At 38.3% G+C, this 72,089-nt stretch overlaps 2 protein-coding genes and 2 non-coding genes across 5 annotated transcripts in view; 3 read left to right on the forward strand and 1 right to left on the reverse strand.

Moving 5' to 3' along the window:
- Nucleotides 1-5,423: 5,423 nt before the first annotated feature.
- LOC116132412 lies at nt 5,424-8,016 on the reverse strand. Its single transcript, XM_031418062.1, has 2 exons — nt 7,984-8,016; nt 5,424-6,467 (listed from the first exon to the last, which is right to left on the reverse strand). The coding sequence occupies exon 2, from the start codon at nt 6,465-6,467 to the stop codon at nt 5,424-5,426; it is 1,044 nt and encodes a 347-aa protein (XP_031273922.1). The 5' UTR covers nt 7,984-8,016.
- A 26,677-nt stretch (nt 8,017-34,693) lies between these two features.
- Nucleotides 34,694-34,799, forward strand: LOC116132425. The gene has a single exon (XR_004128408.1). It is a non-coding gene; the product is annotated as a small nucleolar RNA R71 (small nucleolar RNA).
- A 22,652-nt stretch (nt 34,800-57,451) lies between these two features.
- On the forward strand, nt 57,452-57,558 carry LOC116132424. The gene has a single exon (XR_004128407.1). It is a non-coding gene; the product is annotated as a small nucleolar RNA R71 (small nucleolar RNA).
- A 6,328-nt stretch (nt 57,559-63,886) lies between these two features.
- LOC116132416 (membralin-like protein At1g60995) overlaps nt 63,887-72,089 on the forward strand; it is a 21,318-nt gene continuing 13,115 nt past the window's right edge. The window contains exons 1-7 of one of the 2 annotated variants that reach the window (XM_031418066.1): nt 63,887-64,135; nt 64,327-64,389; nt 65,824-66,255; nt 68,216-68,297; nt 69,250-69,311; nt 69,383-69,477; nt 70,194-70,273. In XM_031418066.1, the coding sequence (XP_031273926.1) occupies nt 63,983-64,135; nt 64,327-64,389; nt 65,824-66,255; nt 68,216-68,297; nt 69,250-69,311; nt 69,383-69,477; nt 70,194-70,273 (967 nt within the window). In that variant the 5' untranslated portion in view covers nt 63,887-63,982. Of the gene's footprint in view, nt 64,244-64,326; nt 64,390-65,823; nt 66,256-68,215; nt 68,298-69,249; nt 69,312-69,382; nt 69,478-70,193; nt 70,274-72,089 lie in introns of both variants that reach the window. The other variant, XM_031418067.1, reaches the window with a different exon arrangement.

Here is a 72,089-nt window from a genome sequence, read left to right on the forward strand (position 1 = left end):
GCTCCAGCTTTAGAGATTTCTGTGAAACATAGGGAATTAGGCTCAGCTTCTCAACTCCCCGAAACCTCTAATCAAACGGTCAGGTCGAGTCATCTAACAAGACGGTCATGCAAACTATAAAGAAGTGCCTTCAAAAAGCAAAAAGAGCATGGGTAGATGAACTACCAGGAGTATTACGGTCTTACAGAATAACCGCATGTTCATCCATAGGCGAAACTCCTTTCTCCCTAGTATATGACTTGGAGGCAGTCATCCCAACAGAAGTATCGATGCCGTCTCCCAGGCTTCAATGGATGAACAACGAATCAAACAGTCAGAACTTATGCCACAACCTAGCACCATTGATGAGTTATGTGAACATACACATATTAGAAACATTATCTACCAGTAACGGGTCACCCGACATTACAACCGCAATATCCAAGTGATCAGGTCATTCAAAGAAGGCGACTGGGTCCTCCGAAAAGTCTGTCAGAACACAAAGGAGATAAACGTTAGCAAACTCAGTCCCACTTGGGAAGGTCTGTACAAGATCACCTAGTTAGTCGGCAGGGATGCCTACAAGCTTCAATCAATAGAGGGCAAGGATATCATCCACAGTTGGAACGACATTCACTCAAACGATATCACTTGTGACAAACCACAACTTAGCTTCGTTTCTGTAGCTCCTTTTTGTTTTTTGTTTTTTCAAAGGGATGAGTAGGCATGTTCAACTCCTTAAACGACAGTCAGCTTCAAAGCCTTGAATCAATAAAAAGAACTATTCAGAGAAAATTATGTTCAACTATTCTGCTACAAAGTTTCAATAACGAAGTCGGTCACGCCGACTAGGTCACATAGCCCTTGAATGTTTTCAACTACAAAATCGATCCAGTCATGTTGACTGGGCCATATAGGCCTCAAATGTTTTCAACTACAAAGTTGGCCATGCCAACTGGGACACATAGCCCTTGAATGTTTCAACACAAAGTCGGTCATGCTGACTTGGTTCACGTGTGATAGAGGTTCTACCTGCTCGAAATCTACCCCAACACTTAGAAATTTTTTCAATTGGACAACACAAAATCATTCAGCTAGAGCAACTAAATCAACTAGTTACTACTTCAACCAAGCATTAACTAAATCAATACACAGTCGGTCGGTCGCGTCGACGGCACCCAGGTGGCAGTAAACAAGAACTCAGAAGCTCAACAAGACTACAACAATCAGCAAAATATCAAATTTTATTAAAGTCCCCAGGGGGGCTGATCCGAATACATAGTCATGGGTGTTCAACACCCAAAGTACAAACTTAGAAAAAACTACATTCAGGGAGCAGCATGCTCCGGGTTATCTTCTTGAGTTGAATGCCCTACAGTCGGCTCGACCTCATTTCCTTTGCTCGTCGAAGCCTTCATCGCTGAGTCATCCTGAGGAAGTGACTCAATTGACTCAGTAAGCAACCCTTCCAAGTCTCCAGCAAAGTTGTCCATCACATCCTTGCGCTTGGTCTCAACTTAACCTTTCTCCGTTCCACTGCCCTTATTAGCCGACTCTACTTTAATCTTTTCCCACAATTCAATATCCTCGTTGGGATTTCAGTGGGAAGTGTTTCTCGCTTTGTACTTTTTCATTAGTTTAGCGTAAGCCTTGATCATGGCGTCGGTGGCAATTGATTGGCATCGCTCTCTAAAGGCAACCAACTCCTCCTCCTTTTTAGCAAGCGCCTCATCCCTCTTGGCCAGTGCCTTTTCCTTCTCCACCAACGTTTTGTTCAACTCTGCCAACTCTGGTTTAGCTTGTCGTAGCTTGGCAACACTTTCCTTCGATAATTTCAAGGCCGAAGCCTCCCAAGTGCGAAGGCCCATGTTAAACTTGGTCAAGTCTTGGATCTTTGCATCCTAGACAACCACGACCTTCTTCAGATATAGACTCCCCGTCAGAGCCTACAAAAACAGAACAGTTAGAAGTAGTTCCTTATGGAACAAAGCGTTTGAAGATAAAAATTACCTGAAACTGCCGAGCCACATCCCATTCAGCAACTACACTCATTCCCATTTGATCCAACAGGCTCTTATCCATGGGTAACATGAAAGAGTCAGCTAGCTTCCTATCACGGCTATATCAGAGTAGATAGAAGCAGTCATCAGAAACGTGACAGTCATCTTCTCAGCATCCTCATCGATTTAGACACTCCACGATGACTTAGCTCCAGTCTTAGGTGGCGCAGTATGAGGGCTTGACTTGGTTCGTTCCATTTGGACATTTTCACTCGGCCTAGCCGCCAACTTTCTCTTTCTCTTAGCTCGGTGTTAGGTGATCGCCTCGCTCGCATTTGGGATGTCAACGTTAATATTCTTCATCAGTCTCTCTACAAAGGCAAACTCTCCAAGAGTTAAAGGATGAAGAAATGAATGTCCGAAGCAGATGTGATTGTAGTAGCACATCAACAAAATGTTCCATGTCTGCTTCAGCAAAGGGAAAGGTGTACCTCTTTGTATTGTAGCAACCTCGCTCCAAAGATGACTCACCCTAAGGTTCGCCTCTTGCAAGAGCACTCTCCAATCTCTCAGTTTTAATGGTATAGCAAGCAATTCTCGGGTGGGCATGTATAAATCGTCACCATTCTGCCTAGCCTTGTTGAACCTCGGATCTGTAGAATAATGAAAGATTAGGCTCAGTGCTAAAAAAAAAACAGACAAGTAAAAGTTACTAACTAGTCGCCCTCTATGTAAAGGGTATGTTGCCCTGCCATCTCTCTCCAAAGACTGCATCACTCTTCACGAAAAAGAACTTCCCATTCCAGTTCTTATCACTTAATCGCAGGAACGTCACTAGGTGGATTCGATCATGCCTTAGGGTGACTGAGTATCTACCCTTATCGGTGTCATGCTCCTTCAAATAGTAAGAATAGAGGAACTCATGCAGGTCGAACCCCACTTGGTGTATAGTGTAGAGAAGCTTCAATGCTATCAGTAGCCTCCAACCATTTGGCATGATCTGAGTCGGGGTTATCATGAAGTGGTTCAATACTTCCCAAACCAAGTGAGGAATTAGCAACCTAAGCTCATCATAAAAGTAGATATCATGCATAGCGATCCATCTTGGTACCTCCCAATCAACCTGCTCATGATCTCTCGGTAGACATATCTTGACCGAGTTAGGGATATGGTACATTGTCCTTATCCTTCATTTTTCATCCAGAGTGAGCTCTAGGGTATAGTCCAATGGCAAGATCCCTTCACTCGGTTGGTTGGATCTATCCCTCGTAGTCCCACTTGTAGAAGGCTCGCCCTTGAGACCACTGTCTGGCTTTTCATCGCTATCTTCCCCATTCTCCCCTTGCTCGTCGAGTCTTTGCCACTCGACTCAACAGTAGTCAGATCGGTCCTGGCTACACTTAACCCTTTAGGGATTCCCATGGGCTCGTTACCTTCCTCCGACAACACCACCATAGTGGGGGCATTCTCATACTTTCCTCCCCCCTCCATCTCACCCTGACTATTCCCACTCGACTCGGTATTCGACATTATGTGTTCAAATGTTGAACTCTCTAACACTACAATCAGCTCGGTCTGGCAGACCGACTGGATAGTTGAATGAATCTACAAGTAACCTCAAAGGTTATCACTCGACTCAGACAAGTGCCCCAGGCGTGCCGAATGGTGACAGTGAATAAATCAACTCTTCCTTCTCCCACAAGCCAAACTCAAAATTTCCAGAAATTTTCCCAGTAATGCCTATGCTTCTAAATCCAAATCCTTCAAAGCTTTTTCTCCCAAAATTTCAAAAAACTTACCAAAATCATCCCAAAAAATTGAGCCTATCCTCATAATTTAGCTAGATCTAAAGATATCACCTCAAACCTCTGGGAATTCCACAAAATTCCAAAGAAACCAAAAAGGAAAAATCAATACTTCAAACCGCCCAAAGAAAAACGATCATAAAACGTGTTTAAATTGCTTAGAAAACTAAAGGAAAGTAGAAGCAATGAAAAGAAATCGATTTATGTGAAGGAAAAGAGATTTATTGTGACCAAAACACAGAAAACTCTTGAAAAAGCTTCGACGGCGACCTAAGAAAATCTTTGAAAGAAATAGGGAACGAAGTGAAGATGAAGATGAACAATCGCCAATGGGTTTCTTCTCCTTTTAATCACCCAACTTGCCAGGGCAACACGCAGCAACAGCCAATTGGCTGCGACTCTTCAATTTCCCACTTAAAAAAAAAAGAGGAAATCCTAATCATACACGTGTTATACGATAGGACCGCCTCGGTAACCCCAATTTCTTGTCTCCCGCTCAAAACACACGAACCCTACTATACACACGTCCCGTTCTCCTGACGCCACTCCATTGCACCTGGACAAAGCTTGACTCGCCCGAGTAAACCGAATCGACTCCTAATTCGAGAAACATATAAGACTTTTCAGAGTACAAAATGTAGATGCTTGGTCGACTGGCCGATTGAACTCTATAAAGGGTAGCGTCGCATACCCTATCATTCGATTCAGCCGACTGAGCAAACTCAGCTTCAAGGGTCGCTCTTTACCCCCAATCGCTTAGCTTAGTCAACCGAGTGGACGCAACTTCAAGGATTGCCCCTCGCATCCTAACACTCGGCTTGACCAGATGAACGAACTCAACTGCACAAAGCTATGAAAGTATAACCAACAGCCTCCTCGCAGCTTCTACCAAGACGAGACGTCCTTGTTCAGTTGAAGAGAATATTCGACCATCCCGACAAACCGCCTCTTAGGTAGGTTAGTCTCTCATTAGTCCAGCTACTCTCCAAGCTAAATACCCTTTAGCTTAGAGAGTAAGGGGCTAACTATAGGGGTCAAAATCACCTGGAGCCTTATCAGGCCTAGACAGATTTGTTCCATTACGGCGGCCCAAGCTTATGATCCAATTTCCGTTGGGTCAGCATCATAGTTCATGACTTGGGCTGAGCCTTTTTCTAGAATGGGAGACTCCACGGCCCACCTAAGGCCAGGCCTTCTACACCAAGGTAAGTAACACTTTTCCTGTTTCAATTTATTCTAATTCAACCAAGATTCCGTATCGTAGGCAAATTAGGACTCTTGTTACTATTAAGTCAAGTGAATCAGGATCTTTCCTATTCACAAGAGTTCTATTCACAAGACTCTTTCTGTAATAGTCACTACTACTCAAAAGCTTATAATGAAATACATATAAAATAACATAGAGAAATTGGGCCCAAAATTTTCTTTTATTAAATATATGTATATATTCTACAAACATATACATTTTTTACATAAAATGTATAACATATACAAAAGTCATCAAAAACATAAGGGACAGTGTAACCGCTCCTTCTCGAACGCCGATATCCATCCGACAGTGTCCTCACCTAGGTCCTGCAAAACAAAGGAAAACAACGAGGTGAGCACTAAAATAATGCTCAGTAAGTAAATCCTCTACTCATGCTAGCCCCGTATCTCTCCACATATGCCCTGGCTGTCGGCACTTGTAACACACATTCTGATCCCTCAAACACTCCCCAGGATGGTTCCTCCCACACTTAGCACAAGGGGGAAACCCTTTTGTCCTAGGCCGCTTGTACTGCCGATCTCTCCTATTCTTCCTCGGTTGAAACTTCTTCTTGGCCCGTACTTCTCTGTTCTTTGTGACATCTACCCTCTCTCTCTGTAATATGGTGGATGGCTCACTAGGTACTGTCAAAGCCAACCCTTCTGCAATATACTTGTTCACATAGATCTCTGCCCTCAAAGCCCGTGCTAAAGCTTCACTGTAGGTATGAGGGGGCTCGACTCCTGTCATTACATCTCGAGCAATATCTGATCTCAACCCTTGCACAAACTTGTCTCTCCTTAACTCCGGTGTAGACACTATTCCGGGTGCAAAACGAGCAAGGGAGTTGAATCTTACGGAATATTCCTTCACCGTACTAGTCCCCTGCTTCAAGTGAATAAACTCTTGGACTTTCTCATGTACTCGATCTTCTGTTCGGTACTCAGCCTCAAACAACCTTCTGAATTCCTCCCAAGTCATCGAGGCTATGTCATGGGTCTCCTCCATTAATTCCCACCATATCCGGGCATCTCCCTTAAACAAGAAACTAGCATATCTGATCCTCTCTCTATCATTCAGGGGAAACAATGCCGCCATCCGCTCTACGGATTTAAACCACTCCTCTGCCTCTAGCGGGTCCCTTGTACCCTTAAATGCTGGCGGCTGGTGCTGATTTACAAGCCCCTGAATCGGATCACCCCGAGTCTGTACTAGCTGAGGTACCGGCCCTTCTCGCTCTTGTCTTGGAGGCGGTACTCTATTGGGAGTCTCGGTTCTCTCCTGAACTACTCTCCCTTGACTCTCCGCTAAAACCTGTTGTACAATAGCTCGAATCCTCATCTCATCAAGGGTAGGGGGAGTCAATTCTGGTGGGTTGGAGGATTCTCCCTCATGCATCACACTCTTACCCTTCCTCCTGTTACTACGCCTCATCTACAAAACAACCATACTTGATCAATTCAAAAGAACACTTAAAGTAAGGAAAGAATTAACTCACACAGTCGGCTATCGGACGTCGTAGCGAGAAGAATGGCACACTGTCAAATCCCAAAATCTCGGCTCTGATACCAAAAATGTAATAGCCACTACTACTCAAAAGATTATAATGAAATACATATAAAATAACATAAAGAAATTGGGCCCAAATTTTTCTTTTATTAAACATATATACATACTCTTTACAAACATATACATTTTTACACAAAATGTATAACATAAACAAAAGTCATCAAAAACATCAGGGACAGTGTAACCACTCCTCCTCGCACGCCGACATCCATCCGACAGTGTCCTCACCTAGGTCCTGCAAAACATGGGAAAACAACGGGGTGAGCACTAAAATAATGCTCAGTAAGTAAATCCTCTACTCATACTAGCCCCGTAACTCTCTTTCTCTAATTCTTTCCTTACAACTCCTCATTCAATTTCTCTTTGGGCACTTCTCTCTTTTTCCTCTTTTCTCATAACTCTTTCATGAATCACGACCCCATCTTACCGGGGGCACGGCCGGGACTCACTCCCACTCTACGTGACCTCTATTCACTCTAGCCGATCGGACTCGGTTATGCATGGATTCGGAACCCTTGGCCATGTGAGTATATAATCTCTCTCTCTCGGGTACTCGGGTATAGCCCTCATCCGCATGCACTCTCACGGGCTACACCACTTCTCTATCTGATACTCATGCCGCTCTCTCAATGCGGCGTACATGCGGGAATACTCTACCCATTACTCACGGGTTCCCCATCGCACAACCTACTCTATTCTCTTACTCTTAACTCTTAAAGAACTTATACTCACATTCTATACTAAATCTCAAGCTACTTCTCAAGTGTATAAACAAAGGTGTAGAGCTATCTCATGCTCCCTAATGCACTAATGAAATGCCAACTACAAGATTTCCTCAAAACAGTCATTCTGCACCAGTCACACTAAAACGGCCATAACTTATGCTATACACCTCGGATTACTACGGTTCTGGTCTCGTTTCAAAGCTTAGAAACAGGGCTACAACTTCTCTGTTTTGGTCTCAGCCCAGTTCGAACCGTAAGATACTCAAAAATTACTCAGAAAGTTACGGCAGTGACAGGGCAGATTTCACTTAGGCATTTCCTCAAACATCTCATGTGCATATAAACACCCTACGAAAATTACTACTAAACTTCATTTTTCTAGCCATCCAAATTGGGGAAAAACTCCCTCAATTACTCATAATCCCTGTCAAGAAAAGCACTCCCAAAAAGGATTACACAACATCTCTCAAACTTCATCTCAAACTCCATTCTCAATACACATATCAACAACACTTCTCATATTTAATCAATCCCAACTACTAAGACTAAGCACACATCTCATCTCAATTTTCAGTAGGTATACCATGTACATACATAATTAAAATAAGTCTCTACTCAAAGCTTAGTCATAACTCAACTTGGTTGGATTTACTTACCTTGTGCAAAGATGGGTTCCTTAGCACTTTTCCTTCCCTTTGTTGGCTTGTCTCTTCTCTACAACTCAAAACAACCACAAGGGCAGCAACAACACAATAAGACCTCACTATAAATACAAGAAAACTCACATCTAAAGCATGAATTCTTACCTTAGGAAGCTTTAGATGAAATCTCTACTCAAAACCCCTCTTAAATCCCTTAGAACTCTTGGAAAATTGGGTGGAGAAATTGAGAGAATATGGGCAATGGAAGAGGCGGTGGAATGAAGATGAATAAGGGCTTTCTCTACACTTTACTCTTTTTAGTTCATATTAAAAGCTTCATTTCCCATTTTGCCCTTGCACTTTCTTGGAAATTCCATCTATATCCTTTGATTCTTTACAACTACACCCCCATACAAACACAATCTCTACTAAATTTCCTTTCATTTCACTCCCCACTTTTCCTACTAATTAGGGGTAGAATGGTCATTGTGTCCCAAAAGAAGAATTCTCTAGAAAACTCAAGAATCTTTGTTTTAGGCTCTTTGCCGCGGCGAAGAATTTTTCGTCGCCTCGGCGAAATTGGGCAGAACCTATCCAAATGCCACTTCTCCTCCTTGCCGCGGTGAAGTTTCTTCTTCGCCCCGGCGAAGTTTGAATTTTCAACTTCACCAAAACTCAACCCATTTCAAGGCAACAATTCAACCAACTCCACATACAAACTCAATTTAAGTTAAAACAATAAACTTTTAACTAATACGACAAATCTTAAATACGTACCTCAAGTGGGATATTACAATCCAAGACTAAGATAGATGTTCATAATGGCATACTTACCATGGAATTTGATGGTCAAATAGTTAAGTTTAATATTTATGATGCCATGAAATATCCTGATGATGATGATGATCATGATCATGATCATGTTTATTCTATTGATGTGATTGATTCTTTAGCACAGGAAGTTTTTGAACTTGATGGAAAAGATGGATTGGAAGTTTCCATTGGTAAGCATCTTGAGAAAGAGAATGAGGAGTTTGCCTTAAGTACTGATTTGTAGGAAACTGTTACAGCATTAAATGATTCTCCAAAGTTACAGCAGCAGTCAGGTAACGTTCCTTATATTACATTACCAATTTCTAACGAGAGGCCTTTACCTTCTATTTTGTAGGCCCCCATTCCAGATTTGAAGCCTTTCCCTAGTTACCTCAAGTACATGTTCCTTGGAGATGGAGGAATGTTACCGGTGATCATCTCAAGTAAACTTAGTGCATCGTAAGAAGAAAAGCCTTGAGTCGAGCCAACGACAATAAACAAAGGCGCTGGTTGGGAGGCAACCCGAGGGGCGTTTGTTTTCTTATTCTCGCATTTTAAATTTTGGTTATTTTTGCCTTTTCTTTGCATTTGATCTTACGTTAGGGACAATGTCAGTTTTAAGTGTGGGGGAGGGGATTTAGGTTGTGTTTTAATTTGTTTAAAAAAAAAAAACAAATAGTTTTTTGTTTTTAAGAAGGTTTATGCTTTAAGTCATGTCTTTGAACGTCTAGTGATGCATGAAATAGTAACCTGACTTTTATTGAGCATATTCCTTGACTTAGGAGGTTAGCAATATTTCATAAAATAGAGTTAATCAGATTTGAATCTTTGTAGTTTGAAACAATATGTCTTGATAAGTTATGTGAACTTGGTGACGAAGCAAGATTGAGGAGTGTGTAATAACCCTTAAAAAAAAAAAATTGTTTCTCTTAAGCTAGTCCTAAATTTGGGTTTAAGCAAATAGGAAAAAAGAAAAGAAAGGTATGTGGTGAGTCGAGATGGAGCGTAAAACGCACTCACTCATAAACACAACCATGAAATGAGATGGAGCATAAAATGCACTCATTCTTTTTCAAAACAAAAAAAAAAAAAAAAGAGAAAAAGAATTGTATCCTTAGTTTGCTACCCAGTTTGTAGTAGTAAAGAGAAACAGTAAAAGAAAAATTGAGAGGTGAGTTGTACACGAATTGGTTGTGATTAGTTTCCTTGTTTGCATTGACTAATTGAGAGTAATTGTGGAAAATGATGAAGAGAGATGAATGTCATTAACTCTACTTTATTTTATTTTGCTGCTTCCTAAGTTAGGTATGAATATGCATGGATTAAATACTGTTTCTTATGCATCATGTTAATGTTCTGGATATGACTTGAGATGATGGTGTTCTGGATTTGACTGGAGTGTAGTGTTTGTTTGAATTAGTTTGCCCGAGGACGTGCAAAAGCTAAGTGTGGGGGAATTTGATGAGAATGCAAAATGTCATATTTACCCCCCTTAATGCCTAGTCTTTTATACCTATTTGCTGCCTAAAATGTACTGATTTTTATTCTATTTTGACTTAGGAAGCAAATGGGAGCGTTAATTGCAAAACGGAACTAATTAAGTGAATTCGGACAGTTTTGACGTTGTTTCGTATTTTGGGCATAACTCTCTCATCTGAGCTCCGATTGAGATGATTCAAAATTCTGTAGAACGCTAAGAAATATATCTACAACTTTTATGTTTTGAGTTTGGAGAGATAATTGCTGCATCAAGGTTGTAATTGGGCTTGAAGTTGACGCATCTGCACTGCCGATGTTCTGGAACATTCTGCCTTGTAATGCAAGTCCAAGAGGCAGTTTATTATTGGAAGATTTGAAGACATGTGGCACACGAGTTACAGCTGGACACATCACTTTCCTATTTTTATTTTTAAGACTTTATTGTATTTTCAATTAATTAGAATCAGATTAGGATAATTGATTTTAGGAGATTGAGTTGGATTCAAACACTTGAATTAGATTTTTGGGAGGAGAGATCAGATTATTTTTTTTTGGTGGACACACGCCTCTCTCTGGTCTTCTCTGAACTTTTCCTCTGTAATTCGGTGATGGCCATGAGAGGCTGATTTTGATAACTTGGTCGAAGTAAACGGAAGCCTCGGAATCGATAAACTGTGAGATCTAATATATTTTTCTTTGTGTTCAATTTTCGTGTTTGAGTATTGGATGTTTTTCTATGCCTAATTTTATGATTGTTTCGTTTAATTACTAGGGAGGCCTACTAGTTTATTAATTGTCGCAATCTACTGCTAAGTTAGATATCAAATCCGTAATTGTTTGATCCCTTTAACTTGTGAAGCAATTAGGGTTTAAGAATTTGCTGCGTCAGGAATTATTAAGTCTTAAGAAGAACATTCAACTAAATTAAATACAACCGCTTGAGTTTGTGTTGTTTAGCTTCATCGATCTCTCTAGGTCTTAAGGCTGCCACTAGATTAAATCTTTAACACTTGTCTAGGGTTGTTTAGTAATAAGATTAATTAGATCGCTTGTTTCCTAATTAACTACAACTAAGGAGAGATAGGAAAATAGTTCCAACAGTGAATACTCAGAGTAAGTATTGATTTATTTTTTGCATCAATGATCAGTTGTAAGATTCCGATGGTGGATGTTGACTTAGACCAAGTTTCGTTATTTTGATTGATTTCAGTAATTTAGGTTGAATTTCTTTTCCTAAAATTGTTTCTGTTTTTATTCAAATCCCCCCCCCCCCTACTGGTTCACGTAACATGAAACTCGGCTAGACACTCTCCGTGGGAACGATCCCTACTTACACTACTACGTGTATTTTTAGGGTTTTAATTATGCGTGCCTACGACAGCAGGCCAGTTTTCTTCTCTTGATCCTCTGGAGTGATAGGAATCTAATTGTAACTTGAGAAACCATCAAGGAAACAATAATAAGAATAACTGGCCAATCTTTCTAACATTTGATCAATAAAAGGAAAAGGGAAATGATCCTTTTTAGTTGCAACATTCCAACTTCCTATAGTCAATACAAACCTACCATCTTGTTGTCATCTTAGTCAGCACTAAATCATCATCAGAATTTCTTACCACAGTAATGTCCGACTTCTTTGGTACCTGGACTTACCCACTTGCAGTCTGAAATAGGATAAATGATCCCAGCATCAAGTAGTTTCAACACCTCAACTCTCACCACCTTTTGCAAATGCAGATTCAACCACTTTTGAGCTTCCCTAGTTGGTTTGGAATCTTCCTCCAACAACACTTTATGCATGCACATAGTGGGGCTAATTCCCTTGCTGTCTACTATTGTCCAACCTATGGCTACCTTATGATCACTCAACACCTTAAGCAATTTCTCCTCCTTCTCTATGCTTAGGTCTGAAGCTATAATCACAAGAAGGGTTTTATCTTTTCCTAAGTAAGCATACTTAAGGGTAGGTGGTAAGGGTTTTAACTCAAGCTTAGGTGGGGATTCAATGGAAGAAACAAACTTGACACCAACATGTTCAATCGCCATCGTCAATTCCTCATCAGACATGTCCCTAATCTCACTATCTAACTCTGCCACATACTCTCTAGCCTCATCATCACTCAACTCACCATCCCCTGTTGTCAAAGCCAACTTCGGTTTATCTTTAGTCTCCCCTTGCAGAAAACTAGACACAATGATAGGATCCAAATAATCAACTGCAAAATAATCATTAGTATATAGAGGTAAAGACATGGAATTGAAAACTGAAAATTCAATGGTTTGACCAAGAACTGTCATTTTTAGCTTTCCATTTTGGACATCGATGATGGTCTTTGTTGTGGCCATGAAGGGACGTCCTAGCAAAATAGGCAACTCACTACTATGCCCTGAAGTACGCTCCATATCTAACACCACAAAATCAATAAGAACAATTAGTTTGTCAACTTGAACTAAAATATATTCAACAATACCTCTTGGATATTTCACTGATCGATCAGTCAATAAGGCTTCGGTGGCACATATGGATCTTCAATCTCCTCATTCTGCATGGGTGCACTCGACTGCTTCCCCTCTTTCTTTTTACCTGCAAAATTAGACAAGGGCTTATTAGTTTCAGAATTGATATCCTTGTTAATTACCTTACCACTCCTTAAAACTATGACCGCTTTCGCTTGCTCAGATTATCTTGGTAACGTCCGAGGGACATGGCCTTGTAATGACTCCACAATTTGGCCTATCTGGACCTCCATCTTCCGTATGGATGCATCTTGTTGTTGGAATCTATGTTTGAAGTTCTGATTGTTCTTTTGGGAAGCATGAAATAAACTGTTCAATGTCTCCTCCAATGATGGCTTCTTTGGTTGCATGATGTGTTCAGAACTTCGTTGCGATTGGTTGTTTCTCCATATAAATTTTGGATGGCTCCTCCACCTAGAATTGTATGTGTTTGAATATGAATTGTGGTGTCTTTAGTTGTAAGAGTTCATCATGTTTGCTTGCTCCATAGCTTCTAAAAAACTCTCACCTGAAGGACAAACATTAGTAATATGGCCAACATTACCACAAATAGCACATACGTCATTGGACCTATTTTGTCCCTGCCTCATCATCATCTTGCACATGGTCTTGACTTGTTTTGTCAATTCGGACAATTGCATCGCCAACTCAGTGTTAGCACTCACTTCATAGATTCCCTTTGCTTTCCTTCTATGTAATACTTTCTCTCTAGCTAGTATACTCAGAAAATAACAGTAAAACTCACTAGATATATATAAGAAAATATACATGTAGATGAGTATAAAATAATGGGCCATACAAATCTTTACATAATCTAATAAAGTCACAAAATAGTAACTCGACAGTCTCATCAAACCCTTCCGCTTCTTGACGTTCCATGCGACCGCATCTCACTTACTACCTGCAAAAACATTGAAAACAACGGGGTGAGCACTAATTGCTCAATAAGTAAACCCGCTATGCTACCCTTCTCTCTCCGTTGCTATAATGCTGAATTTCTTTCCTTACATCACACTTCTCTATTCTTCTCTATTCTTTCTCTGTTCTTTCTCTATTCTTTCTTTGTTCTTTCTCAATTTCTAATTTTCTCACTACTCAAGATAATAGACATGGTATTATGCATAGATATGATGCAAATGCACAAATGCATAGAATGTACATTTTCTTTTCTAATTTTCTTATTCTGTTTTCTGTTTCTTTTTCTGTATTTCTTTCTTTCTTTCTTTTTATTCTTTTCTTTCTTTCTTTCTATTCTTTCTTTCTTTCTTGCCGATCAAACTCAGTTGAGGCATGAATTTGGAACCCTGGTGATAATCCGTAAATTATACAGTTTTTATATGATCTTTTTGTCGGATTTCAGATACTTTCTAGTGCATTTTTACCTGAATTGGTGCGTAATTCTCTACTTTTCGTGTTTCAGGTTAAAATGGACTCTTTTAGCAAATAAAGGCAAAATTTGGCAGTTTTGACTCAGAATTGAAGGATTTCAGAAGATAGGAGAGCTCCGTGAGTAGGACAATGCACGATGAAGCTTGTTTCCAAGGTGAAGAGTCGAAAATCGAAGAATCGGACGAAGAGGCAAGCAGAGTGGCAGTTCTGTAAATTTCAGAACTTTTGAAGGAGCTTCGCCCGGCGAAGAAATTGTCTCTCGCCGCGCGAAGTTAGGCAGATTCGATTTTGGTTTTTCATTCTTCGCCGCGGCGAAAGTCAAAATTTACAGTTTTGTAAACGCACGTTTCGTTTGTGCGTGTTTTTAACTGGGTTTTTAGGACTAGGTATAAGAGAAAAACATAACTTTTTAGAGGGATCTCTGGGCCGTAAGGTTAGCCGTCTTTTACAATTTTAGAGAGAAAAAGCTTGCATTTTTCGGATTGTTAAGGGAAGATTCAGATTGCAACAGAGAAGATTCATCTTTTGGGAGATTTCTATAATTCATCTCAGTTTATTATGTTTATTCGTTTACTTTTGATTTCCGTTTTTATTCTGTTAAGTTAGCTATGAACTAATCTTCTATGGGTTAGGGTTTTGATTGTAGTTGGATTTGGAATGGGTTGAGTATGTGATTGTGCTAGTTCCATGTGAATAAGCTGTGGTTGTTGTTACTCTGAAATTAATTGTTGTATGTGATGAACATGATGAGATTGAGAAATAATTCATGTTAAGCTTCATGGGTAATAACCATTATAGTATTGGATGCTAGAGATAGATTCAGAATTAATGAATCAATTTAGGATTCTATGCTTCATGATTTAGATTATTAACCTTCAAATTGTTGGGTGCGGAATGTTAATAAGATGAATAGGAAAACATAGCCCGAGAGGGTATGTTATCATAGTAGTGAATCCGATTTACAACCATTGCATGTGAATGTGAAAATAGTGTAACTTTTAGGTATAACCCATAAATAATCCGAACGAAGTCAAAACCCTACCGTTTTACTTAAATGATCTTTGTGTTCCATTTGTTTTCCCTTTTAAGGATTAATTTCTTGTTAGTTTTATTTTGTTTTCTTTCAATTACAAATTGCTCCCACAAATCCAAGATTTGGGTGCTCAACTTGTTAACACCATAGGACTTAGTGCTTGCTACCAGTCCGTGGGAACGATATCCTACCCATCCCTCTATTACTTGAGCGACTAGTGCACTTGTTTTGCATGTTGTAGAAAACACGCATCAAGTTTTTGGCGCCGTTGCCGGGGACTGTTTTTAAGTTAACATTGAGGTTCCTTGAGTTTAACTAGATTGAAGTTATTGTTTTGTTTTTATTTTGTTTGAGTTGTAATTCACTTTCTTTCACTTTTCTTTCACTTGTGTTCTTTCAGTTTATGCGAAGAGCAAGACGTCAACCAGTGGTACCTGTTGACCTGAGCTTGAGAGGCTGTAAGAAGACTAAACAGAGAGAGAAGAGAAAGAGATACACTTACTGCAGAAACGGAAGAAGTTGTAGTTGAAATGGCTGAACCAGAAAATAGGACACTGAGGGAATTTTCAGTTCCACAGTGAACGGAAGTGGGTCAAGTATTACGAGACCTACAATACAAGCTAACAACTTCGAGATCAAGCCGGCTTCATCCAGATGACCAGAGTCGGGAAGATTCAACGGTGATTTGAAGGAAGATCCGAATCAGCACATTGCAAATTTCCTGGAAATTTGCGACACCTTCAAGTCGAATGGAGTGTCGGATGATGCTTAGGCTGCGTTTATTCCCATTCTATTGGAGAAAGCAAAGGGGTGGTTAATGGCATACCACGGGAACAATTACAACATGGAATGAGCTGGCACAAAAATTTTTGACCAAATTCTTTCCTCCAGCGAAGTCAGCGAAGGGAGAAATGATATCACATCATTTATACAAGACGATGCCGAGTCGTTGTACGAGGTTGGGGATAAGATAAGGAATTGATGAGGAAGTGCCCACATCATGGTTTGCCAGTTTGGCTTCAAGTCCAAACATTCTATAATGGGTTGATGGGTAAGTTGAAACCATGGTGGATGCAGCTTCAGGAGGAGCTTTGCAGAATAAGACACCTGAAAGAGGCGTATGAGTTGCTTGAGGTTTGTGCAAGCAACAAACTACCAAAGACCGAATGTAGAGAGAGTAACAACGAGGAATCTTCGGGTCTTATGAAGTAGATGCTTTCACAGCCATCTCAGCCCAACTCACTGCACTTCAAAAACAGTTGGGAACTATGCAGGTAAACTCTTACAAGCACCTCAACTAACATGTGATTTTTGTGCAGGAAACCATGTGAGCAGCGAGTGCCAAGGCGGAAACACATTTGCACCGTCGTCTTCATCAACGGAGCAAGTAAATACTTGGCAGGAAATCAAAGAGGCCGAACAATCCGTTCTCCAACAACATACAATCCAGGGTGGAGACATCATCCGAATCTGGCTTGGGGAAATCAAAACAACAGGGTAACCAATGGAACCAGAGGCAAGTTCCAAATACCCCCAGGGGTGACCAATCAACGGGGATCCAAGGTTCGAAGTTGGAGGATTTGTTCGGTAAATTCATGCAAGAGTCTACAGGGTCATGAATGAGACGAGGACAAACTTTAGAAACCAAGGGGCGTCCATTCGGAATCTTGAGGTACAGATGGGCCAATTGGCGAGAAGCTGAATGATAGACCACAGGGTTCTCTACCAAGCAACACAGTGACCAATCCCCGTGAGCAGGTAAATGCAATCTCGTTGAGAAGGGGAGGTTTAGAAGAGGTGAGGGACTCAGAGAAAGAAGAAACTCATCAAAGAAAAATGAGGATTTGATGAGGAAATTGAGAAGAAATTGAAGCTGAAAAGAAACCCCCAGCCTGAAGATAGAGGAGCAGAAGCAGAAAAAAAAGGAAGAGAAATTGCCCTTCCCGAAATTCCACCAGAGTTGGCACATCACACTCCACCCCATACCATTTCCTTAAAGACTCAGAAAAGAGAATCAGGATAAGCAGTTTATTAAATTTCTTGATGTTTTTAAAAAACTGCATATTAACATTCCTTTTGCAGATGCATTACAACAGATGCCGAGCTACGCGAAGTTCCTAAAAGAATTTTATCGAACAAGAGGAACTGGAAGAAGAGGAAACGGTGATGCTTACAGAAGAGTGCAGCGCTATTCTCCGAAGAAGCTGCCCCCGAAACTCAAAGATCCAGGGAGTTTTACTATTCCTGTGGTATAGGGGATATTCTTTGATCGTGTGCTTTGTGATTTAGGAGCTAGTATAAATTTGATGCCTTTTCTATTTTCAGGAGATTAGGGATTGGTGAAGTGAAGCCAACGACAATGTCATTGCAACTAGCGGATCGATCGATAAAGCACCCGAGGGGGATAGTTGAGAGTGTTAGTGAAGTTGGGGGAAAATAATATTTCCAGCGGAATTTGTAGTGCGGACATGGAAGGGGTAAGGAGATTCCTTCTTTGGGCCGACCATTCTTGGCCACGGGAGAGCCTTAATTGATGTACAGGAAGGAAAGTTGCTGTTAAGGGTTCAGGATGAAACAGTAACTTTTAATGTGTTTGATGCGATGAAGTTTCCGTCGGAAGCGGATTCATGTTTTAGTGTGGACGTGGTGGATGAACTCATTGTGGAGTCCATGGAAGAAAACAGTCCAGAATTGCTCTAGAAGCGTGTATAGCAAAATCGAAAACAGAGAGGTTGAAGACTCAGCGAGGAACGATTGTGCTAGAATGTTAGAAGCACTCCAACCAATTGAGGAGAGTCAGAGTGCAGAATTTGAGGAATTTGACTTAACAAAGAGAAGGCAAAGGAAAATATAAAGAAGCTCCAAGGCTTGAACTGAAACCTTACCGCCTCACCTAAATATGTCTATCTTGGAGATTCAGATATTATCCGGGATTATTAGTGAGAATGAATGCCTTACAGGAAGAGAAGTTGATTAGAGTGTTGAGGGAACATAGACTGGCGATTGGAGGACCATTGCGGACATTAGAGGCATATCACCCTCATTTTGCATGCATAAGATTCTCATGGAAGATGACTTTAAGCCGAGGGTGCAACCACAACGGAGATGAATCCTTCAATGAAGGAAGTGGTGAGAAAGGAGGTTGTGAAACTCTTGATGCGGGGATCATCTATCCGATTCGACAGTCAATGGGTGAGCCCGGTACAAGTGTTCCAAGAAAGGAGGATTACCGTTGTGAAGAATGAGAGTAATGAGTTGATTCCAACAAGGACGGTAACGGGTTGGAGAGTGTGCATGATTACCGTAAACTGAACGAGGCGACAGGAAGGATCATTTTCCATTGCCCTTCATCGATCAAATGTTGGAGAGGTTGGCAGGACATGCATATTATGTTTCCTGGATGGATATTCAGGATATAAACAAATTGCCATCGCTCCGGAGGATCAAGAGAAAACGACCTTCACTTGCCCACGGCACCTTTGCTTACCGAAGAATGCCATTGGGTTATGCAATGCACCAGCAACATTCCAAAGATGATATGTCAATCTTGGAGACATGGTGGAAAGATTATAGAAGTCTTATGGATGACTCAGTTTTTGGGTCATCATTTGACAATTGTCTAACAAATTTGTCTCTTGTTTTGCAGCGAGGCACGGAAACGAATTGTGGGCGAATTGGGAGAAATGTCATCATGGTCCAAGAGGGAATTGTGCCGGGCATAGAATTTCCAAGGATGGGATTGAAGTTGATCGGGCGAAGACAGAAGTAATGAGAAGCTACCACCGCCATCAAATGTCAAAGCAGTCCGAAGCTTTTTGGGGCATGCGGGGTTTTCAGACGCTTCATAAAGGATTTCTAAATCTCTAAACCCTTTGCAATCTATTAATAAAGATGTTGTTTTTGATTTTGATGATGATTGCATGCATGCTTTCCTAACTTTAAAGAAATTGTAGTTTCTGCACCCATTATTGCAGTTCCTGATTGGGGACTGCCATTTGAACTTATGTGTGATGCTAGTGATTTTGCTTTAGGGGTAGTATAGGCCAGAGAAAAGATAAAGTGTTGCAGTAATTCAGTATGCTAGCAAGAACACTTTTGACGCACAACTGAATTACACACCACTACTGAAAAAGAATTATTGGCTTGGTGTTTGTTTTGACAAGTTTCGTTTTATCTTTAGGTGCGAAGGTAATTGTTTACACAGACCATCAGCACTAGACACCTATTGGCGAAGCAAGAAGCAAAACCTCGGTTGATAAGATGGATTCTACTACTCAAGGTTTGAGTTGGAGATCGGGACAAAAAGGGGTCGGAAAATGTAGTAGCGGATCATTTGTCAAGAATTGAGAGACCAAAAAAGGGAGATGAGGTGGAAATGCCAATTTCAGAAACATTTCCGGATGAAAAGCTGATGAGAGTGGACGAAGCACCATGGTATGCGGACTTTGCAAATTATCTATCATCAAGGGTGTCCCAAGTGGTATGACATTTCAACAGAAGAGAAAATTTTTCTCTGATTTAAAATACTATTTTTGGAAAGAGCCATTCCTGTACAGACACTGTACTGACCAGATAAGGAGATGTGTCCCGGAGGAAGAAATGGAGAGCATTCTAAGACATTGTCATGAGAAGGAAGTGGGGTGGCCATTTTGGGGGAGCGAGAACAGCAGCGAAGGTGCTACAATCTGGGTTTATTGGCCAACCCTCTTTAAGGATTCCTTCGGATGATCCAGGAGTGTGACCAATGTCAACGAATGGGGAGTATCTCAAAAAGAGATGAGATGCCGTTGAACAAATACTGGTGGTTGAAATTTTGACGTGTGGGGGATTGATTTCATGGGTCCTTTCCCAAGTTCTTATGGGAACAGTTTATCTGTGTAGTAGGGATTATGTGTCAAAATGGGTTGAGGCAGTTGCATTGCCAAATAATGATGCTAGGGTGGTGATTAATTTCGTGAGGAAGAATATTTTCTCAAGGTTGGTGTGCCACGGGCGATTATTAGTGATGGAGGATCACATTTTTGCAATAGGCAATTGGATGCACTGCGAGTAAGTATGGAGTGACACATAGAGTGGCAACACCTACCATCCAAACGAAGCGGACAAGTGGAACTGTCAAATAGAGAACGAAGGGAATTTTAGAAAAGACAGTCAATGCCTCGAGGAAGGATTGGTCACGGAAGTTGGACGATGCGTTATGGGCTTATCGCACTGCATTTAAAACCCCAATTGGTATGTCTCCGTTTGATTGGTCTATGGGAAGGCGTGCCACTTGCCGGTAGAACTTGAACATAAGGCATACTGGGCCGTCAAGCAATTGAACATGGATTTGAAAGCTGGGGGAGGATAGAATGCTGATTTGAACGAGCTGGATGAATTTCGTCTCGAAGCTTATGAAAATGCCGGAGCTATAAAGAAAAGACAAAAAGGTGGCACGACAAAACACATCCGGGTCAAGGCTTTTGAAGTTGGGCAGAAAGTTTTGTTGTCAACTCTAGACTTGGCTTTTCCCGGAAAACTTAAGTCTAGATGGTCCGGACCATTCACGATAACGAGGATAATGCATCCGGAGCAGTGGAAGTCACACAGGGAAAAGGGCACTTTTACGGTTAATGGACAGAGGTTGAAGCCATACGTTGAGGGGGTGTGGTTGCAAGTTCATCCCAATCGGCTGGACGTCAACCTAAAGGATGAAAAAAGTCAAGCTTCTGACTATAAACAAGCGCTTCTGGAGGCAACCCAAGCATTTCTAACTTTTTGATTTTAATTTTTATTGTTGAATTTTTCTATTTCATTATGAGTATGTATAAATTTGATGTTTTTCTTGTTTCAGGGTGCAGGTGAAGTCTAAGGCCAAAAGAAGGTATGGAAATTTCCAGACTTCGCGGGGCGAAGAATTTTCGTCGCCGCGGCGAAGAGACATGAAAAATGACTGGTTTGCTACAGAGAGTTTCGCGCGGCGAAGTAATGTTTTTCGCCGAGCGAAGTAAAAGGTAAAATTTCGAAAAATTGGCTAAGGCATTTCGCCGCGGCGAAGAACTTTTCTTCGCCGAGGCGAAGTTAGCCTTAAACTCTCGGGAAGTTTTCGCCCCGGCGAAGAAATTTCTTCGCGCGGCGAAACCTGGGAAAATTCTAGGGTTTATGCGTGATGAACTTCGCCGCGGCGAAGAGCTTTTCTATAAATATCAACTTTTCTCTTCATTTTTCACGCCGCCTGCTTTTGAGTTGAGAGCAAAATTTTTCCACCTTCAATCTTTCACTCGTATTTTGTTTTTCCACAAAATAATCACTCCACATCATTCCTAAACACCAAATCAACCCATTTCAACAACAATTTTCACAAAATTTCACAAAAATTTTTGGATCAAAAATTTGGGGTTGTCGTGTTTGGATCGTTTCTGGGTCAATTGGTGGTGCAAACGACTTCATATTGGTAAGATTTCGAAAACCAAAGCTTTATTTTGGAAAATTTTAGTCTATATTCGTAGATCTAGAAAGTATGTGAACTTTTAACTTAAGATATTTTGGGTTTGTTGAGTTGTGATGTGATTCATGTTGAGAGTTATATGCCAATTGATTGTTAGAAGTGTAGTTATTGATTATTTGGAGTATTGTGTTGAATTGAAAAATAGTAGTTTGGGGTTGGAATTGCGAATTTTTAGAAGTGGATTGTTTTGAAATTGTGTTGTGGAATCTCTTTTAAGGGTATTGGCTGGAAACCAGAAACCGCTTAAAAATGCCTAGCATTTGGCAACCTCTGGTATAACAACGCCGCGTACACCTTAAAATAGAAAAATCGTAGTTTGGGGGTTGACTTGAAAATTTTGGAAGTGTGAAGTGTTTTTGCAGGATGGACATGGCTATGTTTTATAGGGCAAATTCATTGAGATTAACAGTTTGGATTGAATTTCAGTGAATCAATGGCTCCGAAAATTAAGCATACAGGCAAGGGGAAGAAAGTAGACAACCGGTTTGTGAACGAGGCAGCCCGAAAACATTATGAGGAGGTGATCACACAAAAGGATAAGGGCTTCATCCCTGAACGTGGATTGACAGCAAAACAATCAGTGGAATGGATAGGGGTAGACAGTGGAACATGTTCATGAGTGCTCCTGGAAGCCGGCAGTAGAAACGGTGGTTAGAGGTTCTATGCCAACTTCCCCGAAAGTCAGGATGAGATTGTTTTTGTACGAGGGGAGGATGTGCCATTTTCAGCAGAGGGAAACAACAAATTCTTAACTGCCTGAAATTTTCACTGATCAGTATGTGGAGTTCAAAAGATCAACCTTTGATGATAATATTATCTTGCCAGTCATTGCAAAACTGGGGCAGCATGGGAAAATGTCTAGAAAACAGAAAAGACACTCAAAGGAACACAGGTGAGCACCAATGGCTAGGCTGTGGCAATACTTTATCTGTGCCAAACTAATGTCGGAGACACACTACAGCACAGTGACTTAGAGAAGGCGTTAGTGCGTACTCTATTGCCACAAGAAAGAGTATGGATGTGGGAGCATCATTTATCACAGTATCAGGATAGCATCCCAAAAGGGACGATCAAGCTAATGTTTCCCAATCTCACTACTGCCATGTGCCAAAAAGGGGGGTAAGGTTGCAGATGATGAGCCGCGTATTTATCCGCTCCAATTCTAGATGATGACTTACCAAACGTCTTGACCGAGCGGCAGATGCCCAACCAACAGCAGGGGCGAAGAGGCAGAGAACGAGCATGGCCACATCATCCAGCTCCACAGGATCTCATAAAGCAATGTGCAAGAAATGATGCGGATGATGAAATACATGAAGAGACGACAGGATTGGATGATGATGGAGCGGACACAGAACATTCATGAAATGTTAACGAAAAGTTTCAAGGATCTGAATGTTGACACTTCCGAATATCAGTGGGTTGACTGGAACTCAGATGACTGGCCGAATCAGAGGAAGAAGAGGAAGAAGAAGCGGAAGCAGAGGAAGAAGAAGACTGAACCGGAACACCTGTTTATGTTATGTTTTGTTACTTTATTTACTTTTGTCCAGTTGAAACTTTAACTCATTTATTTTGGGTTTGGATTGGTTTTTTTTGTTGTGTAGTTGTAGTGTGATTTTTTTTTTAGTGTTAAAAGGGCGAGACAGGTTGTAATACTTTCATTATATTGTGAATTCGTTCTAACATAAGGGACACCACAGTTTTTGTTTTGACAGATTTTGGATGATGAAAAGTCCGAAGAACGGTTTGAACATTGTGGAACGACGATTCATGACTTAACCGGGAGCATTCTCGTAGTTTTTTTATGTTCATTTATTTTTCAGTTGTTGTTTTTCTCTATTCCTGACTTATGCATAATGGAACATTGCGGGCAATGTTATATTAGTTTGGGGGTAGGGAATAGTTTTGAGTTTAAGGGTTATTGGCTGGAAACCAGTAACTGCTTAAACTGGTAGCAGTATTTGGCGATCGGGTATAACAACGCCGCGTACACCTTAAACTGTAAAATCTATTTTAAGGGGATATTGGCTGGAAACCAGTAACTGCCTTAAAAACTGCCTAGCAGTATTTGGCGACCTCGGGTTTAACAACGCGCCGGTACACTAAAAGTTTTGAGTTGTATTTTTTCGTTGGTTGTCATGTTTTGCCGATGATGAGTTGTATAATCAATGATGAGATTAAGATTGTTGAATTTTCATTGTGAGAAATGTTAAGCATACTTCAGTTTACGTTTATTGACTGGATTCTGATTGGGGTTTGTTGAGGGTTCCACCACGATTTTCATTTTTTTTTTTTTTCGGCATGCTTAGATTCATTTTATGCGATTAGGCAAAGTCTTGATAATGTTGGTGGATTCTAGAACCTAGTTGAGAAATGCTTGAGGCGAAATTTTAGGATTGACATGGTTGAGGAAATGATTTAGGCGATTCTGGAACGTTTGAGCCTTTCTAGCCAACCCATGATTGAAATTTTCAAGTCACCCATTTGAGCCATTGGAACTTTGCTTTATTTTTCCTTAGAAAACAAAAGATGTAAATCCTTACCCTAAACACTTATCATACCTTTAGGAGAATTCGGTCTTAGTGCAAACGAGAAAGAAAAGTGTACAATTGAGTAAAAGATTAGTTTGGGGTTTAGAGAGAGAAAATGAAGAAGAGACACAAAAGAATGATGTGGGGTTGAGATAAAAAAAATAATAAAAACAAGGAGTAGTCACCTAAGTCAAGCTGGTGTTGTGTTAAAAAAAAAAAAAAAAAAAAAAAAAAAAAAAAAAAAAAAAAAAATTATGACGAACACAATGCTGCCTAGTTAAGGGTATACCGGCTGGAAACCAGAACCCGCTGAAAAACTGCCTAGCAGTATTTGGCGACCTCGGTTTAACAACGCCACGTCACCTAAACAAGTCTCCCCTGCATTTATGGTATCCAAAAGTTTAAGAATTCGTGTTGAAGGCGGTGAATTAATAGACATGTTGATTGGTGTGGAGAAAGTGTGGGTTTCGATGTGATTGAGTTTTGCTTTAGGGCAACCGAGTTCTTCTACTTTGTTTCCTATCCTTTTATTGGAGCCCATGAACCGAGCTAACATTACAAGCCTTTAAGGACCTTTGTGTCTCATCTGTGTTTAGTCCTCATTAGTGGAGAGCAATTCGATAGTTAGGCTTATGGATCTGCCACCATTTGATGAACTTTACAATTTTCGCATAAATAATAGGGAAGTTGGAATGTGGATTGAAGGGGATACCTACTTGATGGACCGATTGAGGAAGGTAGTCGATGTAGCTTATATATCCTGGAATGCGAACATTTCCTGATAATAATTTTTCAACAATTTTTGAGACATGTACAATTCTAGGCAATTCATTGTGGCATTTGAATTCTTTTATTTTGGTTTTCAGTTTGTGCATGTTTTCATGTTTTTGTTTGCATTGTTGTCTTTGTTTTCGTTAATTTTGTACGGTATGCTCGGGGACGAGCATCTCTTTAGGTGGGGGTAGTTGATAATCCGAAATTATACAGTTTTTATATGATCTTTTTGTCGGATTTCACGATACTTTCTAGTGCATTTTTACCTGAATTGGTGCGTAATTCTCTACTTTTCGTGTTTCAGGTTAAAATGGACTCTTTAGCAAATAAAGGCAAAATTTGGCGAGTTTTGACTCAGAATTGAAGGATTTCAGAAGATAGGAGAGCTCGGAGTAGGACAATGCACGATGAAGCTTGTTCCAAGGTGAAGAGTGAAAATCGAAGAATCGGACGAAAGAGCAAGCAGAGTGGCAGTTTGTAAATTTCAGAACTTTTGAAGGAGCTTCGCCCCGGCGAAGAAATTGTCTTCGCCGCGGCGAAGTTAGGCAGATTCGATTTTGGTTTTTCATTCTTCGCCGCGGCGAAAGTCAAAATTTACAGTTTTGTAAACGCACAGTTTCGTTTGTGCGTGTTTTTAACTGGGTTTTTAGGACTAGGATAAGAGAAAAACATTAACTTTTTAGAAGGGATCTCTGGGCGTAAGGTTAGCCGTCTTTACACTTTTAGAGAGAAAAAGCTTGCATTTTTCGGATTGTTAAGGGAAGACAGATTGCAACAGAGAGATTCATCTTTTGGGAGATTTCTATTAATTCATCTCAGTTTCATTATGTTTATTCTTTACTTTTGATTTCCGTTTTATTCTGTTAAGTTAGCTATGAACTAATCTTCATGGGTTAGGGTTTTGATTGTAGTGGATTGGAATGGGTTGGAGTATTGATTGTGCTAGTTCCATGTGAATAAGCTTGTGGTTGTGTTACTCTGAAATTAATTGTGTAGTGATGAAAATGATGAGATTGAGAAATAATTATGTTAAGCTTCATGGGTAATAACCATTATAGTATTGGATGCTAGAGATAGATTCAAGAATTAATGAAATCAATTTAGGATTTTATGCTTCATGATTTGAATTATTAACCTTCAAATTGTTGGGTGGCGGAATGTTAATAATGATGAATAGGAAAACATAGCCGAGAGGGTATGTTATCATAGTAGTGAATCCGATTTACAACCATTGCATGTGAATGTGAAAATAGTGTAACTTAGGTATAACCCATAAATAATCCGAACGAAGTCAAAACCCTACCGTTTTACTTAAATTGAATCTTTGTGTCCATTTGTTTTCCCTTTTAAGATTAATTTCTTGTTAGATTTTATTTTGTTTTCTTTCAATTACAAATTGCTCCCACAAATCCAAGATTTTCGGGTGCTTCAACTTGTTAACACCATAGGAACTTAGTGCTTTGCTACCAGTCCTCGTGGGAACGATATCCTACCCATCACTCTATTACTTGAGCGACTAGTGCACTTGCTAGTTTTGCATGTTGCAGAAAACACGCATCACCTGGCCGTGTGAGTGTATTCTCTAATTCTGGGTACAGTCCTCATCCACATGCACTTCGAACGGACTGTACAATTCTTCTTTCTAAATTCTGAGGCCGTTCACTAAAGGCGGCATGCATGCAGGGCTATGTCACTCACGGGTTCCCCATCGCAACAACCATCTGTTTTTTTATCTTTTTACACTTGTTTAAATAAAAAAAAAATTCAGATTTGAATTTCTTTAATATTCTAATTTCCTTCTATTTACTCTTTAATATTCTTTAATGCTTTTTCATGCTCTCATGAGTATGTATGCATGTAGATGGTTCATGCTTATAATTCTTTCTAAATTCACATGTTTAGATGCAATATGGAATGCAAACATGTCATTCTCTACTATCTACTAGATCATCTCAAAATAACACATAACCATACTCATACATGCACTTCTCTTTGACATTTCATCAAACAACTTATGTGCACACCTAAGCTCTAAATTGGCTACACTTCTACTTCTTTTCTAAGTCACCAAAATTTGGAACAAAATCTGCCAAGATTAACGCCAAACCTATCCAAATTGCACACTCCATAATTTCTACTCCAATTTTTCCATAGTTCATCCAAACTCTCATCAAGCATCAAATACACAAATACTACTTCTCATGGGTAAGTTCTAACCATCAAACCCAAAATCTATGAATTTCCCTTGAAAAAGAATTGAAGATATTGAGAGAATTTGGGGCTGAAGGTGGCGTGAAAGTGGGGGAAGAATGGCTAGGGTTTCATTCTTCAACTCTTAATATAACAAAATATTATTTGTAGTTTCCCATTTTACCCTTGCACTTTCTATGAAATTCCATTTATGTCTCTTAGTCAATTACCATAATGCCCTCATTTTTATTGCATTCTCCAAGAAATTCTATCTCTTTTCACTCCCCACATTTTCAACTAAATATGAGTGAAAATACCATTTTACCCCTAATGAAAGTTTAAGGGATTTTCTTCACCCCTTTTCAAGATAACTTTAATAAAATTTAACTAAGGGTATTAGGGCATAAGTAAAACTACGTACCTTGATGTGGGCGTTAGAATTCTCCCCCCCTACAAGAATTTCATCCCCGAAATTCAAACGAACAGCTCAGGATGGCGGTTTCGCATATCTTCCTCTATCTCCCATGTTGCTTCTTCTGCCTTATAATTCCTCCATAGGACTTTTACGAGTGGAATACCTTTGTTTCGGAGCTCTTTAATCTTTCTGTCTAAGATCTATACTAGTTGCTTCTCATAAACGAGATTCTCTTCTAAGTCCACTTCTTGTACTTTTAGTATATGGGAGGGATCACTAACATATCTGTGGAGCATCAAAACATGGAATACATTGTGCACCCTATCCATATTAGGTGGTAGCACCAACTTATAAGCTACCTTTCCAACTCGTTGAAACATTTCAAAAGGGCCAATGTATCTAGGTGCTAACTTTCCTTTGCCGCCAAAACGTATTACCCGCTTATAGGGAAACTTTAATAAACACTTTATCACCCACTTCAAACTCCACATCTTTTCTCTTTAAATCTGCATAGCTCTTTTGTCTATCTTGAGCTTGCTTCATTCTACGTCGGATCAGCTGGATATCTTCTATCATTTTCTGGGTTATCTTTGGCCCAAGAGCTGTATGTAACTCATCTTTCTCTTCTACCTCATCCCAATGCAAAGGATATCTACATCGTCTACCATACAAAGCCTCATAAGGAGCCATCTTAATTGTAAACTGATAACTGTTATTATAGGCAAACTCCACCAATGGTAACATCTCATGCCAAGTCATACTATAGTCCATACAGCATGCCTTCAACATATCCTCAAGTATCTGATTTGTTCTCTTAGTCTGGTCATCTGTCTGAGGATGGTATGGTGTACTAAATGTCAATCTAGTACCCAAGTTTCTCTGTAGACTAGTCCAGAAAGCCGAAACAAATTAGAATCTCTATCTGACTTGGGCATACCATGGAGTCTTACTATCTCCCTAACATAGATCTAGGCCAACTGATCTGAGGTAGTGTTATCCTTTACTGGAAGAAAATGGGATGATTTTTTTAATCTGTCTACTATCAACCATATCGCATTATACCCCCTTTGAACTCTTGGAAGGCCTGTAATAAAATCCATTGATATACTTTCCCATTTCCATTCAGGAATGTTGAGTGGCTAAAGCAAACCTGATGGTCTTTGGTGTTCTGCTTTCACCTGTTGACAAATCAAACACTTATTCACATAATCTCCAATATCTTTCTTCATACCTAGCCACTAATAACTTTTCTTTAAATCTTGATACATCTTGGTTCCTCCAGGATGAACAGTGTGTGGTATATCATAAGCCTCTGTAAGGATCTTTCTTTTCAACTCAACATCTTGAGGAATGCATATACGATTTTGGAAATGGAGGACACCATTTAACAGGTGGAATTTTGATATCTTGCCCTCAATCACTTACGGACTTATTTTCTGACACCACTCATCAACAACTTGTTTTTCTTTAATCTCTTCCAGCAAAGTAGGCTAAATGTCTAACTTGGCAAGCCTTCCCGGTATCACCTCTATTTGGTCCTTGATCAACTCGCCCAATAACTCTTTATGTCTTGTGATTTGAGACAAGTAGGCCTTTCTACTCAAGGCATCAGCAACTACATTGGCTTTTCCAGGTTAATACTTAATTTTACAATCATAGTCCTTTACCAGCTCTAACCATCTCTTCTGCCTCATATTCAGTTCTCTTTGGGTGAAGAAGTACTTCAAACTCTTATGATCCGTATAAATATTACTCTTTGCTCCATACAAATAATGCCTCCATATTTTCAATGCAACAACTACAATAGCCAACTCTAGGTCATGCGTAGGGTATCTCTTCTCATACTCTTTTAACTGACGAGAAGCGTAGGCTATTACTCTACCCAACTGCATCAATACTGCACCAAGTCCCTGAAATGAGGCATCTGCATAAATATCATAATCTACACCTTCCTGTGGTAACACAAGAATAAGAGCTGTGGTCAATCTTCTTTTTAACTCTTGAAAACTTTCTTCGCAGGCATTCGACCAAATAAAAGGTGTTCTCTGTTTGGTGAGAGTTGTAAGCGGCTTAGCCAACTAAGCAAACCCTACTACAAACCACCTATAGTAGCCTGCTAGCCCCAAGAAACTTCTAACTTTCTTTACTGTCTTTGGCTATTGCCATTCTAGAATTGCTTTTACCTTACTTGGATCCACTGATATACCCTCATTTGAGACGGTATGGCCTAGAAAGATAACTTGATCTAGCCAAAACTCACACTTAGAAAATTTGGCAAATAGCTTCTTATCTAGCAATCTCTGTAGCACAAATCTTAGGTGTTCTTCATGCTCCTCTTCTGTCTTAGAATAAACCAGGATATCATCAATAAATACCATTATGAATCGATCAAGACAATCCTAAAACACCTGGTTCATTAAGACCATAAAGACTATTAGGGCATTGGTTAACCCAAAAGACATCACCACAAACTCATAATGCCCATATCTGGTCCGAAAAGAAGTCTTCGCAATATCTTGCTCTGCAACCCTTACTTGGTGATAACCTAACCTCAAATCAATCTTTGAAAACATGGCTACTCCTTTCAGCTGATCAAACAAATCATCTATACGAGGTAACAGGTATTTATTCTTCACTGTCACTTTATTTAACTCTTTGTAATCTATACATATCCGTAGAGACCCATCTTTCTTCTTCACAAACAAAATTGGAGAACCCCAATGAGAATGGCTAGGTCGAATAAAACCCTTGTCTAAGAGTTCTTGAAGTTGCTTTTTCAATTCTTGAAGCTTGGTTGGGGCCATCCGATAAAGGGCTTTAGAAATTGGTGCGGTCCTTGGTGCCAGTTCAATACTGAATTCTACTTCTCTTTTTGGAGGTAAACCTGGCAAATCTTCCGGAAATACATCTAAAAATTCTCGGAGTATTGGCACATTATGAATCTCTGGTTGTGGGACATCACTACTATGCATTACATGAGCAATATACCTTGAGCACCATTTTCTTAGCAACTTTCTGGCCTTTACACTGCTAATTAACATACTAAGCTAGTGACCCTTACCAAAATTAAACTTATCTCCATCATCAAGATTAAATATGGCTTTCTTATTTCGAAAATCAATCTCTACTCCAAATCTCCCCAGGAAATCCATGCCCAAAATAACATCAAAATCGGGCTTATTAAACACTAGCAAATCCACTGGCAACTCCCTCCCATGGATCACTACGAACTCCCTTGAAAGTATCTCTTGAGTTACTACACTAACATCATCTGGTAACTCTATCTTAATAGGACAATCCACTCTAATAGGTTTCAAACATAATCTCTCTAGAATCCCATGTGTAATAAATGAATGTGTGGCTCTAGAATCAATTAATGCATAAAGGGGAACTGAATGAAATAACAACTGACCGGTAACTACGGTGGGCTAGCTTCAGCTTCACTCTGAGCTACTGTAAACACTCAAACATTGGTACCTCTAGGTGTCTGCGCTGCAGGTGCAGGAGGGGCTTTGCAATCTCTCATCATATGCCCTGGCTGTTGGCATCTATAACATAAATTTTGGCCAAAATCTCTATGACACTCCCTAGAATGATTTCTTCCACACTTCTTCCACTGGGGAACTTCAATAGTTCTCTGCCTTTTATTCTGTCAATCCCTCATATTCTTCTTAGGTTGGAATCTTCTCTTATTTCTCACCTCTCTATCAGTGGGGGCATCAGCTCTGTCTCTCTATGGAGCAAAAGGTGGAACACTAGGGGCTACTATTGATGGAGTTGCTGGGGTTAGCTTATTCACAAATATTTATGTGCGTAAGTCTCGTTCCAAAGCTTCACTGTATGTCTGAGGGGGTTCAGCACCGGCCATCACATCTCGGGCTATTCCTGGTTTTAGCCCATGCACGAAATTATCCCTCCTCAATTTTGGTGTACTCACTACACTTGGCGCAAACCTTGCTAGGGAATTAAATTTCACTGAATATTCTTTCACTAAGCCTGTCCCTTGTTGTAAATTAATAAACTCCTGAATCTTTTCATGGACTCGATCAACTGTTCTATATTCTGCCTCAAACAATCTTCTGAAATCTCCCTAGGTCATCAAGGCTATATCATGAGTATCCTCTATCAATTCCCACCATATACGGGCATCACCCCTAAATAGGAAACTGGCATACTGAATCTTCTCCCAGTCTATCATAGGGAAAAGTGTTGTCGTACGCTCCACTGATTTAAACCACTCATCTGCCACTATTGGGTCCGCAGCACCCCTAAATTCTAACAGTTGATGTTGGCTAGGCAACCCATATATCGGCTTAATACAATTCTGCACTACTAGGGGTATCGACCTCTCTCTCTCCTCTCTGGGGGTCGGTACAATAATTGAGGTCTCAACTCTCTCTAGTATAGAGCCTCCTCGATTCTCTACCAAGACTTGCTATATAATATTATAGATCCTCGCTTCATCGAGGACAGGGGAAGTAGATTCTGGAGGGATGGAAGGTTCACCCGTACTTATTTCCTTCCTACTGCTTGCTCAGGTTCTACGTCTCATCTACATAACACCAACACTTTTAGTCAACTCAATTAACTCATCTACTACAAGTAAGGAAAGAAATAACTTACAGCGGTCGGCTACGAAACATCAATGCGATGGGAGAGGCACACTGTCAAATCCCAAAACCTTTGCTCTGATACCAAAAATGTAATACTTTCTCTCTAGCTAGTATAATCGGAAAATAACATTAAAACTCACTAGATATATATAAGAAAATATACATGTAGATGAGTATAAAATAATGGGCCCATAACTAATTTTTCTTTATATACAAATATTTGCATAATATAATAAAGTCACAAAATAGTAACTCGATAGTGTCACCAAAACCTTCTGCTTCTTGACGTTCCATGCAACTACATCTCACCTACTACCTACAAAAACATTGAAAACAACGGGGTGAGCACTAATTGCTCAGTAAGTAAACCTGTTATGCTACCCTTCTCTCTCCGTTGCTTTAATGCTGAATTTCTTTCCTTACATCACACTTCTCTATTCTTCTTTGTTCTTTCTCAGATTTGAATTTCTTTAATATTCTCATTTCCTTATATTTACTCTTTAATATTCTTTAATGCTTTTTCATGCTCTCATGAGTATGTATGCATGTAGATGGTTCATGCTTATAATTCTTTCTAAATTCACATGTTTAGATGCAATAATGCAATGAAAGTTTAAGGGATTTTCTTCACACTTTTTCAAGATAACTTTAATAAAATTTAACTAAGGGTATTAAGGCATAAGTGAAAATACATACCTCGATGTGGGCGTTACATTCTAACATTCTTCTATTGTGATTAGGCGTCAAGCATCTCATACAACTCGTATGTCTCCTCTGTAGTCTTTTCTCCCAAGGCACCACCCTCAACATTATAAACTATGGCCTAGCATGCTTATGTTAGTGTTAAGTGCTGAAAATGTAGATTTATTTTGTGATTTGGGGGTGAAATTATAAGAAATTCAAGGTTTAACGCATCATTTAGGATGAGTTTCCTTACTTGTTTTGTTATCTCCTGAAATCACAGGTTTTGTTGTGTTTTTAGGTATTCAGGTGCAAAAAGATGGATTATTCGTGCTTGTGTTGGTGTTTGGACATCTTGGACCCATTGAGTGTAGATAAATCAAGGCAAGTGAGAAAATAGTGAAATTCTACATCTGCGTTGCAGCGCACTTTTCTGCATCGCAATGTGAAGACGACGAAACTGAAATTACGCCCCAACGAAGAACCATCGAGCTGCGGCATAAAGTTGGCGAAATCCAAATTGCGCCATGGCGCAATTCATCTGCGCCATAGTGTGATAGGGTTTTTATCGAAGGAAAAATCGCTTGGACCCACGCCGTGGCACAATTCAAGTGCGCCACAGCGCAAATTGCTATATTTGGAAAAACTCCGCATTTTCAACCCTAATTTTGGTGACCATTATTTACAATTATGCCTAAAAACTATAGAAAGGCAACTTTACTCCGATTTTGAGATATATTAGGTTTTATCAAACACTTTTTCAACTTTGGAGGCTTAGGAGAGAGTGATTGATTGTGTAAAGCTAAACCTTGATCATCTTGAGTGGATTTTGCATCCAAATATAGAAGGGTAAGATTAAGGTTTGTTTTCTTGTATTTATGAGTAGTTAAACTCTTTCCTATTGTATCCAATGTAATCTAATTAGACTAGCTTACGTTTATTGTTTAATTGAATGTTTAATTGATCCAATGGTATCTTAATTTTGTTCATTTATGTTTATTGAGTTGATTCATCGTTATTATTGCATGATTGCCTTTGATTTACAGTTGAATGGTTGTTTGAGTCAAGGTTAGGCTGCACACCACTAGCTAATCTTGAATATCTCTTGATCTTTGATCGTTGTTGATGTTTGATCGTGTTTAATAGTTGATTGATTGGCTATATGAGTTGGGCTTAGGCTATACGTCATTAGCTAATCTCAGATTACTCTGATGAATAATTGATTTATGTTTGTGTGATGCCCTCGACAGATGTGAGTTGGTTTGTGTTCATTTTGGTACTTTTATGCATAATGGGTTTTTGTATTTAGACTAGGCTATACGCCACTAGCTACTTTGAATTATGAAAACATTAGGTTGATCCGGTTGGCCACGGGACGACCTTACCTAAGTAAGTATCGACCCTAAGATTTGGATTGATAAACATAGGTTAGATTAATAATATAAAGTAGGATAATTGTGGTGAAATTGGATACACTAGACCATTTCTTATTGTTGATCACTTATTTAGATATCTTTTTTATCTTAGTTGTTATTTTAGTATTATTGTTTTTCTTAATTGAATTTTAGTAAATTTAGATTTTATTAAATTGTTGGGTAATTTTATTGTCTCACTTGATTTCATTATTTTAGTTGTTTTTGCATAGTATTAAATTAAGTGATAGCTTAACTCTCTGTGGGATTGACCCTTACTTGTGCACTTTACTACAAAAGCGACATGTGCACATGCGGAGGAATTAAAGTTGTTTTTAATTGAACAGTAAGTCTATCATAGAAAAACTGATTCAACAATTCTAAAGGGTATCTATGATGTGGACATTGAACTAAAAACAATTTAAATCTTTCCCACGCTTAATGGAATGGCTCACCATCAAGTTGAGAGAAAGTAGAATTTTACCTCTTAGTTCTGCAGTCATCGCATGAGAATAAAATTTACCTATGAACTTGTTATAGGCTGCGTCCCAAGTGTTAAGTGAAGTTGGTGCCAATAACATGAACCAACTATTTGCTACGTCCTTCAATGTATATGGAAAACATCTTATCCTCAATTGATGTTCAATGAAACCCTACAAAGAAAACGTTTTCACGGTTGAGTAAAAATCTCAAATAACTGTCAATGGATCTTCAGTGGCCATCCCATGGCATAAAGGAAGCATATGAAAATGGGTACTCTTCAACTCATAATTCCTCGCTACAGCACTCAAAACAATCCAGGAGGGCGACGTTCCAATGGTAGGACACACATACTCCTTCATCAGGCAGGGTGGATTCACCATCTCTTCTTCAGATTCTGAATTTGATGCACTTAATTCTTTTGAATTTTCAAATTCTCTTATCTTGCTACCGATCAAATTCACCTTGTCAAAATAAGGAAGCACCTCTTCATCCAATGATCGATGACCTCGCATTCAAAAGAACTCCAGACAAAGAAAAATTGTAATGCAAAAATACACAAAACAACTAGAAAATAATAAAAACAACTAAAATAAAAGAAAATAAAATCTAACTACAAAAAATAAAAACAAAAATATTAAAGAAATCAAATAACTCAAACTCCCTGGCAATGGCGCCAAAAACTTGTTTGGTTAAAAACAACTTTAATTCCTCCATAAGTGCACTGGTGGCTATTGTAGTAAAGTGCGCAAGTAAGGGTCAATCCCACAGAGAGTCGAGCTATCAATTAATCTAATACTGTGAAAAACAACTAAAATAATGAAATTAAGTGAGATAATAAATTTAGCCAACAATTTAATAAAATCCAAATTAACTAAAATTCAAGTAAGAATAACAGAAATACTAAAATAACAACTAAGATAAAAACAAGATCTAAACAAATGATCAAATAATGAGAAAAGGTCTAGTGTATCCAAATTCACCATAATCATCCTACTTTATGTTATTAATCTAACCGATGTTGCTCGATCCAAATCTTAGGGTCAATACTTACCAAGGTAAGGTCGTGCAGTGGCCAACCGGATCACCCTAGTGTTTTCATCATCCAAACTAGCTAATGGCGTGTAGCCTATTCTAAATAACAAAAACCCCTTATGCACAAAAGTACCAAAATGAATACAAACCAACTTACATCTGTCGAGGGCATCACACAAACATAAATCAATCGTTCATCAGAGCAATATGAGATTAGCTAGTGGCGTATAGCCTAATCCTAACTCATATAGTCAATCAATCAACTATTAAACACGATCAAACATCAACAACGATCAAACATCAAGAGATATTCGAGATTAGCCAGTGTCGTGTAGCCTAACCTTAAATCATACAACCATTCAACCTTAAATCAAAGGCAATCATGCAATATTTATGATTAATCAACTCAATAAACATAAATGAACAAAACTAAAATACCATTGGATCAATTAAACATTCGATTAAACAATAAACATAAATTAGTCTAATTAGATTGCATTTGATACACTAGGAAAGAGTTTAGCTACTCATAAATACAAGAAAAAAACCTTGATCTCACCTTACACATTTGGATGCAGGATTCACTCAAGATGATCAAGGTTTAGGTTTACACAATCAATCACTCTCTCCCAAGCCTCAAAAGTTGTAAAAGTATTTTATATAACCTAACAATCATGAAAATCGAACTAAAGTTGCCTTTATATAGTTTTTAGGTAAAATGGAAAAATTGTAAATATTGGTTGCCAAAATTAGGGTTGAAAATGCAGAGTTTTTCCAAATATCGCAATTTGTATCATGATGCATTTTAAATGCGTTGCGGCACGAATCCAAGTGATTTTTCCTTCGACAAAAACCCTATCACGCTGTGGTGCAATTTGGATTTCATCAACTTTCGACTGCCATGATGATTCTTTGTTGGGGCGCAATATGAGTTTCGTTATCTGCACATAGCGGCTCAAAAAAGAGTGTTGCGGCTCAGTTACGGAATTTCACTCTTTTATCACTCACCCTGATTTATCTGTACTCGATGGGTCCAGGATATTCGAACACCAACACAAGCACGAATAATCCATCTTTTTGCACCTGATTACCTAAAAACGCAACAAAACTCGTGATTCCGGAAGATAACAAAACAAGTAAGGAAACTCATCATAAATAATGTGTTAAACCTTGAATTCCTTATAATTTCACCCCCAAATCACAAAATAAATCCGCATTTTCACCACTCAATCCTCCATTTAAGCCTCAACAGAAGGACACACCAGTAACTATTCAAGAAAAGGTCAATGAGGCTACACAGAAAGAAGTCAGGGTAACTTTTGAGGTGAAGGGTCATGATGACTCCATTCTTGACCTCATCGAGAAGCTTCCCAAGCATTTGCAACCTTATCACTTTACCATGCTTGAGTGCCTGCTAGAGACGACCTTCGAGAGGTATCAGAAGGTCAAGCCTTCCAACCTGCTATTGACGATACTTTAGCTACAAAATCAGGTACGAAATCTTTTTTCTCTATGATCTCTATTGAGATTTGGTCAAAGATCCTCTTTTTTATGACTAATTGACTTGTGTTCATTCTCTTTTGCAGGCTGCTTAAGCCTTGAACATCTTCCACAACAAGACTAAACTTACTTCCAATGAGAAAACTTAGGAGTTGAAGGAAGAGATCGTCAAATTGAGACAAGCCCTCACAGTGACCAATAAAACTATGAGGGAGGTCCAAGTTTTGGCAAACAAGCATCTGGAGGAAAAAGAAGCCCTTTTGAAAATGGTCGAGTTTCAAAAGAAGGAACTATAGAAGAAGGAAGATTTGAATAAGGAGCCTCAGTTGAAGGTGGTAAAGCTCACCAGAGAATTAGGCATGAGAGGAAAATGCTTCAAGTGAGGAAGGATCACGAGAAGAAGACCGAAGCATCTCGGACCAAGCTATGGGCTGTCATGGAGAAAGCTACCAAAGAGAAATAATGAGAGCTTAAGATTGCTCACAAACAGATCTCCTCTTTGAACGAGTAGTTGCAGCTTTCTAAGCTCGAGATAGAGAAGAAGTTGGGGAGTGGTTGCTACAGGTTATTAGAAAGATATGCGAAGATAACCTTGACATGGACCTCACTTGCCTTCCTAAAGACTACTGAGGTGCCATTGAAGCATTCTTTAATGAGAAGATAAAAGTCAATGAAGAATTGTTGCCATTCATCCCTCTTGAATATGAAGAAAATGAGATGGACATTCACGAGGAGAGTGGTCACGAGGAGTAAGAGAATCTTGAAGTCAGAGCTATCGATCCAGAGGTTGGAGCAACTGAGGCTAAAGATCTTGAAGACAAGGCAAAGTGATTGTCCTCCTATCAGCTCGCCTTGGAGAAGCTTTATTTCCTTCATTTTTTTTTTGTAGTTCTCTAGGTTTTCCCATTGTACATATATATTTTTTTTTGAATGAATATATACAAGTTTTTTTCTCATTTGTGATCGTACTTTTTTATATTTAAGCACGTCACTAATGAATACAATTCTTCTAATCGCATAAATTATATAATATTGTAAAATTAAATAACAAGATTACAAAGAATTAGTGTGATAACATTGGTAATTCTTGAAGAGTAATCATCTTACTGATAAAAATTACTTGTACATGAGAAAAAAAACGAATGAAAATAAGAAAGAACTTGGACTTTACTGATAATAAGGTCATAGATGTTTAGCATTCCATGCTCATGATACCTCAAGACCATTTAGTCACTTTAGGTGATACGTTCCTGGTCGTATGACTTTAGCAACTCGGTAAGGGCCTTCCCAGTTAGGTCCCAACACTCCTACGCTAGGTTTTTTAGTACTAAGAAAAACTTGTTTGAGGACAAGATCCTCGACCTACAAGTCTCTTCTTCCAACTTTGGAGTCAAAGGACCTCTTAGCTCGTTGTTGATAAGAAGTTATTCGTAACTGAGCTTTGTTACGATATTCTTCGACTAAATCTAGATTGGTACGTATGAGTGTTTCATTGTTTGTCTCTTTGTAAGATTCCCTTCAAAGAGAACTTGTCCCGACCTCAACTGGGATAATTGCCTCGCAACCATATGCTAGCGAGAATGGTGTTTCTGTAGTAGAGGTCCTCAGAGTGGTTCTATATTGTCAACCCAATTGCCTTAAGCTACACCAAGTTTGGCTTTCAAAGTGTGCTTAATGGTCTTGTTGACAACTTCAACTTGCCCATTAGCTTGCGGTCTTGCTACTAGGTGAATTTCTTTTGAATCCCCAAATCTTCGCAAAACTGCTTGAATTCCTTATTGTCAAACTATTTCCCATTATCTGAGATAAGGGTGTGAGGAATCTCGTAGTAGCATATTATATTCTTGAAGACGAAGTTCTTAAGCTTCTTTTTAGTGATCGCGGCCAAAGGTTCTACTTCAACCTATTTTGTGAAACAATCCATTGCGACCACTACATATTTGATGTCACCTTTACTGGTTGGCATGGGACTGATGAGATCAATTCCCCACATAGCGAATGGCCAAAAACTAGTCATTGTTGTTAATTTGTTGGAATGAGCCTGTGGTATGTTCGTGAATCTCTAACATGTGTCACAGTTATTCACAAAGTTGTATGTGTCTTAGTGAAACAAAGGCCAATAATATCCTTGTCGGATAAATTTATTGGCGAAAGATCATGTAATAATGTGATTACCATAGAACCCTTCATGCATCTCTCTCATGATGTGGTTTACTTCTTCATCTGTCACACATCGAAGTAGAAGAGTGCTAAATCCTCGCTTATACAGTTGGTCTCCAATCAAAGTGTAAAAAACAGCTTAAGTTTGTCGGATTCTTGCCTCAGTTTTATTGTTAGGAAGAGTCACATCTTTGAGATACTAAATAATATGAGTCATTGAAGTTATTGACTCTATAGTAGCCACTGTTTGGTAGGGTGAGTTGATGTTGGGAGCTTTGATGTACTTGACTGGAATGTTGTTCGGAACATCAAAATCCAGCGATGAAGCTATCTTAGGCAAAGCATCCACAACAGAGTTGTTATCTCTAGGGATTTGCTTGATCGTGTAGTGCTTGGAGGATTTGAGCGTGGCCTTAGCTTTCTTCAAGTAACTGGTCATATTCTTTTCTTTGGCTTGATACTCTCCCAATATTTGATTGACGACAAGTTGGGAGTCGCTATTGATGTTGATCATTTCTAATCCCATCTCTTTTGCTAATTGTAGGCCAAGAAATAACGCTTCATACTCAGCCTCATTGTTGGTGGCTTTAAATCCGAACCTAAGGGCTTCATATATGCGAGCACCCTCAGGACTTACCAGTAGCAGACTAGCTGTAGCTCTTTTTCTGTTGGAGGATCCATCAACATATAAACTCCATGTTGGCATGAATTGGATGGTCTCCCAGATAGTGTCATTAGTTGGCTGATTGGGGTCCCGATCTGGCTGATAAAAGAACTCTAATATGAAATCAATGACAATTTGTCCTTTGATAGCTGTTTTAGGCTTGAAGTGCAAATCGAACTTGCTTAACTTCATTGTCCACTTAAGCAATTTACCCAAAGCCTCTGGTTTCTAAAAAACCTATCTAAGTGGGTAATTAGTTAAGACATGAATGGTGTAGGCATGGAAATAAGGTTACAGCTTCTTGGAGGTGATCACCAAGGATAGGGCTAATCGCTCCATTTCTAGATACCTTGTTTTAACATCCAGTAGTCGTTTCCTAATGTAGTACATAGGCCATTGAACTTTGTTTTCTTCCTGCATTAGGCTGCACTGACTGCATGTTGAGAGACAGACATATAGAGAAATAAGATCTCTTTAGGAAGAGGCTTGGACAAAAGAGGTGGCTTTTTAAGGTGCTCTTTTGGGCTTTAGAAAGCTTGCTCATGCTCTGGAGTCCATTCAAAAATTTTGTTAGCTCTAAGCACATTGAAGAACGACAGAAAACGATTTATAGCTCTTGATATGAAATGGCTGAGAGCCGCTATCGTCTCATTCAAGCTTTGAACTTGCTTGGGCTTTGTAAGACTACTCATACCTAGAAGAGCTTGGGCTTTCTCAAGGTTGCCTTCAATTCCCCAAAGGTTAACCATGTATCCTAGGAATTTTCCTGAGGCTACTCCAAACAAACACTTAAGTGGGTTAAGTTTCATTTTGTATTTTCGGAGTATGTTGAACATTTCTAAGAGGTGTGCTATATGATCTAAAGCGATATGCAACTTGACCAGCATGTCATCAACATAGACCTCCATTGTTTTCTTAATCTACTCAGAAAATATTCGGTTAACCAGGTGCTAGTAAGTTGCTCTAGCGTTTTTCAAACCGAAAGGCATGACTTGTTACAATACAACCCACAATCTATGATGAACGAGGTGTGCTCCTCATTTGGCATGAACATTGAGATTTGATTGTATCCCGAGTATGCATTTATCAAGCTTTACAACTTATGCCTGAAAGTGGTATCAACAAGTTGGTCGATTATGGGCAAGGGAAAACTGTCTTTGAGGCAAGCCTTATTGAGATCTGTGAAATCAATACAAGTTCACCCTTTACCATTAGTTTTCTTCACCAAAATAGGATTGGTGACCCACTGGGGTAATGAGCTTTTTAGATGAACCCGATTGAGAAGAGCTTATCCACCTTACTTTTGATGGCCGTATAGCGGTCTGGGTCCATGGCTCTTCTTTTTTGGTGAATTGGCCTAGTTTCACGATTAACGTTGAGTGCATGCCATATGACTTCAAGACTAATCGCAATCATGTCAGTATGTGTCCATGTGAAAACATCGATGTTGTATCTGAGGAAGCTTGCTAAATTAGTGGCGAGCTAAGAGCTGAGGTTACTTTTGATTCTCAACGTACAAGCTGGCTTGTGCTTGTCTATTGGTACCTCAGACAGTGTCTCTATTGGCCCACTGTGGGAATTCTCCTCCTAGATGCAAGGATCAATGTTATCCTCTACTGGGCCAGGCTGTGGCTTGATCTTGCTGATTGCCATTTACTGCTTTGGCTTGCCCTCAGGTTTCCCTTTTCCCTTGCATGCAAGCTAGACTACTTGATTGTAGCAGTCACAGGATTCACGTTGTGATCCCTTTACTTCTCAACATTCTAATGGAATGGGGAACTTCATCTTCTGATGATAAATAGAACTGGCGGTCTTGAAGTTTTGTATGTCATCCAATGATGCCATTGAATGCAGAGGAACAGTCCAATTCCAGGAATTCTGTCATCTTAGTCACTTCGTGGGGATCACCCAAAGTGACTATAAGAGTTATCATTCCTCCAGGAGTTAGATGGTCCCTAGTAAAACCGTAGAGAGGAATGGCTAGCTTTAGTTCTGTATCTTTGAGTTTCATCTCCTCAAAGGCTACCTAAAATAAGATATTCGCGGCGCTCTCATTGTCCACCAATATTCTGTGGACTTCGCACCTTCCTATCTCAGCTGTGATAACCAATGCATTAGTATGAGGAAGATGCATTTGCCTTATGTCTTTCTTAGAGAAGGTTGTTTCTTCTTCTCTACGTTGTTTGTGAGGTCGCTACTTAGATTGAGGACGTTGTAGGGCTTATATCAGGCTTTTTAGGCATACCAATCTTGTGCATGCTGAGAGGTGCTTGCGATATAAGGTCCCCCAATGATGGTCCAAGCTAAGTAGAGACCCATGCAACTTTTACATCTTTCCCCATTATCACGATCTTTTTCCCTCAAGGGAATTGGATCATTAACATACTCCTTGAAGTGACCTTTTTGAATAAGGTCTTCAATTTCCTACTTGAGAGCATGGCATTCATCGATATAATGTCCAATGTCCTTGTGGAAGCAATAGTATTTCTTGTCACTCTTATTTGACAAATGTGGTTTCATAGGTTCTGGATTTGCGAATAGGCTAGCTTCTTTTGATACAGCTAGCGTGTTTAAGATCAATGTGTTCAATGGAGTGAAGTTGTCACGACAAGGTAGCGGGGCATAAGCTTTCTTGGGCTTAAAACGTTGTTTCTTTCCCTTTCTCTGATCATCATTTGCCTACTTGTGATCATTTCTTCTACACTCCCCTCGAGATTCATCCATTTGATTGGGAACACTAGTCGAAGCCCTAGGGTCATGGCGATTTAAAGCTACCACTGAGTTTCCAATTCACAGATATTTCTCTCCAAGGTTGTAGAAATGAGTAAGGGACATGTTGTCTTCTGATTGCAGCTTATTCCACATATCAGTTTGCGAATGAACTTTTGCTATGATTCTGGTGTATTAGCCACCTTATTCAGTTCTCTGTGGAATCTTTAGGTGTATGAGAGATTCATTCTTCTCTTGTCGTATGTTGCTCAAATAGTTGAGTGACATCAAGAACTTCTTGTTTGCTTAGAAGTGCCTCAGGAATAACGAGCTCATCTATTGCCATGTGTTGATAGACCCTGGTGGAAGCAACCTGAACCAACATTTTGCATGGGTAGTCAGAATCACTGCCAAGTAGTGACATTTCGCCAAGTTAGAGACTTGGTATAACTCCATGGGGTTGTTAAATTCATAGAGGTCATCCTTGTTAGTAATTGATGTACCATACATAGTGGAAAAACAAAAATTCAATTGATAAATCAATTACCTTTCTTTGCCAAGATCCGAGTATAGATTATACCGTTTACATGTTTATAAACAAAATCTATATAAAGTATATCCATTCAAGGATTATAATACTTACGTATGTTCGGACAGGAACACTATTCATGATTACTATTCACGATACTGTTCACCGTTACTGTTTACCGTATACTGTTCATGGTTACTATTCATCATCTACTATTCACGTGATTTTTTGCCAATCAATCCAAAGTAGGATCGCACTCACGGAAGTCTACACGAAGATAATCTGCAGAATCCTTGATTATTTTGCTAGAACAATCAAGGGCTTCAAGAATCAAGGAAGAAGAACAAGAAAAGTTTTATTCTTGAGAGAGAGAGAGAGATAGGATGGCTAGGGTTTTTAATTGAATGAATAATTCTATTTGTTTTAATTTTAAGTTGCACTTATATAGTGCAACAATTAAAACCCTATTCCACTTGGGAATAGCCATGGGCTCCAACCCTAGTTTACCCTTGCAACCAAACACCATGTAATTGGTATTTTAAATTAATTAATTATTATTATAATTAAAATCAATTAATACATATAATAATATATTAACATTTAATTAATAATAATAATTCATTTAAATATATGCATAGATATATTTAAATATAATCTCACTAATTTAATTTTAATATTAAAATTAAATACAGGCAACAACCTCAGCAAATTTAATTACACTGTGAGATTACCAAAATACCCTTTTATCCTGAAAGACGAAAATGCCTTTCTCACAAATTGATTCTTAAATTATGTTCTAAGTGTGTGACCCGTAAGCTCCTCATTATCAGCAGTGTGTAGTATCACGATTAACACCAATTAATCGTCTCACTACACACAGACCAAGACTGGCCCCTAGCAAGGCATCATGGCCACCCGATAGATTTGGATTCAGTGAAACCGTAGCCTGTCAACGATGCAGTTACCGTGCAATCAAATCATTTCATCAACTATTATCTCATCGAGACTGAGGTACAAAAATAGTGTCAACCTCAGATATCCCCGACATGTTTGTATTCAGTTACTGGACTAATGACAGGAATATTAAATTGGATTGAGCATCAACTCAATCCCACTATGGCCATAGATTTAGTGTCATTGCCATTTACTAAATTACCAAGTGAGATAACTTCTCCTGTACCCAGGAGTGATGAATCCTTTGTCGATCCACCATAGTCTCGATACACTTCTCAATGTAGCCAATCACTACCATATTGATAGCTTTGAATAGAACTACGTTGGGCTAATGTCAAACTACACCAATTGGTACACAAGGCGCTCTGGTGATCTCAAGTCTAAGGATCACATGCACCACCATCCGTTAGAAGATTTATTCCATAGAAACTGGGGTTACCATCCATATGGAATCCTCTAGTGGGTATGTCTAGTGAACTTGCCTCTAGCAAGAACCCATGTGTTGCACTAGGTTGTCGGCAAACAAACTTGACAAGTGAAATCAGTCACTGATGCGTGTTTACTACAACAAGCAATATGTAGCAAGTATACTAATCGCACAAGTAATAGAGTGATGAGTGAGTATCGTTCCCACGAGGATTGGTTGCCAATCACTAAGTTTTTCTACTGTTTTCAAGTTGGAGCAATTGAATGGTTTGGATTTATGGGAGAAATTTAAACTAAACTAAATCAAAATTTCTAACTATTCAAACTAAATTATGAAGCAAGATTTAAAACACGGAAAAAATCAATTCAAACAAATGGGTAGGATTTTGACTTCATTCGGATTCTCTGGGTTAAACCTAAGGATTATATTAATTCCAAAGTCACATGCAGTGATTGTAAATCGAACTCTCTAAAGTATAAAATATATCTTCTCAGGCTATATTTCCTTACTCTTTCCTATTAAACTTCCGCACCCAACAAAATGAAGACTAATAGTTCAAAGTTCATTAAGCACAAGAATCCTAGATTGATTTCGTTGATTCTTAAATCTATCTCTAGCATTTAATACTACAATGGTGATTACCCAAGAAGCTTAACATGAATCATTTCTCAATCTCATCATGTTCATCACATAAAAACAATAAATATAGAATAATCACACAATCAAAGCAACAACATATGAAATTTATAATCATTAACTCTTTAACCCATTAGAATCCGAACTACATCAAAACCCTAACCCAAAATAGGTTAGTTCATGACTAAATCAACAATACCAATAAAAGAAATGAAAAATCCAAAGTTCAACATAATGAAAATAAGAGAAAAGGCAAGAAATCTCCCCAAATGACAAATCCACTGGTTTAATCTCGAATCTTCACCTTTTGCAATCAAAGTTTACCGAAAACTAATCTAAGAAAATGAAAAAAGCTAATCTCTCTAAGAAAAAACAAACTCCCTACAAAAATGACTAAGTTCCTCTTTTATACTCAGCCAAAAACCTAAAAACAAATGCCTAAATGAAACTGTACATTTTTTAAATTCCCAGACTTCACCACGGTGAAGAAGGATTCTCGTCGCGGCGAAGATGTGAATAAATCCCTCGTGCACAACTCTCTTCGACGCGGCGAACTTTCATGTGGAATTCTGAATTTATAGAATTGCCCTCTGCTTGCTTCTTTGCTTGAATCTTCGATCTTCATCACTCTTCTCATGGAAACAAGCTTCATAGTGTATCCACTCTGCTTCAGAACTTTCCCAACTTCTGAGATCCGCTCACTTCTGAATCCAAAAACTCCAGTTCGCTCCTTATTTGCATTAAATGTCCATTTTAGCCTGAAACACAAAATATAAAGAATTAAGTACCAATTTAGGTCAAAATGAACTAAAAAGTATCTAAAATCCAACTAAAAAGTCTAATCAAAACAGTATAATCCACGGATTATCAAATACCCCCAAACTAAAGACATGCTCGTCCCCGAGCATAAGGACTCAATGAAAGAAAAACAATAAACAACCAAAAACACAAAACACAAAACACAAAACACAACACAAGACAACAAAACTGAAAAATGAACAAACACAACTTAGACTCAACTCAACATACGAATTGCCTTGAAATTTCACAAGTCTCAAAGGTTGTTGAGAAATTATTATCAGAAAATGTTCAACACTCTAAGAAGTTATAAGGTACATCGACAGTCTTTTCAATCAGTTCACCGAGTAGGTGATCCCCACTTCAATCCACATTCCAACTTCCCGGATTATTTTATGCAGAAATGAAAAGTGTATCAAATGGTGGCAGACTCCATAAGCCTAAATATCAAACTACTCTCCACTAATGTGGACTAGACATCGCTAAGGATCAAAAGGTCTTTGTAAGCTTGCAACGTTAGGCTCAGGTAGTGGGTTTCAAGAAAAAGGACAGGATAAACAAAGTAAGAGAACTCGGTTTTCCTCATGTAAACACTACAAGTCACATCAAACTCCACTTCTTCTCAACCACCAATCAAAGTATCAACCATTTTACACCTCTCAAACTTATGCATTCCTTATTTTGATTTTGAATTGAACTAAAGAACAATTTTTTTTTTTTTAATAAAACAATTGAATTGAGGTTAATTAACTCTCTTATTCTTATCGCCCTTTTTACAACCCCCAAACTATTCTTTTGATGATTCGCACCACTCTTCACTTTCTTTGTGTTTGCATTAGGCCCAAGGTTTTCCTAAGGGTACAGTTATGTGTTTAGGGTAGTTGGATTGGGAAATTTTTGGTTTGTAAGAAAATAAGACACAATGATAATCTCATAAGGCTCAAGTAGGTGACTAGGGGCAATATCACTTGTGGGTTGGCTAGAAAGGCTCAAACGTTCCGAAAAAATGCCTAAATCATTTCCTCAACAATGTCTATTCCTAAGATTTCGCCTCAAGCACTTCTCTACTAGGTTCTAGAATCCACCAACATTATCAAACTTTACCTAACCACATAAAATGAATCTAAGCATGCCGAAATAAATGAAAATGGTGGTTGAACCACTCAACAACCTCAATCAAAATCCAGTCAATAAACAAAAACTTGAAGCAATGCTTAACATTTTTCAACAATAACATCCCAACTATCCTAGTCTCATCATGGACTTATGCAATTCATCATTGGCAACCACAATAAAAACACTAACTTAACTGAAACAAAATCAAAATTTTTCAAATTTTCCTACCCCCAAACTAAAGATGACATTGTCCCTAATGTCACATTATGCATAAATTAGGAATGGAAAACAAAATAGAAAAAAGGTGCGAGATAGTTCCCTGATTAATCTGTGAAGTTGAAATTCCGCTCAACATTGTGCATACCTGGTCCTCAACTTTTTCATCACCCATATTCTGTAAAACAATTAAAAACTGTGGTGTCCACTATGTTAGAGAAATCCACTGACTAATATGAAAGTATAACAACCCTAATCTCGTCTTTACATCAACTAGAATTTAAAACAAAAATGAAACAACTAAAATAACTCACACAATCCCAAACAAAAATATCAACGGAGTTTAATGTTCAAAAATAAAAGAAAAACAAAAAGAACAACTAAACAAATAAAAATAACGAAACTAAAACAGGTGCTCAGGTGCTCATTCTTCAGCTTCCTCGTCTTCCTCAGCGTCATCCTCTTCTGTTTCTAAGCCCATCCACTCATCTGAGTCCCAGTCAGCCCACTAATGTTCTGAAGTATTAATCCCAATGTTGTCGCAACAGCTAATTTGTAGCTCATGTGTCTTCCTGGCCTGCTCTGCCAGCCAATGATGACGTTTTGCTATATGTCTCATCTGACCCATCATCTGCTGGATCATGTCCTTCATGGTGGCGGTGGAATTGGATGATGTGGTAGCGCCTTGGGTTGTTTGCTGTCGTTTTGTCCTGGCTCTAGGCTACTCATCGGGTTGCTACACGAGATGTTTGCGGAAGTATGCTGTGTCGAGGACTGGGGCGGCATGGATCAGTGGCTCATCAGCATGTACCTCGACCCCCGCATTAGTGCACAACGCTATAATGAGTTGTGGGAATGGAAAACTGCCTCGCCCTAGTTTGGCTGCAAGTTGGATACTCGTCAGGATGATGTGCCCCACGTCTATTTTCTTTCCTGTGGCAATAGAATACAACAAAAGTGCCTTCTCATAGGTCACTGTACTGTAGTGCGTCTCCGGCATCGTCCTAGCTGAAACAAAATACTGCCACAACCAAGCCACTAGCGTTAAACTAGTCCCTTTAATGGTTTTCTTCCGCTTCTTTGACACATCCCAAGAGGCATCTGGTTTCGCTATAGTCCTAAGAATCTTGTCATCCCTTTTCTATGTCCTCCTAAACGCCTCATATTCATCATTGTCAATCTAAAGTAAACCATAGAAATCATTTATGACCTTTTTTGTGAATATCACATCAGTACCCCTCACAAAAACAACCCCCTCATCAGATTCAGGAAGGTTGGCATAAAACTCTCTCACCAGTGGCTCCACAGCCGCATGCGCGGGTTCACTCCTAAAGTTATCCTAACTTCTCCTTTGACTCCACTCATCAGCCTCAGTTGCAGTCAGCCCACGTTCAGGAATAAATCCATTGTCTTTCCTTTTGGCTGTTGCCTCATAGTTTTGCTGAGCCTTTTCATTCATAAACCGGTCATCTACTTTCTTTCCTTTTCCCTTGCCCTTGGTTAGTGCCTTGACTTTGAGTGGCATTTTCTCCTAAACCATGCTTCAACTCAAACAATGCAACTCAAAAATTCAATCCTAAGTGTCCTACAACAACCAATTCAATTCTGCAAAGATTTCCAACACTTCCAAAAAATTTCACCTCAACCCCCAAACTACAATTTTTCCAATTTCAACCAAACACTTCAAAATTCAAAACCCACACTCCTCAATATCACACAACACACAATCAACCCTTCCTCAAACAAAATCAACACTTATAAGCACAAAATTTCCACAACTTAACCAACAATCAAAATTTCAGATCTACAAATTAAAACTCAAAATTTTTGAGATAAAAGCTTAGAAAACGTTAAATCTTACCCAAACTAAGGAGTATTCGCCATCAATTGAGCCAAAATTAGCCTAGATTGCAAACCCCCAAAATTCCTTGAACTCAAAAATTTCGAGAATTTTCGCGAAAATTGTTGTTATAATAAGTTGTTTTGGTGTTTATGAGGGTTAAGGAGTGAGGAAATTGGTTGGAAAATCACTAGGAAGGCTCTGGATTGAAGTTTGAAAATCTTTCTCTGAAATGGGTTTGAAGAGTCGTGTGAAAAATGAAGAAAGAAAGTGAGAATTTATAGAAAGCAGACTTCGCTGCAGCAAAGAACAAGCTTTGCCATGGCGAAGTTCATCGTTCTATAAACCCTAATTCAGCCCAAGTTTCACCGCAATGAAGACAAATACTTTATCGCGGCGAAAAAATACTGAGGGTTTAAAGCCGTGGCAAAGAACAAACTTCGCCGCGGCAAAGTTCCCTTGGACAAATTCACCACTTTTGCTTCGCCGCAGCGAAAATTTACCGAGAGAATGGCGCCGTGGCAAAGAACAAACTTTGTTGCGGCGAAGTCTGGAACAATTCGCCTTCCAAAATGTAAAAAAAATTGCTTCGCTGTGGCGAAAACTGGAACTTTCAGTTTTCCATCTTGATTTTCAATTTCACCTGAAACAGCTGAAAACACACCAATTAAATATTCATACACAGCACCAAAAAACTAAACAACTATAAAATAATCAATAAAGAAAAATAAATAAAAACACTTGGGTTGCCTCCCAAAAAGCGCTTGTTTATAGTCGAAAGCTCGACTCTCTCAATTCTTCAAGTCGAAATATCAAGCCAGATCAGGATTGTAACAACTACTGTAAACTAGTACAATGCATGCATAATAACAATAGAAAATGGGCCCAAAACTTTCTTTTTATTATAAGTCATACGTCTTTTATACACAAAGAGCATCATTTACAAAAAGGCATTTTAAAAGACAAAAACAGGGGAAACAGTGTAGCTATTGCTCCTCGCTTGCCGACGCCCCTCCGACTGCATCATCACCTAGATCCTCCATCCACAAAGGAAAAAAAATATCAATGGAGTTCAATGTTCAAAAATAAAAGAAAAACAAAAAGAACAACTAAACAAATAAAAATAACGAAACTAAAACAGGTGCTCAGGTGCTCATTCTTTAGCTTCCTTGTCTTCCTCAGCATCATCCTCTTCTGCTTCTGAGCCCATCTACTCATCTGAGTCCCAGTCAACCCACTAATGTTCCGAAGTATTAATCCTGATGTTGTCGCAACAGCTAATTTGTAGCTCATATGTCTTCCTGGCCTGCTCTGCCAGCCAATCATGACATTTTGCTATACGTCTTATCTGACCCATCATCTGCTGGATCATGTCCTTCATGGTGGCGGTGGAACTGGATGATGTGGTAGCGCCTTGGGTGGTTCGCTGTCGTTTTGTCCCGGCTCTAGGTTGCTCTTCGGGTTGCTACGCGAGATGTTTGCGAAAGTATGCTATGTCGAGGACTGGGGCGACATGGATCAGTGGCTTATCAGCATGTACCTCAACCCCGCATTAGTGCACAACAATGTAATGAGTTGTGGGAACGGAAAACTACCTCCCCCTGGTTTGGCTGGAAGTTGGATACTCGTCAGGATGATATGCCCCACGTCTATTTTCTTTCCTGTGGCAATAGAATACAACAAAAGTGCCTTCTCATACGTCACTATATTGTAGTGCATCTTCGGCATCATCCTAGCTGAAACAAAATACTGCCACAACTGAGCCACTGGTGTTAAACTAGTCCCTTTAATGGTTTTCTTCCCCTTTGACACATCCCAAGAGGCATCTGGTTTCGCTATGGTCCTAAGAATCTTGTCATCCCTTTTCTATGTCCTCCTAAACGCCTCATATTCATCATGTTCAATCTGAGGTAAACCGTAGAAATCGTTCATGACCTTTTCAGTGAATATCACATCAGTACCCCTCACAAAAACAACCCCCTCATCATATTCAGGGAGGTTGGCATAAAACTCTCTCACTAGTGGCTCCACAGCCGCATGTGCGGGTTCACTCCTAAAGTTATCCTAACTTCTCCTTTGACTCCACTCATCAGCCTCGGTTGCAGTCAGCCCACGTTCAGGGATAAATCCCTTGTCTTTCCTTTTGGCTGTTGCCTCATAGTTTTGCCAAGCCTTTTTATTCATAAATCGGTCATCTACTTTCTTTCCTTTTCCCTTGCCCTTGGTTGGTGCCTTGACTTTGAGTGGCATTTTCTCCTAAACTATGCTTCAACTCAAACAATGCAACTCAAAAATTCAATCCTAAGTGTCTTACAACAACCAATTCAATCCTGCAAAGATTTCCAACACTTCCAAAAAATTTCACCTCAACCCCCAAACTACAATTTTTCCAATTTCAACCAAACACTTCAAAATTCAAAACCCACAATCCTCAATATCACACAACACACAATCAACCCTTCCTCAAACAAAATCAACACTTACAAGTACAAAATTTCCATAACTCAACCAACAATCAAAATTTCAGATCTACAAATTAAAACTCAAAATTTTTGAGATAAAAGCTTAGAAAACGTTAAATCTTACCCAAACTAAGGAGTATTCACCATCAATTGAGCCAAAATCAGCCTAGATTGCAAACTCCCAAAATTCCTTGAACTCAAAAATTTCGTGAATTTTCGCAAAAATTGTTGTTGTAATGAGTTGTTTTGGTGTTTAGGAGGGTTAAGGAGTGTAGAAATTGGTTGGGAAATCACTGGGAAGGCTCTGGATTGAAGTTTGAAAATTTTTCTCTAAAATGGGTTTGAAGAGTCGCGTGAAAAATGAAGAAAGAAAGTGAGAATTTATAGAAAGTAGACTTCGCCGCGGCGAAAAAATACAGAGGGTATAAAGCCGCGGCAAAGAACAAACTTTGTCTCGTCGAAGTTCCCTTAGACAAATTCACCACTTTTGCTTCGCCACGGTGAAGACAACTTTGTCGCCGCGGCGAAAATTTACCAAGAGAATGCCGCTGCAGCGAAGTCTGGAACAATTCGCCTTCCAAAATGTAAAAAAATTGCTTCGCCGTGGCGAAAACTGGAACTTTCAGTTTTCCATCTTGATTTTCAATTTCACCTGAAGCAGCCGAAAACATACCAATTAAATATTCATACACAACACCAAACAAACTAAACAACTATAAAACAATCAATAAAGAAAAATAAATAAAAACACTTGGGTTGCCTCCCAAGGAGCACTTGTTTATAGTCGAAAGCTCGACTCTCTCAATTCTTCAAGTCGGAATGTCAAGCCAGATCGGGATGGACTTGCAACTCATCACCCCATCAATGTATGGCTTCAATCTCTGTCCATTGACTGTAAAAGTGCCCTTTTCTTCATGTGTAACTTCCATCGCTCCGGATGAGTGAATTCTTGTAACTGTGAATGGTCCAGATCATCTAGACTTAAGTATTTCGGGAAAAAGCCTAAGTCTAGAATTGAACAACAACACTCTTTGACCCATTTCAAAATTCTTCTTCCTGATATGCTTGTCATGCCACCTTTTTGTCTTTTCTTTGTAAATTCGAGCATTTTCATATGTTTCGAGACGGAACTCATCCAGTTCATTCAAAGTCAGCATCCTTTCCTCCCCAGCAGTTCTTAAGTCCATGTTTAGCTGCTTAACTGCCTAGTATGCCTTATGCTCGAGTTCTACCAGCAAGTGACACGTTTTCCCATAGACCATTCTAAACGGAGACATACCAATTGGAGTCTTAAATGCAGTTCAGTAGGCCCATAATGCATCATCCAATTTCCGTGACCAATCTTTCCTAGATGCATTTACTGTCTTTTCTAAAATTCCCTTAAGCTCTCTGTTAGACAGTTATACTTGCCCGCGTGTTTGTGGATGGTAAGGTGTTGCAATTCTATGTGTTACCCCATACTTTCCCAACAGAGCATCCAATTGCCTATTGCAAAAGTGCGATCCTCCATCGCTAATGATTGCCCTTGGTACTCCAAATCTTGAGAAAATATTCTTTCTCACAAAATTTATCACTACCCTGGCATCATTAGACGGCAATGCAATTGCTTCCACCCACTTCAATGCGTAGTCTACTGCCACCAAAATATATGTGTTCCTAAAAGAGTTTGGGAAGGGACCCATGAAGTCGATCCCCCACACATCAAATAGCTCAACCACAAGGATGTTGTTCAACGGCATCTCATCCCTTTTTGAAATATTACCACTTCGTTGACATTGGTCGCACTCTTGAACTATCCGGAAAGAATCCTTAAAAAGGGTTGGCCAATAAAACCCAGATTGAAAAACCTTGGCTACTGTCCTAGCTCTTCCAAAATGGCCACCCACTTCCCTCTCGTGACAATGCCATAGAATGCTTTCCATTTCCTCCTCCGGGACACATCTACGTATAATTTGATCAGTATAGTGTCTATACAAAAATGGCTCTTCCCAAAAGTAATACTTCAAATCTGAGAAGAATTTCTCTTTTGTTGGAAAGTCATTCCAATTGGGAGCACCCTTGATGACAAATAATTCGCAAAATCTGCATACCATGGTGCTTCATCCACTCCCATCAATTTTTCATCCGGAAATGTTTCTCTGATTGGAATTTCCTCTTCATTTCCCTGGATTGGTCTCTCAATTCTTGACAAGTGATCTGCCACCACATTTTCCGACCCCTTCTTATCTCTAATTTCTAACTCAAACTCCTGAAGCAATAGGATCCATCTTATCAACCGAGGTTTCGCTTCTTGCTTTGCCAATAAGTGCTTGAGTGCTGAATGGTCTGTATAGACGATCACCTTTACGCCTAATAAATATGAACGAAATTTGTCAAAAGCAAAAACTACAGCCAACAATTCTTTTTCAGTGGTGGTGTAATTCAATTGTGCATCAGTAAGTGTTTTGCTAGCATACTGAATTACATACAACACTTTGTTTTTCCTCTATCCTAACACTACTCCTAGAGCAAAATCACTAGCATTGCACATCAATTCAAATGGTAGTCCCTAATCAGGAACTACAATAATAGATGCAGATACTAACAATTTTTTAAGAGTTAGAAAGGCATGCATGCATTCATCATTAAAATCAAAAGCAACATCTTTAATTAACAAATTGCAAAGGGGTTTAGAAATCTTAGAAAAGTCCTTGATGAATCGTCTGTAAAACCCCGCATGCCTCAATAAACTTCGAATTGCTTTAACATTTGATAGTGGTGGCAGCTTCTCAATCACTTCTGTCTTTGCTTGATCTACTTCTATTCCGTCTTTTGAAATTCTATGACCAAGCACTATTCCCTCCTGGACCATGAAGTGACACTTCTCCCAATTGAGCACCAAGTTCGTCTCCTTACATTCCTACAAAACAAGAGAAAGATTAGATAAGCAGTTGTCAAAAGATGAACAAAAAACTGGGAAGTCATCCATGAAGACTTCCATAAACCATTCCACCATAACTCTAAAGATCGACATCATGCATCTCTGGAATGTGGCTGGTGCATTGTATAACCCAAAGGGAATCCTTCGATAAGCAAAGGTGCCATATGGACAAGTGAAAGTCATCTTCTCTTGATCCTCAAGAGCGATGGCAATCTGATTATATCCTGAAGACCCATCCAGGAAACAGTAATAGGCATGCCCTGCCAACCTCTCTAGCATCTTATTAATGAAAGGAAGTAGAAAATGATCCTTACTTGTCGCCTCATTCAATTTCTGTTAATCAATGCACATTCTCCAGCCCGTGACCGTCCTAGTTGGTATCAATTCATTACTTTCATTTTTTATCACCATGATACCTCCCTTATTCGGAACCACTTATACCAGGCTAACCCATGGACTATCAGAAATAGGATAAATTATTCCCGCATCTAGGAGTTTCACCACCTCCTTTCTCACCACTTCCTTTATTGACGGATTTAATCTTCGTTGTGGTTGCACCTTAGGCTTGATATCATCCTCCATGAGGATCTTATGCATGCAGAATGATGGTGAGATGCCTCTAATATCCAAAATAGTCCATCCAATTGCTAGTCTGTGTTCCCTCAACACCCTTATCAATCGCTCTTCTTCCAATTTTCTCAAACTTGAACTAATAATTACTGGGAAGGTCTCTGATTCCCTAAGATACACATATTTGAGGTGGGAAGGTAAAGGTTTCAACTCAAGTTTTGGAGGTTCTTCATTTTTTTCCTTTTCCTTCTCTTTTTCAAAATCAAATTCCTCAAATTCTTGATCTTGACTCTCATCAATTGGTTGAAGTGCTTCCAACAATCTAGCACATTCATTACTCGCCGACTCATCTACCTCTACTGTTTTTGATTTGGCAATACAGGCCTCTAGAGGTAATTGTGGGGTGTTCTCTTCAATAGATTCTGTTACTAGTTTATCCACCATATCAACACTAAAGCATGAATCCGATTTGGATGGAAACTTCATAGCCTCAAAGACATTGAAAGTTACTGTTTCATCTTGAACTCTCAATAGTAACTTCCCTTCTTACACATCTATAAGTGCTCTTCCCGGGGCCAAAAATGGTCGGCCCAAAATGAGAGGAATTTCCTTATCCTCTTCCATGTCCAAAACAACAAAATCTGCTGCAAAGATTATCTTATCCACTTTCACCAACACATCTTCCACTATCCCCCTTAGATGTTTTATGGACCTATCCGCCAGTTGCAACGACATGGTCGTTGGCTTCACTTCACCAATCCCCAATCTCCTAAAAATAGAAAAGGGCATTAAATTAATACTAGCACTTAAATCACATAAAACACGATCAAAAGTAATATCTCCTATAATGCAAGGAATAGTAAAACTCCCTGGATCTTTGAGCTTCGAGGGTAGCTTCTTCTGGAGAATGGCGTTGCACTCCTCTGTGAGCATCACTGTTTCCTCATCTTCTAACTTCCTTTTGTTCGATAGAATTTCCTTAAGAAATTTCGCGTAGCTCGGCATCTGTTGCAATGCATCTACAAAAGGAATGTTAATCTGCAGTTTTTTAAATATTTCAATAAATTTGGAAAACTGCTTATCCTGATTCTTTTTCTTCAATCTTTGAGGAAAAGGCACGGGTGGAGTGTGATGTGCTAACTCTGGTGGTATCTCGGGAAATGGCAATTTCTCTCTCCTTTTCTTTTGCCCCTCTTCCCGTTTTTGTTCTTCTTCCCTAGAAATAAGTGGTTTCTCTTCAGCAACTATCTCTTCATCTACTTCCTCATCAGATTCTTCCTTTTCCCTTGGTGGCTTTTCTTCTTCTCTTGATCTTTCCACCTCTTCCAAAACTGTCCCATTCCTCAAAATTATTGCATTTGCTTGCTCACGTGGGTTAGTCACTGTGTTGCTTGGTAAAGACCCCTGTGGTCTCTCATTTAGCTTTTCAGCTAACTGCCCCATCTGTACATCCAAGTTCCAAATGGACGCCCTTTGATTCTGAAATTAGTTCTCCTCTCATTCATAAAACTCGTGGTCTCTTGCATGAACTTCCCAAACATGTCCTCCAATTTTGTCAATCTTTGGTCTCCTTCTTGGTTGTTCACCCCTGTTTGGTTATTTGGCAATGCCCTTTGATTCCATTGATTGTTTTGCTAATTCTGTTGGTTTTGATTGCCCCAAGACAAGTTCGGGTGATTCCTCCAATCGGGATTAAATGTGTTGGAGTACGGATTGTTCTGTTGCCTTTGATTTCCAGCCACGTAGTTAACCTGCTCCAATGATGACGATGTTGAAGCAAACATGTTCCCTACTTGACATTCATTGCTCACATGATTACTTGCACAAAAATCACAAGTCAGTTGAGAAGCTTGAATGGAATTTACCTACATACCCCCTAACTGTTTCTGAAGTGCTGTCAGTTGGGCTGAAATGGCTGTATATGCATCAACTTCATAAAGACCCATGGACTTCTTCGGTTGCACCCTCTCATTAGGTCTTTGATAGTTGTTACTTGCCAGAACCTGAAGCAACTCGTGAGCTTCTTTTGGAGTCTTATTTTGTAATGCTCCTCCCGAGGCTGCATCCACCATAGTTTGCACATTCACTATTAGTCCATTATAAAATGTTTGGACTTACATCCAAACTTGCAACCCATGATGTGGACACCTTCTCAGTAACTCTTTGTATCTCTCCCAAGCCTCATACAAAGATTCTGACTCTTCTTGAATGAATGACGTGATGTTATTTCTTAACTTTGTCGACTTTGTTGGAGGAAAGAATTTGGTCAGGAACTTCTGTGCTAAATCATTCTATGTGGTGATTGTTCCTATTGGTAGTGCCAGTAGCCATCCCTTAGCTTTATCCTTAAATGAAAATGGGAATAGTCTCAATCTGATTGCATCATCTGACACTCTGTTAGACTTGAAAGTATCACAAATCTCCAAGAAATTGGCAATGTGTAGATTTGGATCTTCCTTCAAATCCCCTCTGAACTGAACCGATTGTTGGATCATCTGGATGATTACCGACTTTATTTCAAAAGTGTTGGCTTGGACTGCTGGTCTCGTAATGCTCGACCCACTGCCTTCAACTGAGGGAATTGAGAATTCCCTCAATGTTCTGTTCTCTACCATCTCTACAACTATTTCTTCTAGTTCAACTGTAGCTTCTCTTTCTCTTCTTTCTCTGTTTAGTCTTCAAGTGATTCTTTCAATCTCAGGATCAGCAGGAACCACTGGCTGACGTCTTGCTCTTCGCATAAACTACACAGAACAATAGCAAGAGTACAATCACACCAAACAAAGAAAATTAACAAAAAAAAAAAAAAAAAACAAATAACAATTAAGTAAAAATAACACTCCAATCTAGCTAACACAAGAAAATTTTAATGTTAACACAAAACTCAATCCCCGGCAATGGCACCAAAAACTTGATGCGTGTTTACTACAACATGCAATATGTAGCAAGTATACTAATCGCACAAGTAATAGAGTGATGAGAGAGTATCGTTCCCACGAGGATTGGTTGCCAAGCACTAAGTTTTTCTACTGTTTTCAAGTTGGAGCAATCGAATGGTTTGGATTTATGGGAGAAATTTAAACTAAACTAAATCAAAATTTCTAACTATTCAAACTAAATTATGAAGCAAGATTTAAAACACGGAAAAAATCAATTCAAACAAACGGTTAGGGTTTTGACTTCATTCGGACTCTCTGGGTTAAACCTAAGGATTATATTAATACCAAAGTCACATGCAGTGATTGTAAATCGAACTCTCTAAAGTATAAAATATACCTTCTCAGGCTATATTTCCTTACTCTTTCCTAGTAAACCTCCGCACCCAACAAAATGAAGACTAATAGTTCAAAGTTCATTAAGCACAAGAATCCTAGATTGATTTCATTGATTCTTAAATCTATCTCTAGCATTTAATACTACAATGGTGATTACCCAAGAAGCTTAACATGAATCATTTCTCAATCTCATCATGTTCATCACATAAAAACAATAAATATAGAATAATCACACAATCAAAGCAACAACATATGAAATTTATAATCATCAGCTCTTTAACCCATTAGAATCCGAACTACATCAAAACCCTAACCCAAAATAGGTTAGTTCATGACTAAATCAACAATACCAATAAAAGAAATGAAAAATCCAAAGTTCAACATAATGAAAATAAGAGAAAAGACAAGAAATCTCCCCAAATGATGAATCCACTGGTTTAATCTCGAATCTTCACCCTTTGCAATCAAAGTTTGCCCAAAACTAATCTAAGAAAATGTAAAAAGTTGTTTTCTCTAAGAAAAAACGAACTCCCTACAAAAATGACTAAGTTCCTCTTTTATACTCAGCCAAAAACCTAAAAACAAATGCCTAAATGAAACTGTGTGTTTTTGAAATTCCCAGACGAAGACTTGAATAAGTCCCTCATGCGCAACTCTTTTCACCGCGGCGAACCTTCATGTGGAATTCTGAATTTACAGAATTGCCCTCTGCTTGCTTCTTTGCTTGATTCTTCGATCTTCAACACTCTTCTCATGGAAACAAGCTTCATAGTGCATCCACTCTGCTTCAGAACTTTCCCAACTTCTGAGATTCGCTCACTTCTGAATCCAAAAACTCCAATTCGCTCCTTATTTGCATTAAATGTCCATTTTAGCCTGAAACACAAAATATAAAGAATTAAGTAGCAATTTAGGTCAAAATAAACTAAAAAGTATTCTAAATCCGACTAAAAAGTCTAATTAAAATAGTATAATCCACGGATTATTAGTCACTGCCTTTCGATAGGATCATTCAACACTATGATAGTCTTACCATATTATCTATGTCCTTGGTCAAACTAATACTGGGGCTACGAACGTTTCTAGAATGGCCACCATATGTGATCATATGGTTCTTACTATCAAGATTTGAAACACTTGATACCCTCATCACGGTTCCACCATCCTAAGGACATATATCATTACATACACGATATAGAAGAATATACCTTTTATTGATAAATAAACATTTATTACAGAGTCAATTTTATAATAATTGATTGACTCTAGGGCACCTACTCTAATAATCCTGAAGGTTAGTATTCTCGTCAAATGCCTTCATGTTTAGCATTCTGAATTTAGGCAGGAGAGATGCTGTTAAAACCTCTAGAAAAAAGGGAGATGCCTCAGCGATCACTCCCTACTCATTTTGTTAAGCTCAAATCTGATCTAAAGCTTGTCATAAAATCCTCTAGCTGAGGAAGTGGAGCTCTTGGGGGATCACTTTCTGCAATCTAGGTGCATGCCCTACGATTGTGGTTTTGAAAGATCGCAAATAGGTACTTCTAATGCTTTGGCCAAAGCCTTCAGCATGCCTTGACACTTGTGGGCTGGAACCCTGTGAATGGGATAAGTGGCTGGGGAGTTTTTCCTATATCTACGATGGTTAGAGAGAATGCGCTGATGGTGGGTATTTACTTCTAGGCAATGGTCAGAACCATTATGTCGATGATGGTGGGAATCTCCATGCCTAGCACTTTCATGGGTGTGCCTATGCGATGTGTGGTGGGACTGCTCTTGACGTGAAGTACTGCCAAGTTGTAGAACAAGAGTTTTATTTCTCTGCTCGTGGGCAATATTTGAATGCCCTTTTGAGCCCTTTGGCCCTTGATCGACGACGCGTTTACCCTTTTATGCTGTAGTGTGCGTGACATGAGGATGTGTTGTTTTAACGCTTTTACGCAACCTGTAGACGTCTTTGGTAGTGGTACCGCCCTGTCTGAATTTGGTAGTACTATTTTGTCCAAACGTTTCGATTGCTACTTCATTGTTTGGAGAGTGTTATCGGGTTTTCCCAAATAATAGATTAGGGCAGGATCCGTGTAAGAGGTCAAGGGAATGTTCCCTGCTATGGTTTGGGGAGTTGGAACTCCTTCGGGAGGAGTTTCCTCATGGTTGTAGGGAATTTCCTCATTGTTGTTGTTGTTTGTGCTAGGACACTTAGTTTCGAAACTAGGAACCATAAGAATTTGTGGTTGAACTTTGAAAAAGGAACTGACGGGGTCAATTGAGTTTACTTGATAGAGAGCTGATGTGAAATCTTGCCCTCTTTCTAGTGCCAAATTGTTGATGCTTGATTTTGACACCAAAATCTAAGTTGATTATAATGAGTGGGTGAGCTACTGTGAGTACAGTAGCATGCAAAGACGTAAATATAAAGTTGACAAGATAATTTTTATAGTAGTTCAGATGCTTAAAGCGAATCCTACATCTATTGTGTTCGATTATATAAAGATTACTCTCTGATCACTAGACAACCTTACAAGTGGTTGCGAGCTACGATATGGGATTACAAATGCTTGGTGTTCTTAGAGAATATTAAGGCAGTCTCCTTCTAGTAGTGTGTCTTTGCTGTTTTCTTTGTTGAATGTGTGAATGTCTAACTTCCATTTTATGGAGGGGAGCTACCTATTTATACCCGTTTAGCTGAAGGTAATGATTACACTTTCAAATGGCCTGGTGTCGTGTAGATTCCTCCTGCCTTCCCATTCATTTAGAACTCAAAGAATATCCTTAAATTAAATGGGTCTTGGATAGGTGTGCGAACCAAATTCACTCAGCCATAAATTCTTGAGTGGGTTTGGGTCTCTGACAACTATAATCATTTTACCTTTGGAGACGTGTCATGTTTTAGATGGTAGAATGCTTTCCTGGATTTTGATTGGTGCTTGATGACATCAGCATATGTCAGCCCTTTTTTTAGGCATAACACACTCTATTAAAGACACGTTAATCATTAAGGTTTGCTTGGGAGTTTTTTTTCCACTGGTTTTGAGGTGTTTTTAATTAAATTGGTTTTGATGTGTTCTAAAACCATTACTTGCCAAATTTTTTATACACTGGTTTTGACTGGCTTAAAAACCGCCTAGAACTAGTGTAATGTATTTTTGAGGGGTTTATAAAACACCCCAAATCTGGGTGTTTTGGTTGGTTTTAAAATTTTATTTCACAAATACCCTATCCACTATAAAAATATCATAATTATATCCAAAAAAAAAAAAAAATTATGCGCGTCTTCAACCATATTAAATATAAAATAATTTTAAGCAATCATAAAAAAAAAAAAAAAAATTATTAAAATCTCATTTCTAGATGCTTTTTTGGAGAAGTGGAGCTACCATTTTTCAATCATTCAAAGTTCTGCAAAGAATGGCGAAGAAGGATCATGAGACTTTATCACATTTGAAGTTATAAAATACTAATAAATAGAAAACAAGTAAAGAACTCTTACCTTATAATTGAAAAAACAAAACTCCCAAGTACTGGTTAGAGTTGGGGTATTTTTATGAGCATATATATAAATTTATCATTTTAAACTATCAGAATCGCTGGAAAATGAACTTCCAAGCATAGGTTGGGTGTTTTAATAACCACTACTAAAAACCCCTCAAAACCGCTACGATGGTTTACCCTCAAAACCGCTACGGTGGTTTATTCTCATAACCGCTACGGTGGTTTATTCTCATAACCGCTATCATAAAACTCTTAAGCAGACCCTTAAGTAAAAGTATCAAAATTATAATCAAACCATAAGACATAATGATAGGGCTTGGTATATGATATGTTTGTATGAGGAATAGAGACCTCCAAGAACAAGAGATAAAGAGATTAATTCACAAAATTATTCATTCATAACCACGATCTAGATTTAGACTATTATATAGCCTTACAGTTGACTCCAAAAGAGTCCTAAAAGGATTTTTAATTCCTTTTCTAATTGCATAATAGAGTAATTATAATTCTTATTCTAAACGATATCCTTATTACAAGATATTTTAATTGTCTAATTCTACTTAACGTACCCTTTTCGGATATCTCCCCAATCATCCCAGGATCGAGTTCCTAACACATAAGCCCTTTTTAGACATGTCCTACTCCAATTTACATGAGCATACATTCAAATTTTAGTAAATGATCACATATGGTTAACCATGAAAACTAAAAAGGATGAAAAGAAAAGAAATTGATATAGAAGACCGATTGAATGATGAAGATACAATAGAATGTCAAATCCATAACACAATAGATGTAAATTTTATAATAAAAATTATTTGGATAAAGTCTCAATGAGAGAATCCTCTACATAGGAGTAGTCATCAATATGAATGGGTTTTGCTCGACACCCCTAAGTTTCATGATTATAGAAACACCCACAAGTTGTTTAAACTGACATCATCACCCTCCAATTTGGGAATATTAGTTAATATAACTCTCACTTGATTATTCAAAAATATTTCCATTTACAAATTTTTTTCTCATATTCTAGCCCTCTCACACAATTAAAGGACAACTAGAGAAGGGTATAAATATTTTTTTCCACATGTAAAAAAAAAAAACAAAAAGTCCTTGAAAATCATCTTAACAAAGTGGTTGTTGATTTTAAAGGCTCTATTCAAAATATATGCTGAAGATTAAATTTAGGAATTAAAGATTCGATTATTTGGTAATGTTAGTTCGAAAATTATGATATTAGCATGGTTTAAGAGTATTACGACACATAATTATCTTTAAAAAAAAAAAAACATATAAAGGATGTATCATTTTCTTTAACTGATAAATCATCTATCTACAATTATGAATTTGATTTTTTATATTAACTTTTTTATTCATTTTTACCACATCACTTTTTTATATTATCTTTGTATATGCAATATTTCTTTGAGTTTGAGATTTGATTTGTTTTTGAATTTTATGAATTTATATTGATTGGAAGGTTTATATTCTAAAATAATAAAAGACAGGTATATGTTTTATGAATTTCAGGATGAATTTAGTTTTAAAATTTTTAAAGTTTTATCCTTAGGGAAAAATGTGTAAAATTTAAAATACATTTTCGATATTTTGTTAAAAAATAAGGGAAAATTGGAGTCCATTATAAATCAAATAGTGACAAGATGAAAAGGGTAACTTGCTAGTTTGCAAAACCAATGGGTGTTAAATATTTCAACAAACAGGGAGAACTTTCCCACCACTCCCAAAGGTCAAACAAACAAATATAAAGAAAATAATCCCATAGAGAGTTCAGAAAAAAAAAAAAAAAAAAAAAAATTAATCCTAAACGATCCTGTCTCTGAGCAGAGCAGAGATATCTCTCCAACGATTTGTCCAGTGCACTGCACGTACAAAAATGGATCCAGAGCAGACATTCATAAGGGTTCAAGAGAGGTTCTCTCAGATGTTGACGCCTAAAGTTAGAGCTGCTTTGGAATACATCTATCTTTTCATTGCCATCACTTTGTTTTGTGTTCTTGTTGTTATGCACGCCAACTATGTTCAACAGGTTTCAGCTCTTTCTATTTTTGGGTTCTAATTGTTCTAATTTGTATCGACTTCTTCAATTTTTATGTCAACCCAGAAGCCCCAAACTGTAAATTTATGCGAATCGGAGGTGGGTTTGTGTTGTTTGTTTGATTTTTTCAATGATATGATGGGTAATTTTTTTACTTCTGTATGGTTGTTTTGTATATAAAGCCTGGATGTTCGAGTGAACTCTCTGGAATTGAGACGACCGAAGCCCAGCTTATTCAAATTAAGGTATGTGTGTGATCTTGTTGTTTTGAATTTCAGCTTAGTTTGTTTGTTTGCTTGCAAATTTACTAAATTGCTGCATATTGTTCAGCTTCATATTATCTTGTAAAACCTTCGTGTATAGTGCGGATATGACTAAATTGAAAATGAAACTTTGTGCATGAAGTGGGTTTATCACTGTTTTCCACCTATGTTTGTACTGCTACCAGAATATGTTCTTTTCTGATATTTAGAGTAATGTCCTTTGTGGCGAAATATAGTGTCAGTTACTTTTAGGTCGATCTATCGGTATTTGAGTGGCCCTTAAGTTCTTGAGAATGCTTTTGCAATCAATTATTGCATTTAGGAGTATCAACTATGACGTTGTATTTAGGTGTGGGACAACTATCTTTTGTCTCTCTTGGCCAAGGATTCCTAAATGTTGCTAAAGAAAGAAAGTTGCATGGAGATGACTTGGATTAATTCAAATCTTTGTTGGGCTACTTCTAATGATGGTACTTGACTAGATGCTCTGCTTGATAGAAACTGATTTGCTAATTTTGTGATACGAAGAAACTCACAAATTCAATTGTTTGAAGGGATGGCATGTCAGGTGACAATGATGGAGTTTTGCCAAATTCCTTGTTGGTTTCTATGTTTCTATTTTTATTTTTCATTTGTGATTTATCTACTTGTAGAAAATATACAAGGAGAACAAGAAGACAATCTTGAATTATATGGGGATTAACAAGCCAATATGGTGTTTTTAGTTTGTTTGGAAAGGAAACAATTTGAGTGAATAAACTGTAATCATTTAATATCGTAAGTGATATGTGTCAATAGCACCTCAAAAACTCAGGTAAAATCAAATTAGGAGAAGACCCCAGTTCTTGATGATATTGTCTAATTGGTATTTGATTTTTTATTAATAATTTTTTAGTTTATGATATGATCTGTAAAGCACTATAACACAAGATTGTATACAGCAAATACCATAGGCATTACATAGAACATTGAATACATACTCAAGGTTGTAGCCAAGGGTGGCTCGGCAAGCAATTCTTAATTCNTGATGATATTGTCTAATTGGTATTTGATTTTTTACTAATAATTTTTTAGTTTATGATATGATCTGTAAAGCACTATAACACAAGATTGTATACAGCAAATACCATAGGCATTACATAGAACATTGAATACATACTCAAGGTTGTAGCCAAGGGTGGCTCGGCAAGCAATTCTTAATTCAGTGCAACTTGACATTTTCCTGGTTCAGCTTTGCTTCACTAAAATTCCTTGATTCCTCCATGTAATTTAGAAGTGTGCTGTTTTATTTGTTTTATTTTTAGGGTCCAGGTATCTAGTTTTGAGATTTAGTTGTATTTTACAGATAACTTGAGTTTGTTTCTTAATGGCCTGAAGTGTCATGATTGAGACACAAACCTTTTTCTTTTGCTGCAGATAACCAGTGCTGGCTTGTGGTTGCAAAACGGGTCTGATTCTAATGTTACTGATTTTCCTAGTGTGGAAACTGCAACCACTACAGTAGAAGTAGCCAATGTGGATGAAGATGAATTGACATTTTCAGCTTCAAATTTTTGGTTGAATTGGATTGGTTCCAATGCTCGGAAGGGCAAATTGGCATTGAAGTTCTGGAAGACTGATAGTGAACTTGGTGATCAAGCAGAAAGCTTTGGTAATAGTCAAAGCTCTAGGTCAAGGGCTGATGGTGCAGTTGTTAAAACTGATAAGGAAGAGCTACGTAATTTCCCTTTGTCAGGCAAGGAGACAATTAAAGCTGCAATCATTAACTTTGGCAAAAAGTGGTACAGGCGTCTATCTTTCTTTTGGAGACACACAATGCAAATATTAGGAAGTTTCCAGAAGCTGTGGGTGAGTAAATTATTAATATTTCTTTTTAATGCTTGATAAATATTTCACAAAACTTCTTTTAGTTTGCTTCCCACATTAGCCATTTTTTTTTACCTCCATTTTTCACATTCTCAAGTACTGAAACAATTGTATTATTAAGATTCTGCTGTTATAAAAATTTTTTATCATCATTTGCATTTGGATTCCTGTTGTGAATAGACTTGGCAAAATGGGCGGGTGGGCCGGGTACTGTCTGGGTCTAAACGGGTACGAGTCTTACAGGTACGGGTCTTAAACGGGTCGAATTAAACAGGTTCAATACTTTAGGCCGTACCCTACCCTACACGGGTACGGGTGGAACCGCGAGTACCTGTTTCTAGTGAAGTTCCTCTTGACCCTTCTTCTCAAAGTACTTTAGGACCCTTCCAACGAATCTCAATAGCAAATCTTTGTTCTTTTTTCTTCCTTCTTTGCAATCTCATGCGCCAAATCCCACCCGTCCATCCTCTATACCACCATTTTCACCTCATACTTCTTCGTCACAACTCACAAGAGGCGGCCATGGCTGCCACCTCATCATCATTATCACCATTCTTCAAACCAAACCCAAACCCAAAAGCAAATACCCAAAATAGAACAACCTCAAAATCTTCAAATCCTTGAAAAAACAAAAAGAAAAGAAAACTTGTTTCCAAAATTACACAATGTTTTTCATTCTTTCCCATAACTCGACCACACAAAACAAACCCAAAAAAGAAAAATTCTTAAAAACTCCGAAATCTTGAGAAACACGAAGAGAAAACAATTTGAAGAAATGGAAATGTGCTGCTTTACAACCTATCTTGATGAACCAGAAGTGAGAAGGGCTGGGTGAATTCAAGGTTTTTTTACGCCATCAATTGGATCTATTATACCAATAGCCCCTTAGTCGCAAAGAAGAAGAGTGGGTTGTTGAAAAACTCTTTGGGAAGAAAAAATAGTGGGTTAGGGAAGGGGAATGAATGGAGATTGTGAATGATTTTGATAGGAAAGAGGCGAACTACGAATGAACAAGAGAAGAGAAGTTTGTGAATAGATTTAGCCAACTCTACTTGCCAAAAAGTTTGATGGGATAGGCCAAAAAGTTTGATGGGATAGAAGAGAAGTTAAGTTTGGAGAGAGAGAGAGAGAGAAGGCAAACAAAAGGTGTTGTAGCCTTGTAGGCGTCTGCTCATATGCTACGAAAGAGAAAAACTTTTTTTCTTTAAATTAAAAACGGGCACCTGTGGGTGTACCTGGTCTACCCGTTTACAAAACGGGTAGGGCCGGGTACGGGTCTTAAAAAACGGGTTTAATAATACAGACCCATACCCTATATAATTTACCAGGGTATGGGGTCGACCCGCGGGTCCCAACCCGTTTTGCCAGGTCCAGTTGTGAACATTTCAGCACTTGTGGGCCCTTCTCTCTCTCTCTCTTTCTTCTTTCTTAAAAATTAAATTCACAAAAATACCAAAGGGCAGTTGTGCTAACCTATGATATACTATATAGAGGATGCTATGTTGTGCACTATTGCCTACCGTGTAGTGTATACCAATATGTGTGGCATAATCATATAGCACTACTAATTGGTTTTTAAGCATCTTGACACTAGCTAGTGCCATTTGATAATGTTGTTCACCGTACACATACGAGAATGAATTGAGAAGTGAGTATGTGAAATAAGTTCTGATTTTTATCCTTTTTTCCGTTTCTTTTTTCCACATAGCCCATATTGAAGTTTGTTTTCATTTTCCTTTGAAGTTTTAAATGCAACCAATTGATATTTAGTTTAATATTCCTCATGATTATGCCTCTCTCTCAAACAGAAACTGCTTTTCTGATTCAGTTACTTCATTTATAGAAATGTGTTTCTAATGTATCGTTTTGAATCATAAATTGATTTATTTATTATGATTACGAAATATCTCTCTCTATGCTGAATTTGAATTTTCTAGTACAGAATATATCTGGGGTTCATTTAAATCTTGATGTTCCAAAGTGGTTGCAAATACTTTACTTGGACAGGATAAACGCATATGCAGGTAACTCACTATCACCCACCTCCCCCCTTATAGTTGTTTGTTTGTAGTCCTAACTCTTTAGGTCTCTTGATTTAATTGGGAGGCAGGAGAAAAGCTTGTCTGTTTCGGAATTGGGTTATCTGGTTAGAAAGAAATAGGAGAATTTTTGAGGATACAATTGGAGAAGGGATTTGGTCCGAGGGTGATAAAGTAAAATTCTGGGCTTCTCTTTGGGTGTCTATTACTTAAAAATTCAAAGATGTTTCTTATTTCATTATTTAACAGGATTGGAAAGCTTCAGTTATCTAGCTAGGGAAGATTTTTGTGCAAATTTGATCAGGGAATTTTGATTTTCAGTGTTGAAGATTTTGGAATAGGGGAGGTGCTTTCGTTTTGTGTTGTTCTATGAATCCTTGGGTTTAGGGACAGCTTGTCCTTTTATATGGACATTATGTCCATTCTTGTATACTTTGTGTACTTTTTTTTTTACAGAGAATCTTTGTCTCTATGCAAAAGAAAGTTAGAACTCAGTAAATTTTCTTGCTCTTATTGTGGTAAAAGCCATTTAAACTAAATTATTTTTACACGCTATAATTTCAAATTATGGAATGCAATCTGGCTAATGAGTTTAATATTTTTCATCTTTATGATTTTTTTAGATTTCCAAGTTTTTTTAATAATATACTGGTAAGGGGTTGGAACCAAGATATTAATGCAGAAGTTTAGCAAACGGGGGTTTGCTTCATTTTTTTGTCAATATTACGCAATTTAGGATGTAGGATAATCTGGGTGGGCTATGCTTACCTTTCTGAGTAAAAATGTTAAATGGTTATTACAAAATACTGGTTGGATTTGTAGATCATATGATTTATATGCAGGAGTGATATATTTAGTAGAATCACATCCTCTCTTTTTCAGCTGCTCTGAGTTGTGTAATAGATTTAATATTTTAATAAAATCTGTCATCTTGCAGTGCAGTGGCTTGAAGATAGAAGCAAAGTGTTTGAACCTACTTATTTATACACAATGGAGAAGGTAATTCTTTTTTTTATTTATTTATTTTATCTTAGGTTTTCTAATGTTTTCTGAATTAACTTGTTCTGTAGGGATATTTCTTGCTACCTGAATCAGCGAGGTCTCAGCATAACATACGCACTGTTAATATTAGCATATCAGCTAGGCATTCCTGCTTTGGAAACAGGTTATTCGCTAATTGCAACTACATACCATGGTTTGGCTTATCTTGAAATTGACAAATATCTGTTGTATGACATTTTAAGTCTTAAGTTATTATTCTAGCATTTAGATATTCTTAGTTTTAAATTATATAGAAACTTAAGTGCCTGCTATATGTCATTTAAGCAGAGAATTACAGTTTATAACTTAAAACCATATTGGAAAATATATGATGCTACTAAGTCTGTTATTTCATCTGTGTCTACAGCATCATTTTCACTGGTCTTTTGAACTTTTTTGCCGAGTATAAGTGTTTTGGTGTTGTATTCAATCATGCATATAACAGTTTTGGCACATTATTCATTACATATTTTATCATCGAAGAATCTGTTATTGTCTTGGGGAGAAAGTGAAAAGAGGTTGCAGTTGAGAGCTTAAATTTTAATTGAAGGAAAATTTTCAGTTTAAAATTAATGGCTTGTTAGCTTTACTCTAGAAACAGTTATGGCAATGCCAAATTATGATGCTAATGGTCTGGCAATTTGATTTCAAGGTTTCAAGTTTAGTTCATATTCAATTGTTTTATTGAATCAAGAGATTTTGTTGTTAAAGCTTTTGAAAAGTTAATGTGGGAAAATAATTGCCATAAGTCTCTAAATTTTGTTTCCATTTTAAAGCTTCGAGTGGTATGCATGTGAATGCTTTGAGCTAAAATGTACTTGAATTTTTTCTTACATACAGGTGGCAACAACTTCTCATAAATAGATTTGTTGGATATGATACTATTTTGATGAATAGCTTACTGAACTCTCCTGGTCAAGGTAACTGTTCGGTTCTCTGGATTTCCTGCTATATGAAATTTTATTTACAGTACATCTTATGCAAAGTATATAACATGAAATGCAACATAATATAACAGTGTCAGTTTGTCTTTGAGTTTATAATTTTTTTTAGTTTTATTTATAATATTTTATATGTTTGTTGACAGCTTGAATCACACAATAGCTAGGCCATAGTCCTGCAATCATGCGGAATGGCCTTTTTCTACTGTTTCTTTATTAAATTAAAAAAAAAAATCTTAAGGTTTCGTCTTCCAATGACATCTTTCCCTATTTAATGTTTTACTAATTCAGTGAGCGTCTGTCTAACATACCTTTTTCTTTTCTCTCACTTAACTTTGGCTGTTGTCAACAGCAGCAATGGGTATTCTTGAGTTTGGGAAAGTGAAGTTGGGTGAAAGGACATGGAACTTTAACTGGATATTTGATTGGCTCGATCCATGTTTTATTCTTTCTCATTGTTTTGCTTAGTAGTTTGATAAATCATCAATTTAATATGTTTTTTGGGTAACTGTGGCTTTCAATGTTTAAATTACAAAATTTTTCTAAAACTTTGGATTGTGTTTGTACTAAAGAATCTTAAATACACTAACTTGTATGCTTCAATGGATTATATGTTTAAAAATAATAACATTTTCTTTGGTCTAACCTCAAACTGCCAAATCAAACCAAACAGAATTACAAATTTACATTTTGGTATGATTTGGTTTTGGGGGTTATAATTATTTGGCTTAATTTGCGATCAAGATACCAAGCCATGTTTTGTTTGATTTGGTTTGATTCTCAAAAAACATAGACAACTCCTAGGTTTTCTGTACTTTACACAAATTTTGACATAAATTTATGACTTAGATAGCAATNGTGGTGGTACCGCCCTGTCTGAATTTGGTAGTACTATTTTGTCCAAACGTTTCGATTGCTACTTCATTGTTTGGAGAGTGTTATCGGGTTTTCCCAAATAATAGATTAGGGCAGGATCCGTGTAAGAGGTCAAGGGAATGTTCCCTGCTATGGTTTGGGGAGTTGGAACTCCTTCAGGAGGAGTTTCCTCATGGTTGTAGGGAATTTCCTCATTGTTGTTGTTGTTTATGCTAGGACACTTAGTTTCGAAACTAGGAACCATAAGAATTTATGGTTGAACTTTGAAAAAGGAACTGACGGGTCAATTGAGTTTACTTGATAGAGAGGTGAAATCTTGCCCTCCTTCTAGTGCCAAATTGTTGATGCTTGATTTTGACACCAAAATGTGAGCTGATTATAATGAGTAGGTGAGCTACTGTGAGTACAGTAGCATGCAAAGACGTAAATATAAAGTTGACAAGATAATTTTTATAGTAGTTCAGATGCTTAAAGCGAGTCCTACATCTATTGTGTTCGATTATATAAAGATTACTCTCTGATCACTAGACAACCTTACAAGAGGTTGCGAGCTACAATATGGGATTACAAATGTTTGGTGTTCTTAGAGAATATTAAGGCAATCTCCTTCTAGTAGTGTGTCTTTGCTGTTTTCTTTGTTGAATGTGTGCATGTCTAACTTCCATTTTATGGAGGGAAGCTACCTATTTATACCCGTTTAGCTGAAGGTAATGATTACACTTTCAAATGGCCTGGTGTCGTGTAGATTTCTCCTGCCTTCCCATTCATTTAGAACTCAAAGAATATCCTTAAATTAAACGAGGCTTGGACAGGTGTGTGAACCAAATTCACACAGCCATAAATTCTTGAGTCGGTTTGGGTCTATGACAACTATAATCCTTTTACCTTTGGAGACGTGTCATGTTTTAGATGGTAGAAT

The sequence above is a fragment of the Pistacia vera genome, unplaced genomic scaffold (genome assembly GCF_008641045.1).
Source record: "Pistacia vera cultivar Batoury unplaced genomic scaffold, PisVer_v2 Contig251, whole genome shotgun sequence".
NCBI lineage: Eukaryota > Viridiplantae > Streptophyta > Magnoliopsida > Sapindales > Anacardiaceae > Pistacia > Pistacia vera.

Excerpts from the sequence above, each read along its gene's own strand:
- LOC116132412 (XM_031418062.1), bottom strand. The coding sequence starts at position 6,467 with ATGAGGCGTAGTAACAGGAGGAAGGGTAAGAGTGTGATGCATGAGGGA.